The sequence below is a fragment of the Nicotiana sylvestris genome, chromosome 12, assembly GCF_000393655.2.
Source record: "Nicotiana sylvestris chromosome 12, ASM39365v2, whole genome shotgun sequence".
NCBI lineage: Eukaryota > Viridiplantae > Streptophyta > Magnoliopsida > Solanales > Solanaceae > Nicotiana > Nicotiana sylvestris.
In genome coordinates this window covers 14,162,182-14,227,113 of record NC_091068.1, presented here as the reverse complement: position 1 = coordinate 14,227,113, position 64,932 = coordinate 14,162,182, and the positions used below count along the sequence as shown (strand labels likewise).

The following is a 64,932-nucleotide window of genomic DNA, read 5'->3' as shown; positions in this document are numbered from 1 at the left end:
TTCAAAAATTCATTTCTCGGGTTAGGGACCTTGGAATTCAATTCCGGGCATACGCTCAAGTCCCATATTTTTCTACAGACTCTCTGGGTTCGTCAAATCACGGGTCCGAGTCCGTTTACCTAAACTGTCAACCGAGGTCAACTTAAATTAGAATTTAAAGGCAAAATTGGCATATTTTCTCTAATTTTCACATAAGGGCTTTCCGGAAGCACGCCCGGATTGCGCATGCAAATTGAGAAAAAAGAAAATGATATCTTGAAGGCGTCGAAACCCCAAATTGAGTTCTAAAATATGAGATGACCCTATTGGGTCATCACAACTATAAAATTAGCTATTTAAATTTATTATTACACCTATATATATGTATATTTTTATATAAAGTTTCTAAAATTTTATGGTACATAATAGTCAGTTATATTTTTAGTCTAGTTCTTTGCTATTTAATAATCTAATTCTTTACCTTTACATTCTAGTTTGATTAGTAATTTTCTTTTGCTAAGTACAAGAATTTTTTTCATGTTAAAATAATCGATTTTTAATTGAGTACTTAAATTATTCATCACTATTTGATTCCATTATCATTAATATATCTTGGTAACGATAAATTTCTCAAAGAGCAGTTGATTTGATAGTGTTATGTTGAAAATATAGTTGCCGGAATATGCGTTTAGTAGTGTATGTCTCATATTTAAGAAAAGAACCGATAAATAACCGAAAAGACCAACAAAAACCGAATCGATAGAAAAACATGAACACCCCTAATTGAAGGTCATTTGCAAGATATCGCTCTATCCACCCTTATAAAAGGATATATCTTTTGCAAGACATATACCAATCATCCTAACTTCTTTGCAAGATATATTAATTTTCTGCAATTCGTCTTAATTTATTTTGTCAGCAAAAGCTCATGGCGTCAATTATTTACGAAGTGTTTGGTATTCTAATTTCGTTTATATTGAATCCTTACTTTTGTTTTTTCATAAATGTCTAAAAGAGTTATTATCAACAATGTCGAATCAAAAAACACTACCATTTAGTTATATATATTTTGGGTAGTTTCTGTACTGTGTCTTTCGACTACTACGCAAGCCCAGTACGTTAACACAACAATTCTTGAGAGTGTTGTGGCTGAGAAGTTTTATTTTGTGTCCCAATCATGAGCTATTTTAAGCCCTTCTTTGATTGCTTTTAGTTCTGCTTCCAAAGATCCCCTAGAATTGGTGTTCTTTGTGAAGCTTACAATCCAGTGGCCTTTCGCATTGCGAAGAACTCCCCCAACACTACTTTTGTCTTCATTGTAACTTGTATCCACGTTTATCTTGTACCACCCTTTAGGTGGGTTTTGCCAACGTACTTTGATTTGGATCTTCTCAACAGACAATGGATTATGATCTATTAGTAACTTGTATTCTAAAGCTTGTTGAACAATGTATTTAGTGTTTATGGGGTGGGACGTGTTATTTTGGTTATTGGTATTTCTATTGATCCAAGTTCCCCATAGGGCAAAAGGTAGGAAGTAATTCCATTTGAGGATATTATGGTTCATGGTAATGGACATGTTTCTAAGTTGTATTAGCCAGTGTTCTTTTGAGTATTCACTTATGATCACCCCATCCATGTTGTACCAAAAGGAATTGGTTGCTTTGCACTCCAAAAATATGTGAGTAATAGATTCATTCATTTTCATATTGCATATTGGGCAAAGGGGATCTTTATTAATCCGAATCCATGTTAGGTATTTCTTGCATGGCAACCTATTATAGAGGCATTGCCATATAAAGAATTTAATTTTATTAGGACAAGATAGTGACCAAATCCAGTTAAAATCTATATGTGGCTGAGACTGAGGTTCAATTAAGGCATAACAACTTTTAGTTGTAAAATACCTTTTGAACAAAGAGACCAAATGGGAATGTCATGTGTGGTCCTTTTTTGCGAATTTTTTCTTTAAGGATATTTTGGAAAATCTCATTTGGTATGTCCATAGACAATTTTGAAAGGTTCCATTTGTAGTTATATAGATATCTTTAATTTTTAGGCTATAGTGGGTTGGTGATAGATGACCTTCAATTAAACTTCTTAGATTTTGGGAATTGGGGATCCATTTCGAATCCCATATATTATTGTTTAGGGTGACCAAACGATGCCCTTGGAGCATACCTCCTAGCCTTTCCTAATTGCATTCCAAATGAATGTTTGGTTGGCTTTGGAGCGTCCTCCTCCATATTTAGTAATGATCATTTTTGCCCACGGAGTAGTGGCATGGGTAAGGAGTCTACAGGCTAAACTAGCTAGGTTAATCAAGTTTTTTGCATGTGCATTGTGCAATCCCAACCCCCCTGATGATTTTGGTTTGCAAACATTTGACCAGCTGATTAAATGTAGTTTCTTTTTATTCTCAGTCATACCCCAAATAAAGTCCCTCTGGATTTTATCGATTATCTTACATATATTTTTAGGGAGAAGGGTGTATTGCATATAGTAGTTAGGGATAAAGTTTAAACAGGATTGAGTTAGAGTCATTCTACCTGCAATATTAATGAATCTCAACTTTCAAGTAGCCAGTTTTGTTCTCATTTTATCAATAATAAAATTCTGCCGGCCTTGGATTTCTATTTAGGATTGGAAAACCTAAGTAAGTTCCAAAACTCTCACTTTTTTTAAACCCTAGGGTGTTTGTTATTGATTTAATAGTAGTAGGGTTGCAATTTTGGGAGAATAAGATTTTTGATTTTGCATGATTGATACTTTGACCAGAGAGGGAACAAAAGGTCTCTAATCCTAATTTTATGGCATGGCATGATTTCTCATTAGCCTTTTCCATTAGGGTCAAGTCGTCTGCAAAAAATAGGTGAGAAAAGCTAATATTATTTCTCTTTATGGTAATAGGATCCCATTGTAAGGTATCTACTTGACTTGTAATATAACTGGAAAATATTTCGAGGCATAGAATAAAGATGTAAGGAGATAAAAGATCTCCTTGCCTGATTCCTCTACTCGGTTTAAAAAAGGTACTTATAGAGCCGTTCACCAGAATTGAGATTGAGCTAGAAGAAATACAACTGAGTAATAGTTTGGAAAATTTAGGAGGAAACTAGAAAAATCAAAGGGTGTAGTAGACAAATGACCATTCAATACGGTCAAATGCCTTTTCCAAGTCGATTTTTATCATCATGTGACCATGCTTAATCCTAATTATCCGAAGATTACTAAATAATTCTTGAATAATAATAGTATTGTCGGATGCTCTTCTATTTTTCATAAAACTAACTTGGAAAGGGCTGATTATTTTTGCTAAAAACTGTTTTAGGCGATTGGCTAGAATTTTGGTAATAATCTTGTAGATAGTGTTACACAGGTCAATCGGTCGAAAGTTTTTAATGTGGTTTGCGTTGGGCACCTTATGAATCAAACACAGATAGGTTGTATTTATTTCCTTAGGTATTTCTTGATTAATAAAAATGTCATAGAAATACTTAGTAACTAATTGACCAATGATGTGCCAATATCTTTGATAAAAGAATGGATGGAGGCCATTCGGGCTGGGTGCTTTAAAAGGTTTGAAAAAAAAATTGCCTTTTTGATTTCAAGATCTAAAAGTGGACTATCAAGGGAACGCAGGTCAATTTTATTGAGGTTTGAGGGGTTAGACCCTAAAGCTTTCAGTTTAGTACTAGTATGATAGGATGTGAAAATGTCTTTAAAGTAATTGGAGACATGAGACATGATTAACTCATGGTCATTTATCCAATTTCCTTCCTCATCCTTGAAGTAGTTAATTTTGTTAGAGGCCGTTATATGAAAGAATTTTGTATTGGCATCACTGTCATTTAGCCATAAGACTCTTGACCTTAATTTCCAATAGTCCTCTTCTATCCTAAGGATGTCATTATACTCTTTTTAAAGAGAACTTTCCAGGTATTGTAGAAAATTACTTGTAGTGTATTGACAAACCATACTCAAGGGGAGGTGCCATGGTGCATGCTATTTGCCGATGACATAGTTCTGATTGATGAGTCACGAGCCGGGGTTAACGAGAGACTAGAAGTTTGGAGATAGATTCTTGAGTCTAAAGGTTTCAAGCTGAGCAGAATAAAAACGGAATACCTGGAGTGTAAGTTCAGCACTGAGCTGTGGGAAGTGGGTGTGGATGTGAGTCTTGAATCACAGGTTATCCCAAGTTGAGGCAACTTCAAGTACCTTGGTTCGGTTATCCATGTGGGAGGGGAGATCGATGAGGATGTCGCACACCGTATTGGGGTAGGATGGATGAAGTGGAGGTTAGCATCCGGAGTTTTGTGAGACAAGAGAGTGCCAACGATACTCAAAGGTAAGTTCTATAAAGCGGTGGTTAGACCGACGATGATGTATGGGGCTGAGTGTTGGCCTGTTAAGAACTTACATATCCAAAAGATGAAAGTAGCAAAAATGAGGATGTTGAGGTGGATGTGCGGGCACCCTATGATGGACAAGATTAGAAATGATGATATTCGAGAGAAGGTGCACGTGGCTCCCATTGATGACAAGATAAGGGAAGCGAGGCTCAGATGGTTCGCACATGTACAGAGGAGAAGCCCAGATGCTCAAGTAAGGAGGTGTGAGCGACTGGTTGTGGAGGGCACGAGAAGAGATAGAGGGTCGCCTAAGAAGTATTGGGGAGAAGTGATCAGGCAGGATATGGCGAGGCTTCAGATTTCCGAGGACATGACACTTGATAGAAAGGTATGGAGGTCGAGTATTACGGTTGTAGGCTAGGAGGTAGCTGAGTCTTGCGTTACATGTACTGTTGTGAGCCTAGTCTGGTAGGGGTTTTGTCTGAAATAGATAGGGGCGTTGCCGTGTCCAGAGGCGGATGCAACAACCGAGTGCCGGGTTCAACTGAACCCAGTACTTTCAACGTGGAGCATAAATTTATATGTAAAAATCTATTAAAATTATGAAAAATAGTGGATATGAACCCATAACTTTAAATATACTATGGGTTCAATGCTAAAGACATTAAAGATTGAACCCATAGAGTTTAAATCTTAGATCCGCCTCTGGCCGTGTCTTACTTTTTTCTCTTTTCGGTGCAGGACCTATTTACTAGCCATCATTTTTGTTTTGCATTTTTCCTTCTGCATTTTATGTTCCTATTTTTCCTATGATCTCTGTGGTGAGACTAATACTCTTTCCTTTTTGTTTTTCTTATTATCTTGAGCCGAGGGTCTTCCAAAAACAGTCTCTCTACTCCTTTGGGGGTAGGGGTAAGGTCTGCGTACACCAACGACTGCGTAAATCTTTGGTCTGCCTATCATTGTCCATGTTGGGCTGACTCCGTTAGGCAAGAGGACCCCTACTGATACTTGGCTTCAAAGCCTTACCATCCCTTCGCCGCCTCCACAGAAAGATTGGTCACTTTCTTTTTTTACCCTCCCAGACCCCACTTGTGGGATTTTACTGGGTTGTTGTTGTTGTTGCATTGTTCATGGTTAACCATCCTAGTTTTCAGAAGTGTTACCATACAAGGTCTATGTGTATCAATCATCTCCCTAAAATTCCTTCTGAAGTTATCGTTATTTCCCCTACGGATGTTCCACACTATAAAATTAGTTGGTTGATTCATTGATTGATTTATGTTTGGGTTCTGTGGATCCTTGTTCTCCCTTACTCCTCCCAGAAAGATGGGATTCCTCCTCAGAGATGGCACCAGAATCATCGCTCTGTTGCTCACCGTTGGGTCTTGTGGTGGTCTGATGTCCATCGAGCACTTGTAAAGTGCTAAGGGATAATTGAGCACGTGCCTCTTCTCATGCCTCTCCGTAAAGAGATATACCTTTACCCCATCTAGATTTGAGAAGTCTAGGACTTGTTTTGAGTTTAAGTTGAAGGGTCCCTCGACCTCTTCCTCCATTTTGCCTCCTCTAGGTTTTGTTCTTGCATGGCTTGTGGTGGAGATGGTGGTGCATGGGGGACCTCCTGATTCACTACCTGTTCCTGAGCCTGTTGGGTGGTGTCCCAGGTAGGAAGATTGGATTCATGACTGTTAGAATGTCGGGTGAGAAGAATGGGAGGTTTTGGGGGAGATGCTGTGGCTGGATTGGGTTGAAGTGAGGGGGCATGTGCCACTCGACCCTCATTGCCTGGACAAAGTTTGGATTCATAGAAGGAGCAAGTGGTTGAAGAATGTTGTTTAACCATGCTTGGTTCCAGTAGTTTCTCATGGCAATCCTCATGCCCTCTGTCACAAGTTGTGCTAGGTATTGTGTGTTTTGGAATATCACTCTAGTGTCCTGACTATTCACTTAGATGTTGAAGGAGATTGCATGGCCCATTAGTCTCATTTCCATAAAAGATAGTGGTTGGCAGTCTTATAGTTTGGGGGGGGGGAGTTGGACAAAGATGATCTGTGGAGCTAATGGTTGGGGAGGTGGATCTTGGTGATTTTCCATCGAATGAATTCTCTGTTATCTGAGAATTTGAATTAGGATGTGTCTTCTCCTGAGGGAGTTTGGAATTCTTGGCATTTTGGATAGGCAATGTACTCTTTAAAGGTGGAAAGGAGTGTGGAAGGTTAAGGGATTCCGAGGGGGGGAATTTTATTTGTGATAGAGGTAATGATTGGGAGGTCTTCTTGCATGAAATTTGAATGGTCAGTTATGATACTTATAGTTTTGTTGTGAAATGGAGTAGTATCTTTGCCGTGTTTGGTTGAGTTGGCCATTTTTCGTGTGTTAGATTCAATGGTGGACATTTGGCTTGCATGCTTAGGGGTGTTTGTATTTTCAGATTTTTTAGGAAGCTTTTGTGTATTTGTTTGTTCTTTAGGAGTGTAAGGATTAGCTTCACTTATTAGGTCCTTGCCTTGCCCTATGAGATTAGTGCTAATAGTAGGGTTAATAATGATGTTAGCCCCCTCTATTTGCATGTCACAATTATCGTTGTTATTTGGGTCGGACACGCATGTGTCCAAGTTGGCAGTGAGAGATTGACATGTCCACGTGTGGCTTTGCATGGGATTTTTTAGTGAATTTTTTATTATCATTTTTTTTATAATTTTCCAAAACCATTTGCTCATGTTCAAGGGTGGTAAAGTGGCTTTGAACCAGAACCATGGTATCGTTTGGCATTGACCTATTATAGATGATTTCCTCTTTGGAGTATTGTAAATTGGTGGTGTCTTTAGGTTTGTATTGAAGAACTTGGGTGTCAAGAAACTTACCTGTGCTGGCATGGAAAAGATTTACAGAGATACCTGGGCCTTCTTGTTGTTCCTTAGGAAGAACCTTGTTGGAAGAAACGATTTTCCCATGGTGCCTCTTGTTCTTGTTGAAGTTGACAACCTTCCATTCTCCTGCTTTGCTATCTTCATTTATGTCATGTTCTAAGGCTTCTGGGTTGTGTTTCAATTTTGAGGGCTTCTGGGCAAAGGAGCATAGGGTCGAAATGTGGCCCAGTCTTCCACATATTGTGCAAAACAGCTTCTCTCCTTCGTAATGTATTGATTTCTTATGAGTACCAATATAAATGTAGGGTTGCACTGGATGCTCCAAAGGAATTTCTACACATAATCGTGCATAGCATCCCCTTATAGTTGTTGATGTGCACACATCAATTTTTAGCAAACGACCTATAGAGTTGCCAATTCTTTCCACAGTTTTTGTATCATAAAATTCTGTTGGTAATTGTGGCAATCGAATCCATCTAGCTGAGGTTGTTAGTTTTTCTTTCGTTACCACGAAATTCAGTTTTCATTTAGCCACTGATAGGTAATGGCCATTCACAAACCATGGACCTTGATGTAGCGCTGTGTCCATGTTCTCTCTTTTTACAAACTTGATAATGAAATAGTCTTCACCCAGGTCAATTAGTTTTATTTGTTCCATTGGTCTCCAAAGTTCCTGTATTTTTTGTCTTAGGTATTGGTATAGCATCCTTTTCCCAAACAATTTGACAATGACTACATTTTTCCAAGGCTCATAGATTCTTCTTTTGTCATCATCCGTGAGAGTGATCCTACTGATCCCCTGCGAGGGAGCATCCAGCATCTCTTCCAAGTTCCCTCTATCTTCTGAGGAGTATTCTAGGGGGTATTCATTAGATTGATTCAGCATGGGTGCGAAACTCATAGGGTCGGAGGATATTAGCATATCCTTGAATGTTGTTTTTGGTATTTGTTGTTGATGAATTTGTAGTGAATTTACGTTGATGTCTGGTGGTTTGGGGGGAATCAACGATGTAAGTTGATGGGTTTGGGAGTTCATGACAGAGAGCATTTTTTCACTAGAAAAAAACTTCAATTACAACTCGTTTTAATACTAGTATGTTTAGATGGAAGTGCACCTGCTTTCAACTTTTATCAAGGAACTGGCGCAGGAGTTCGTAGTTGGCTTCTTCACCTTGAGGTTAGAGTCATAATCTCAGTTTCCTAGTTTCGTTTTTTTTATAAATAATTTATTTAACTTATAATATCCACCAAAACATTGTATTGTAAAATATTTTTTTACTATTTATACATTTTAGCTTGTTATAGCAGATACGTCTTGAACATAACTAACGTAACTACGACTTTTAATTTAACTTATAGAATCCTCTAACATTTATACTATAATATATTTTTTTTATTATCGATATATTTTAATAATCTGTTGTAGCAGAAACGTTGTCTTTATAACTAACTCCGAATTTTTCAGGGAGGAGGCTGGTGTGACACCACTTCAAACTGCCTAACTCGTGCTGGACAAGTTTATGGATCTTCAAAACAAATTCCTCCTCAAGTTTTTTTACAAGAATTTTGAGCAATGACACTGAACTAAATCCGGTAATATTTTTTTTTATTTATTAGAAATTGTCTAGCTCTCTTAACCAATGAAATGGAAAGGAAAATTATGTATGTCACCATTTTTAGATTTCTATGACTGGAACAAACTCAAGATTATGTACTATGATGGGGCATCTTATACAGGTGACGTTCAAGAAGTTGATCCAGTAAGTTCAATTGTACAAGTTCTCTCTTATTGCTATAAAGTCCATATTAATATAATTGAATTTTCTAACAAGAAATATTAAAACTTTTCCAGTCTACAAATCTCCACTACAGAGGGGCAAGGATTTTCAAATCAATCGTGCAACATTTGTTAGCTAAAGGAATGTACAAAGCTGAAAATGTACCCCCTTAGCTTTATTTATATATTTTGGTCTTTTAACACATTTGGCTGCTCGACCTAAAAATACAGTCCCTAATCAATATACAAATATTGTACATTATTAGTTATGTATAATATATACATTTATCGACTATTCTTTTTGGGAGGCCAAAAATTTAAGTTAATTTCTATTTTATTTTACATAACTAACAAATTTAAAAAAAAAAATGTCATGATAGGCCATTCTGAGTGGAACTTCAGCAGGAGGGTTGGCTGCAATATTGAATTGTGACAAGTTCAGCAATCTCCTTCCTCTAAGTGTTAGAGTTAGATGCATTTTTGATTCTGGTTTTTTTGTTGATGTGTAAGTTTCTTTTTCCCCCTTCGATTCCTTAGAAATTTGGTTGCAGTGTTTTGAAGTTTGATACTAATATTTGTATGAGTTTATGCAGAGAAACTATTTCGGGCTATCCACATATACAAGAGTTGTTTTACAGAATTGTTAAATTACATGTAAGAATCATAATTTAATTAGTTGCTTATTTGTTATCTCTATTCCTTTCAATGTTTTTAATCTTGATTGTACCTGGTTTTAGGGGTCTGCCAAGAACCTGCCACAAGATTGCGCTGTTGAATATGATAAAAGCTTGGTAAGAACAATGTTTTTGGAATACAATTGGAGTTTTTAGCTTTTATGTACGGCGCAGAGGCGGAGCCAGAATTTCAACTTTATGTATTCTAAATTTTAAAACAAAAATAATAAGAGCTAATTTTTTTATATTGGGTACTAAATTTGATATTTGTACGTACTAATGAATTTTTAACACAAATACATTATTTGAGCAAAAACTATCGGATTCGACCAAACCAGCATTTAGTATTTTAGCTTTGCCCCTGTACAAACAGTGCAAAAATATCTTTTACTATATGTAAAAAGTGAAATTAATAAACGGAAAAATAAAGCAGATTATCTGTTACCCGAGTTAAAATATAATACTTCATAATTTTGAAAATTATTTACACTATCAATGTAGTGTTGATAGTAGGCTATATAGTTGATATTTACACCTTAATATGACCATACTTTGTTGTTGTTCTATAGATAAATTGCCAACAAAATGCTCTAAATAGTGTTCTTTTGTTTAGCAGGGAATATTATATGAGAGGAAGCAACATGAAGTGTTTTGGAGGCGATAATGTGAAGAAAAATGCCCACTCGAGAAGTACCCGAACACAAAGAAGCATAAATGGCCTGGGCAAGAAGGCCACCGCGACCGCGGTGAACTGCGGTAGATTAATAACGTAAGGCAGAAAGGTCAGCATTCACCGCGGTCGACCGCGGTTGGCCGCGCCCGCGGTGCACTGTTCACGCTGCTGGAAAGTTTGAGGACCAAAGTGTAAAATCGGGGAAACTTTTGTAAAACCCTTACATGCTTTAGAAACTCGCCCAAGATTGGGGGCTAAGCTGGTTTTAGATTACTTTTGGAGGAAGAACAAGTGTGAGAAGATCAACCAAACATTAGAGTTTTTCTATCTCCTTTTTAATTCTTGCAATTTTACATTATGAACAATTTAGTAGTTCTCTCTTATTTTGTTATGAGTAGCTAAACACTTATCTAGGGTTGATGGAACCAATTGTTGGTTGAAGTTTTGACTCAAGTTGTTATAATCGAGCCGGATTTATGATATGATTGTTCAACTACGTTTTGTATGGTGATTAATTGAATGGGCCCTTGATTAATCGTGTCTAATTACCTTATATTGCTTGAGAAAGAATATTAGGTTAGATAGCTGTTGAACAACACCACTTTTGGATAATTGAAGAGATTCATTACTTGAACTTAAAAGTGGGTTTAGAGATAACAAAACTTTGGTGGGATAATTTAGAGTTGCATAACTATTGTCAGCTAGAGTAGTTCGAGAGAATGCTCTAGTAAATTATTGTAGTTGATCGAGAGATAATTACGATAACCCATAACTCTTAATCCTCATAGAGTATTACGGCGAGATTATAGCGGAAGAGTCAAGACCTAAACTAGCAATTGGGGAAATCACTGCCCTAGACCTTTTTACCATTGAATTATCTTTATTTTAGCTTACTGTTGTTTTTAATAGTAATTGAAGTAGTTAATAAAAACCCAATCTTTATTGATCAAAATCTTGCATCTAGAGATTGATTGAGTTGATAATAACATTGCCGAAGAGTGTAATAGATAGGTTAGTTACCTGAGGATTCGATTTCGGACTTAAAATCGGATTATATTTGCAGCGACCGCTTTGTCCTTTAAAAGGCATAGTTGGGCGTTATCAATTTTTGGCGCCATTACCGGGGAACTAATAGTGTTATTTATTACAACTTAAAAGTAGTATAAAAATTATTAGTTCAAATCAATTTCCAAAGGTGTTAAACAATTTTCATTGAAATTCTAACGTTTGAACTCTTGTGGAATTCAGGTGTATGCCTAGAGATTCTTCGAGGACTGGAGAATTGCTTGAAGGACTTTCAGACCCCGAGAAAACATTCAGGGCATTGAATCGTGCCAACAAGAGGATCCAACAATCACAACAACCATACTAGCTTGAAATTGACATGGGTGACGTAGAGAACGTCAACGGAAACATCAGGGATTAGCCAGCTGACCCAAACGTCAGAGTGGTGGCACCTCTTGTGCTAGAAGCTGCACTTTATGATGGGGCTCAACCCACAACTGACAACCTGGCAACTGCCATAGTTGTACCCGCAATTCAAGCGAAGATATTCCAAATCACCAACAATATGTTGCATCTGCTGCAGAATAAGGGATTGTTCTCTAGGTCACACATTAAAGACCCTCGGCAATATTTGAAAAATTTTCTGTCAATTTGCGTGACTCAAAGGTAGCCAAATGTGACCCCAGAAGCTATCAAGCTATTACTGTTCCCGTTCTCTGTGACTGGGGAAGCTCAGACTTGGCTGAATTCGCTCCCAATAGATTCCATTATCACCTGGGAAGAATTAGTAAAGCAGTTCCTGAATAAGTTCTACCCGCCTAACAAGACTGCAAGGTAGATTGATGAAATATTACAGTACAAGCAGCAGCCGACTGAGACCTTGCAAGAAACTTGGGAAAGATTTAAAGGGATGCTGATGAAGTGTCCTCACCATGGCATTCCAGAACAGATGCTTGGCCAGATATTCTACATGGGGTTAGCTGACAATCTAAAGGCCAATGTGGATGCTTCAGCTGGAGGTGCATTTGTGAGTAAGACATTCACCGAGTGCAAAGTCCTTCTTGACAAGATGTCTCATAGTTCGGGATGGATGACTAGAGGTACAACACTGGCACCCATAGTGCATTCAGTTCCTCTTGACCCAAATAATTTGCATGCAGAGAACATGGCCACACTCATGACTCAGATGAGTATTTTAACAAAGAATATAGATGAGATGGGTACCAAACAGGTGCATATTGTTGACACGACAAATGGAGGACTGTGTACACCCTGTGTTAATCAGTCTTATGTGTGTTCATGGAGCGGAGAAGGTGAAAATCAAGGGGCAAGGGAAGATATGTATTATGTTAACAACTTTGGGGGTCAGAGACAAGGAGGACAACAGTGGAGACCGGTACCAAATCAGCAATACAGACCCAACATGCCTCAGCCTGGGGGAATGCAAGCTCAAGGCCAAATGGTGCCATACCACCAGAGACAACAGTGCTACCCACAACAGAACCAGCAACAGTTGATATATCAGCCACCTCCTCAGCAGCAAGATAATAACATGGTAGAGATCAGGGGGATACTCTAGCAACTCATTGGAACAAATGGTAAGATGCAAGAAAAGTTGGCAGTACATGATACAGCTATAAAGAACATTGAAACTCAGTTGGGGCAGTTGTCTACGGCTTTAAACAACCGCCCCCAGGGAACATTGCCAGCGGATACAAATATTAACCCTAAGGAGCAAAACCCGAATCAGCGGATGGCAGTAAGTCTCTGGAATGGGAGAGATTTAGACAAAGAGCAGGAGGTTGCACAAGCCAACAAATAGACTACGCCAGCCACTCCAATTCCACTAGAGGTAGATGAACCAACAAATCTGACTGAAGTGGTGGTTGAACAGGGTCAAGATGAAAAGGGTAAGGCTAAGGTAAATGAACAAGATGCAGAACAGGTGGTGTTTCTTGTGCCATAGAACCCCAACAGAGAGAAGCCAACAAACAGTGCACAAAGGGTGATACCTGCACCATTCCCTCAGAGACTGGTAAAACAAAAGAAGGAAGATCAATACAAGAAATTCATGGAGATGTTGCGTCAAATTCAGTTGAATATTCCTTTGATGGATGCCTTGAGGGAGATTCCAGGTTATGCAAAGATGATGGAAGACCTAATGTCACGAAAATTTGATTTTCAGGACCTATCCACATTGACTCTGACGCAGACCTGCAGCGCAGTAGTGACCAGACCGATGGCTCAAAAGATGTCCGACCCAGGTAGCTTCACTATTCCATGCACGATTGGGAGTTACGCCTTTGCAAAGGCATTATGTGATTTGGGAGCCAGCATAAATTTGATTCCTCTGGCTGTATACACCAAACTGGGCATTGGCAGAGCTAGACCGACTTCGATGTTGCTGCTGCTGGCTGACCGTACGGTAAAAAGGCCTACTGGGATTCTTGATGATGTGTTGGTGCAAGTGGGGAAGTTCGTGTTTCCTATAAACTTTGTTTTTCTGGACAGTCAGGTAGCTGAGGAGATACCTATCATTTTAGGTAGGCCATTTTTGGCCACTGGGAGAGCACTGATCGATTGTGAGACTAGGGAATTAAAAATGAGACTGAACGATGAAGAAGTCATATTCAATGTTCAGCAATCTATGAAGAGACCCAGTGAATATTCTAATTGCTCTCTAGTGGAGACAGTGGATGTGATCCTGCAAGAAGATTATGTGACCCTGACTGTTAAAGATCCATTAGAGGCATGTCTGACAAATTTAGAAGATGGATGGTGAAGGGTTAGCTGAGTGGGTCATGGCACTTGAAGGACAAGGGTTCTGGAAAAGGGAACCTCAGTTCGAGTCCCTTGAGTTAGAAAAAAGGGCTACACCTCCAGCAAATCCATCAGTAGAGGAACCACCCAAGCTGGAGCTGAAGCCACTCCCAGCTCACCTCAGGTACATTTTCTTAGGCCCTGATTCTACTTTGACTGTTATTATATCATCCAGTTTGCTAGATGTGCAGGTAGATTAGCTCTTACAGGTACTGCAGGAAAGTAAGACTGCCATTGGCTGGACCATGGCAGACATAAAGGGTATCAGCCCAGCCTTCTATATGCACAAGATTCTCTTGGAAGAAGGGCACAAACCTTCCAGAGAACATCCAAGAAGGCTGAACCCGAATATGAAAGAGGTAGTAAAGAAGGAAGTGATCACATGGTTAGATGCGGGAATCATCTTCCCTATCTCTGATAGCAATTGGGTCAGCCATGTCCAATGTGTGCCGAAAAAGGGGGGAATGACTGTTGTGCAAAATGAGAACAATGAGTTGATCTCAACTCGTACAGTCACGGGATGGCGAATTTGCATGGATTATCGAAAATTAAACACAGCCACCCGGAAGGACCACTTCCCCTTGCCTTTCATTGAACAAATGTTGGACAGGCTGGCCGGGCGATCACACTTCTATTTCTTGGATGGATACTCGGGGTACAATCAGATATCAATAGCCCCCAAAGATAGAGAGAAAACATCCTTCACTTGTCTGTATGGCATCTTCGCCTTTAGGAGAATGCCTTTTGGGCTTTGCAATGCACCGACGACATTTCAATGGTGCATGTTAGCCATTTTCATAGACATGGTGGAAGATATTATGGAGGTCTTTATGGATGATTTCTCCATGGTGGGAGATTCATTCGAGGACTATCTTCACAACTTAAGAAGAGTGCTCAAAAGATGTGTGGAGACAAATTTAGTGTTGAACTGGGAGAAGTGCCATTTTATGGTACAGGAAGGGATAGTCCTGGGACATCGAGTGTCCAGTAAAGGAATTGAGGTAGACCATGCTAAGGTTGACGTGATTGAATAACTACCACCGCCCACTTCAGTCAAGGCGGTGAGAAGTTTCCTTGGGCACGCCGGGTTCTACAGGCGATTCATAAAAGATTTCTCCAAAATTGCTAACCCATTATGCAAACTCCTTGAAAATGATCACCTATTTGTGTTTTCTAATGAATGCAGGTTGGCATTTGAGGAGCTGAAGAAGCGATTGGTGACTGCACCCATCATTGTTGCACCCAACTGGGAGCAGCCATTTGAGCTCATGGGCGACGCAAATGACTATGCCATAGGAGCAATCTTGGGGCAGCGAAAGGATAAACTGATGCACCCGATTTACTATGCAAGCAGAACGCTAAGCAGTTCACAACTCAATTACACCGTGACAGAAAAGGAAATGTTGGCTGTTGTTTTTGCATTTGACAAATTCAGGTCATACTTGATTGGATCGAAAGTTATTGTTTACATTGACCATGCAGCAATTAGGTACCTGATAGAAAAGAAGGAGTCAAAGCCACGCTTGATTCACTGGGTTCTTCTGTTACAAGAATTCGATCTGGAAATACGTGACCGAAAAGGGACAGAGAACCAAGTAGCTGACCACCTCTCAAGGTTGGAAGGAGCTGAAAAGAAGGTAGAGGTTGAGGATATAAAAGAGATATTCCCGGATGAACAGTTACTGGCAATGACAATGGAGGAGGCACCTTGGTGTGCTGATATTGCTAATTATTTAGCAAGTGGTATTGTACCTTATGAACTCTCCTCAATTCAAAAGAAAAAGTTCTTTCGTTATTGTCGGTATTATTATTGGGATGAACCTCTATTATTTAAAATATGTGTAGATAACATGATCCGGTGGTGTATCCCCGAGAAAGATCAACATTCTGTTTTGCAGGCTTGCCATGCCTCACTATATAGTGGACACTTTGGAGGAATTTGGATAGCAGCTAAGGTGTTGGAGTCAGGCTTGTACTGGCCTACTCTGTTTAAGGATGCCCATGATTGGGTTAAAAGCTGCGATAATTGCCAAAGTACTGGCAACATATCTCGTAGACACGAGATGCCAATTACCACAATTCAAATGGTGGAGATTTTTGACATGTGGGGGATTGAATTCATGGGGCCATTCGTCAGCTCGCATGGTAACAAGTACATATTGGTAGCAGTTGGCTATGTTTCCAAGTGGGTCGAAGCAGTGGATCTTCCGACCAATGATGCTAAAGGGGTACTAGGCTTTCTAAAGAAGAACATTTTCACACGTTTTGGTACCCCAAGAGCTATACTCAGTGATAGCGGAACCTATTTCTACAATAGAGCATTCGCACGGCTATTGGAAAAATATAGAGTTCTTCATAAAGTGACCACCCCGTACCACCCACAATCAAGCGGGAAAGTTGAAGTGTCCAACAGGGAGATTAAAAGTGTCCTCACAAAAACAGTGAATGCAACAAGGACTGACTGGGCAAAGAAGTTGGATGATGCATTGTGGGTGTACCGCACAGCCTTCAAAACCCCAATTGGTATGTCACCGTACAAGTTGGTGTTTGGCAAGGCATGCCACCTCCCAGTTGAGCTAGAGCATAAAGCACTTTGGGCATTGCGGCAGTTGAACTTAGACATGGAGACAGCAGGTACTAACAAAGTCACTGGATTACATGAGCTTGAGGAATTCAGGTTCCAGGCCTTTGAGAGTGCTAGATTATACAAAGAAATGATGAAATTAATGCATGATAAGCACATTTTGGATCGAAACTTCAAACCCAGAGATCTAGTGTTGTTATACAACTCGAGATTGAGATTGTTCCCAGGTAAGTTAAAGTCCCGATGGTCAGGACCCTTCAGAGTGGTGAAATTGTTCTTAAGTGGAACTGTAGAGATTGAATCAGAAGATGGGACAAACAAGTTCACAGTAAATGGGAAAAGGTTGAAACATTACCTTGGAATGGCTGAAGAAAAAGGGGAGAGAGTGGTAATCACTTTGGGAGAGCCCCAGTACGCGGAAAAGAAGTGATGATAAAATGTTTGCGTCGTGTCGCGACGTTAAATAAGGCGCTGGGTGAGAGGCAACCCACGAGTGTTGTTGTTAGTATGTTCATTTAAAAAAAAACAGTGCCAGCACCGCAACCGCGGTGGAAGGCAACATTCTGTACGAATTTTTCTTCCCACCGCGACCGCGGTGGACAGCGGTGAGATGTAAACATTCTGCCTTAATTTTTTAAAACCCACCGCGGCCGCGGTGGACCGCGGTCGACCGCGGGGGTACCAGGTATTTTGAATTTTTTTAAATTTTTTCGTTCTTTTTCTGTTTTTTTCTTTTCTTCTTCTTTTAATTTTAAAACCCAAACCCCCTCCCCTCCTAACCTTACATTACTGATCCCCCTCCCCCAAATTTCTCCATCTCTCTCTCTCTCTAAACCCTAACTTCCCCAATTCCTCTCCTCCTCTTCTTCTTCTTCACTCATACTACACCCCCCATCTCCATTCCTCTCCTCTTTCCTCCCTTAAGGTATGATTCTAACCCTCCATTCTCTTTTCTTTTTGTATTTTGTTGTTGTTTATGATAGTTTGAGGTTGATATGGTGTTGTAATTGTAGTAGATTTTTTTTATAGTTTTTTTCTATTTTAATTTCGTTTATGAGAATGTTTGGTGAAGGGGCTGTGTAATTAATGTTTGGAACGGTGTTTGTTGGTGGGTGATTGAATGACACAAGTGTGGAGTGTATTGGTGTAGTTGTATACTCAATTTGGGAGGAGTTTTGATAGATTCATGAGGGCTAAGTGTGTTTGGATAATGCCCCGCCCACAAGGTGTTTGGGAAATTGCCCCAATGGAGATATAAGGAGCTATTGTGACATGGTTATGGTGAAATTTGAGTAACCATCCATAGTCATATATTTTGCGCACTCACTAATAGGCGTTTCGTTATTTAATAAGTGCAATGAGTTTAGCTAGAAAGAGACGAAACACTGGGCCCTCTACTAGTAGACCGGGAGGCTCCTCACGAGCTAGGAGCCAAGCCAATGCACCTCAGTTTGATAGCACTCGGTTTGTATCCAGAGCAGCGGAGGATAGGTAAAACCAGAAAGCAGCTAAGAAGTTGCAACATATGGTGCACATTGATCGCACAGCTTTGGAGATAGAATGCCCCAATATGTTTAATGAGCTGAGGCGGTGTCAGCTGGATATCTTCTTCGAGGTACCGGAGGAGGCTGATGTTCAACTAGTAAGGGAGTTCTATGCGAACTTTCCAGAACATGAGAATGGGGTTGTGACGGTGCGCAATACCCCGGTAAACGCATCCCTCAACACCATCCACAGGGTATACAGGCTGCCAGTGTTTCGGGGTGAATTTGATCCTTATCGTACTTTTAGCGGTACATGGGCCTTGTGGGGAACTCTTCTTGATACTATCTGTGTGCCAGATGGAGAACACCTATAGATCAAGCACATGATTACTCTCAACTCCCACTGTCTGAATTATGAGGCTAAGTGTTGGCTAACCATTGTCAACAGTCGATTGTTGCCATCCAGCAACACGACTGATGTTAATCTACCACGGGCGTCCGCAATGCACTGTTTTATGTCCCACAATGATTTTGATGTGGCCCGACTCATCCATGAAAAGATGTTCGTTAGATCACCGAAGCTAACCAAGGGCCACTACTTCCCTTCGCTGATCACCCGGTTGTATCGTATTGCTAGAGTCCCTGAAGACCCTCGGGTTGATGAGAGATTTCCACTAAAAGCCCCGTTCCGGGCGAGAAAAATTGGAATTGGACGAGAGCCGGTGATGAATGTTGATGACTCTGACGATGATTCAGCTGATGATGATGATGATGCTGAGGTAGTTGCGGTTCCCCCTCCTCCGAGAGTTGATGTGGCAGGCCTATCACAGCCATGCCGGAGCACTCGTATGATAGCTTTGGAGCAGGATATGGCTGGGTTGCGTACCTCAGTCACTGATTTGGGTGCCCGTGTTGATGCGGTAGCTAAGAGGCAAGTGAAGTCGGAGAATAAATTCTTGGGCTGGTCGAGAGCACTGGGATGTGCGTGCAACGTGAACCCAGACACTATCTCCGATCAAGAGTGAGCCTTCAGGGAAGTTCCTTAACCTCACTGTTCTTTAAAGTTTTAAGCCATGGGGACATGTCATCATTTTAAATGTGTGGTGGGGGATACTTCATTGTATATTTGTAATTGTAATAATTGACTGTTTGATTTTGCTTGTTTTGTCTTGCTTTGAGTGTTTTGATGTAGAGCAATAGTTCATTAGGAAAGCTAAAATAGTAAGTGACTTGTCCCGATGACGAATCTCTTTCGGCGGGGTTCTTGAGGGACTAAGTCGAAGAAAACAAATTGCATTATGGAGACTCTTCCTGATGACGGATCCTTTAGAAAATTTTCTTGAGGGAAGTTAGTCTAGAGAAAAGACCAAAAAGATTTTTATTTTTTTATTTTTAGATAGTGTAGTAACTCCCCCTTGGTTTTTCTTTGGGCCACGGTTCTTTTTCAAGGGTTTAGCTTGAACCAGGTATAGGTAGTTTTTGTTTAATTTTGTTCTTTTTAGTTTTAAATTAGGACTAATGGGCTACGAGCTAAATTCGAAGAAAAACCCTTAGCGTTGATACACCTGAGCGCAATAGACATTAGAGTATAACGCCTAGCTTCATTGGTTGAATCCTGTTAGAGTGCCTTAAAATTGTACGTTTGTATCTAACTTGAACATTCAAAAGATAATGTCTTGATAAACCAATCTGGAGTGAGTCATGTGCCATGTGTGTGTGAGTTACTGTGTTCCATGTTTCATATTTGATGCCTAGAACTTGCCCTGTGTGTTTGCAAAGCGAAATAGTAGTTTCTTTCAGTTTTAAAAGTGATATAGACATTTCTTTGTTGAGCCAAACATATAAAGTAAACCCACGTGAATGCAATACATCTTAGTTAACCCCGTTGAGCCTATAAGCCTATTTCTTTGGTAACCACATTGCGAACCTTACCTAATTGTTTGAATATCTTGCTGTTTGAACCCTTTTACCTCCCAATAACCACTTGAATGGTAATGGAAATATGCAAAACAAAAGTTTGGGGAGGTGGTTTGGTGTTTGAGTGGAACCATTGAGATAGAGAAAATGTGTGGAATTTTGAAGCATAAAAGAAAAAGCACCACGGAAAAAAAATATGGGTTATAAATAATTATAATGGTTGATAAGTGGTGGCTTTTACAAATTGCACCTAATGGATGGGGATGAAACAAATGAGGTGGAGTGTTTGGTTGGCACAACTATGATCTTTAAGTTAAATGTAATTGTATTAAAAGTGCTTAGGGAGGTTAGTCACTATATCTAAATATATCCTACCCGTCCCTTAGCCTACATTACAACCAAGTAAAGTCCTATTGATATTAGACTGAATGGGCTCAATTAGTAAAGTATTACACTATGGGCAAACCTATGGTGCATCTTTGTGGCATGTGAACGTTCTTTCTGAGAGTGAGCGAATTTTGTCTATCTTAGTTCCTACTTGTTCTAATTATCATTATATGTGGAACGACTCTCTTATGTGATGTGAGGGCATGTGATTCACAAAGGAAAGGTAAGTCTTGACTCTTGTATAAAGTAGTTTGAGTAAGTGCAAATGTTGCATGGTACAAAAGGTTTGACTCTTGAGGTAAAGGTTGTTCACTACTAGGTGCAACTTTTGTAAAATGTTCATGGTGTTAGTTAAGGGAAAAGCTTAGGGAAGGAATTTGGATGGAGTGTGGTGGATTGCTCGAGGACTAGCAATAATTTAAGTGTGGGGTGTTGATAGTAGGATATATAGTTGATATTTACACCTTAATATGACCATACTTTGTTATTGTTTTATAGATAAATTGCCAACAAAATGCTCTAAATAGTGTTCTTTTGTTTAGCAGGGAATATTATATGAGAGGAAGCAACATGGAGTGTTTTGGAGGCGATAATGTGAAGAAAAATGCCCACTCGAGAAGTACCCGAACACAAAGAAGCATAAATGGCCTGGGCAAGAAGGCCACCGCGACCGCGGTGAACCGCGGTAGATTAACAACATAAGGCAGAAAGGTCAGCATTCACCGCGGTCGATCGCGGTTGGCCGCGACCACGGTGCACTGTTCACGCTGCTGGAAAGTTTGAGGACCAAAGTGTAAAATCGGGAAAACTTTTGTAAAACCCTTATATGCTTTAGAAACTCGCCCAAGATTGGGGGCTAAGATGGTTTTAGACTAATTTTGGAGGAAGAACAAGTGTGAGAAGATCAACCAAACAGTAGAGTTTTTCTATCTCCTTTTTAATTCTTGCAATTTTACATTATGAACAATTTAGTAGTTCTCTCTTATTTTGTTATGAGTAGCTAAACACTTATCTATGGTTGATGGAACCGATTGTTGGTTGAAGTTTTGACTCAAGTTGTTATAATCGAGACGGATTTATGATATGATTGTTCAACTACGTTTTGTATGGTGATTAATTGAATGGGCCCTTGATTAATCGTGTCTAATTACCATATATTGCTTGAGAAAAAATATTAGGTTAGATAGCTGTTGAACACCACCACTTTTGAGTAATTGAAGAGATTCATTACTTGAACTTAAAAGTGGGTTTAGAGATAACAAAACTTTGGTGGGATAATTTTGAGTTGCATAACTATTGTCAGCTAGAGTAGTTCAAGAGAATGCTCTAGTAAATTATTGTAGTTGATCGAGAAATAATTACGATAACCCATAACTCTTAATCCTCATAGAGTATTACGGCGAGATTATAGCGGAAGAGTCAAGACTTAAACTAGCAATTGGGGAAATCACTGCCCCAGACCTTTTTACCATTGAATTATCTTTGTTTTAGCTTACTGTTGTTTTTAATAGTAGTTGAAGTAGTTAAACAAAAACTCAATCTTTATTTATCAAAAATCTTGCATCCAGAGATTGATTGAGTTGATAATAACATTGCCGAAGAGTGTAATAGATAGGCTAGTTCCCTGAGGATTCGATTCCGGACTTAAAACCGGATTATATTTGTAATGACCGCTTTGTCTTTTAAAAGGCATAATTAGGCGTTATCAAGTATATATAGTTAAGTTAAATCCATAGAATTGGCACTTTTACCACCGATTTTTCTCACAAGAATATTTTTGTGCAGTGCTTCTTTCAGGCCGGCCTCAGTATGTAGCACCATACATGCAAACGCCACTTTTCATCATTAACTCGGCCTACGATTCTTGGCAGGTTAGACTATAAATTCGAAAAATACCAACTTTTTCCCCACTTTTTGTTTATTTCCCTTTAGATTTAGATTATAATTGGTGGTGCTCTTTATTTCTTGAAAATTAGGTGATCTACAGTTTTGTTCCCAAATACGTTGACCCTCTAGGTGTTTGGAATAAATGCAAGTATCATATAAGTCAATGCACGCCTAGTCAACGCCAAATACTCGATGGTAAGTATGTATTGTGTAAAAGAAAAATAATCACTATATACTATGACATAATTTAGACAAACAGTAAGACCAAAAATGAAATGCGGTCTCCTTCTGTATTCATGCCTATATGGTTACATCTTTACGGATATACGAGAAACTTTCGAGATTATATCTGCGCTAATTTATTGATTTTTGCTTAGAAAATGGAAAATACTTCATTACTAAAAGATAAAGAGTTTAGTCATTGAGAAAACAGATCGCCTAGCGATCACTCCAGCTTGATCCTTATTGAAAGCATGTAAATAAAAATGCTACATTATCCACATCCAGCCAACATGTTAGCCACAGTCCCTCTCCGAATATATGGTATTGCTCGTCCTGTCGTCCAGTCCCATAATATGAAGGAAAAAAAAAAAAACAGCAATCATTAACAATTTGTGAGTGACGAGTAGCTGGATATCGATAAGAGATAAATTGGATAGTACCTGAAAATCTGTTTCTATTAGTACTTTCGATTATTTTTGACTGACTTCAATTTTTAATTTACATTTAATTATAGTTTTCTAATATTCCGCTGGTGTTGTAACATGGATCTATAATAAAGAATTCCCCAACATGGTTTACTAAAGTTGGCTCGACATGGTTTGTTGAAGCTCCTTTTACTGGCTGCTAAAATTAGTTATTTCAAGAAGATTGGTTGACGCGATCACATGCATGGTTATACTTTAAAGGATTCATTTACTATTTCCATAAAATTAATATGCTAACAAAATTAGAATAAAGTTTCTTCTTCTTCTTCTTCTTATTATTATTATTATTGTTATTATTATTATTAATCCCTACATATCAGAATCATAGTCCGCCATATAAGATCATTAACGGATTGCAAGATGTGCATTTTACATTCATTATAATATGAAACTCATAAAATATATACTGTTCACTAACCATTTTACATTAATCTACATATTAGAATATAAGCATAAATATTTTTAGTAACCACGTTATAGACTTGTCCTATATATAATGCAAAAATCAGCTCAAAGTTATACTCCCACCTCATAAGGCAACCATTGGTAGGTAAAAACTTAATAGCAAGTCAATGTTATAGATCTATATAAATTTGCATGCTTTATGCCCTGTTAGAAGTTATGTTATAAAATACAGAATGAATTAAATTTCATATTCATCTCACGAATCGTCGAAACAGATTGCATGCTTTGATGGGAATTCGAAATTAAAGAAGCGTATCATTATTACTTTCCATTTTGATGCATAGAGAAATAGAGTCACATGCATGTGCAGAAATTTCTTTGTCCTGTAAAATATAAATCATCTTCAAAGATAGCAAGAAAAGGTCACATATGCATATAACTATGGATACAAGAAGAACATCGTCAATGGGTAATACCATTTAGTAAAGTTGGCCAGAAATTTCCTTCTTTTTTTACCCCTAAAAGTCCCCATCTGGTATACAATTATTTTTATTTTTTTTGGGTTGAAAAAGAGCTAGAAATTGACCGAATTCATTTCTTTTTTTCTTCTTCTTCTTTACAGCTAGCTTAGAGAGGGAAAGTTAAAAATATCCTAAACTTATTTTATCTGCTTCTTCAACTTCAAGTCTGAGTAGGATAAAAGCCAAGGTAAGATAAACAACATTAATTAATCTCAATATCCGAAGTTCTAGATAATCAAACGTTGTAAAGGCGGACTACTCTACGTTAGCCACACCACATTGATCCCGAAGCGATCTTCCTCTATATAAGAATCATAGTCTGCCAATCCATATCATTAATGGATTTCAGGATCTGCATTAAACATTTGTAGTAATCTGATAATCATAAAATATATATTTTCACTAAATTTACAATCTTGAAATTCATGTAACATCAGGTTATACAATACTTTTGAGGGAAATCTTACTTGATCAATTCTTTAATATTTTCATTTTTGTCTTTACTTTGATTGTAGGGAGAAACAGATGAGTCTGAAACCTAAATAATGGTATTTTGGACTCAAAATACTATTATACAGCTAATAAAAAGCTATATTTCTAACTAAAACACAGTATTATATTGCGTTTTAGTTTAACAGAAAGTTAGCTGTTAATGTAAAACGCAATATAATACTACGTTTTACTAAAATGCAGCTTCAATTTGGGCCCACCAATATTCCTTATTCTTAGGATAACTGACAATATTCGTTTTTTTTAATGTAAAACGTAGTATAATACTACATTTTACTAAAACGTAGTATTATACTGCGTTTCACTTCCTTTTTGGGCCGACCATTAAGTGTTATGCGGATAACTGACATAACAATAATTCAAATACATAAAGCGTGGTATTATACTGCGTTTTACATAAAAAAATTCTGCACCCCAAGCTATGACTTGCCTTAGTTAAAGGCGTTATGATTTTATGAAAATCCATTCAAAACTTTCCTTCAAACTTCCGTTCATACTTCTCTTCTTGTTATCAAGTATTTTTTTTATAATGTCTGAAGAGCCAAAAATAAGGGTTTCATTATATTGAGGGGGAGGGGGGTGAGGTTGTAATGGAGAATAACTCTGTGAGGTATAGCTCACCTCCACAGTGTCATATTAAATTGCCGCTTACAATGGAGTACGATAAATTGATATCGTTGTTACGTAAAAAAATGAGTGTGAAGAAACGTTCGGTGAACCTTAAAGTAACCGGTAGATTTTCGTACTCTGTGACTCCGCATGGGTTTGCTTATTACTCTGAGTTTAATATCGAAGATGATGAAACTCTTAGAGTTTTTTTGCGGATTCCGGATGAATACAAGGAATTTATTGTAATATAATTGTTGGAAATGTACGTCAAGATTGAAGACGTTCCTAATAATGAGGGTGTGCATAGTAGGGATAACCCCCAGTCATCGGGTGGTTACTCTGGAGCAGTTTTTCCCCGACAGATTCCGGATGAAAAAGCTTGCCTTGATTTAAACTTGTCTACACCGGCAAATGAGCAGCCACAAAATAATTTTTCGATTCTATATAATCCACAAGACGACTGGTAAACTTCAAATTTTCTACGCTTTAGCGATGTTTATTTTATGTTTGAATTAGATTTGTATTAACACTTATATTTTTCATAAGGGGTACCGTCCGGATATGAATTTTACAAGTTATGACTGATGATAGGCTATAACTGCGTATTTTAGTCGCTTATTACACTCTAATTTACTGCACTTTAATTGAGTTTGAGCTTTAATCGCTAGTGTTTTGCACTGAATATGTGTTTTATGCCTTGTAGGAGTGATTTCGATCTATGTAGGCGTTATGGAAGGAATTCAAGTGATTTGGAGCTTTGAAGTTTGAGTAAAAGCCCAAGACATTAAGCCGGGATCGTGTTCGGAGGTCGTGTACCAAGTCCGGATGTTAAAAGAGGACGAAATAAGTTCACTCTGAGAAAATTACACTGTCGCGCCGCATGGGATGCCGCAAGGCGCAGCGCAACAGTGTAAAATGTTGCCTGATGTAAAAAGTTGAGGCTGCTGATAAACTCCATTAGCGCGCCGCAGGGTGCGGCGCATGGTGCGGTGCGGCTGTACAAATTTCACAGAGTTGGAGTCCTATTTCATGCAGCAAAAGGTGTTTTCGTCTGGGCTCAACCCTACTTGGTATATATACATGGAAAAACGTTATTTTGGAGATCGAACAGACTTTTGACACATCTTAGACCTAGGGACACACTTTAGACTTAGAGGAAGACAAACCACGCTTGGAGGAGGCTTCTAACTAGTTTTTCTTCTCTTCTCTTCTTTTAGTTTCATAGCTTATTAGTTCTAGAGTTTTGGGTGCTACATGAACGTTGTAGTTTGAAGCTTAGATTGTTCTTATTATTTTATCATATTGGTTTATTTATTCAATCTTGCGCTTAATTATTCGATTGCTTGATCACCAATTGAATACTATCTATGAATCTAGGATTGAACTCGGGAGAGGGAATTCTAGATTGCATATAAGATTAGGTAGAGCAAGATCTTAACTCTTAGGGAGGGCGGATTTGTGGTTAGGATAGGAATATACCTAATCGCCTTGCTTGGTTACTATACAGGAATTATTAATTAGTTCTTGTTAATTCTAATTCCATAGGAATATAGGCGTTAGATTAGCTTGAATAGGCGAGTTGTACTTCAGGAGAAGGCTACGAGCAATATTAACCTTGTCAACCAATAAACCAGATAAATTAATTAGTTGATTTAAGTGAAAAACTCAACGGGATTGTTAGCTAACCCATAGCTCTAGAATATTCACCCACATTGAATTCGCCGTTAAGCTTGCCGTTGTTTTCTTTGATCTCCTAATTTGTTACTTTAGATTAATTTTTGTAAAATATTCACACTTTAGGATTTGCTTAAATAGATTAATTGTTTGGTTTAATTTAGTTGATAGTTAATCACAAGTCCCTGTGGGTACGATATCTGGACTTACAATCTTATATTACTTGTCGACCACGTATACTTGCGTGTGTGTTTGGGAGCAACAATGACCCCTCTCCTAGTTGGAATATGCGTAGTTCTAGCATGTTGGACCATGGTGGTCTATCCGGGGTCATCACCAACAAGAAAATGTCCATCATGGAACGTCAATACAATACAACTTGTAAGTAAAGTGATATAGCTATATGTAAATTATTTATCTAGTTGAGTAGCTTATAATTTTGTTCTTTTTGTGCAGTGAAAACGAGCAACTTGATGTTCCTGACCTCACACAGTTGCCCATAGATGACGTATTAACTCGTGATTTGGCAGATGCGCAGAGTCAGGAAGATGATAGTGATTATGACAACAATGCCGATGAGTCTGGAGATGACACACCCTTCCCTGATGAGGGTAATGATGAGGAGGAAGTGGATGCCAAACCTGAGCTGACGAGGGAGCATGCTCCTCCACCTCCCGTTAGACCAAGAGTGTACGAGTTCCACGTGCCGTTTCATGAGCGGAATATTCCCTACCTTGATAATTTGCCAAGTATGCCGGATGTGGATGCCCTCACAAGGGATGATGACGAATTTCGGTCAGCAATGTGGGATGAATCTAGACCAGCGGTGCTGGCAAAGTGCATGTATTTCCCCGATAAAGCTCGCCTAATCAGGGCTGTAAAAATATACACCGTAAGAGAATGTCGTGAGATGACGGTAAGAGAGTCAACTACGGAGGTGTACAAGGCTGTATACCAGACTTTATGGGTTGTCACTGGATGTTTCATGCCAGCAAGAAGAAATCAGGGTTGTGAAAAGTGGGTAAATATTTTAGCACCCACAGATGTGAAATGGACACATTCAATGAGAATCACTTCAACCTGGATGTAGACTTGATTTCTCTTATCTTGATTACATACTTGAAAGTGTCCATTAGGTTCAAGATTAAAGAGTGTATTACAGCCGTCCACCAGGAGTATGGTTGTACTATAACCAAAAGAAAGGCATATCTTGGGTGCAAACGTGCCTTTCAACTTATCTTTGGTGACTGGGATAAGTATTTTTCATCTCTACCTAGGTACATGGCCGCACTGCAACACTTTAACCCCGTGACTGTTGTTGAATGGAGGCGTGAGCGGAGTTCGGACAGACTCGAATATATGTTGAACTATGTGTTCTGGCCATTTAAACCAGCAATTGATGGTTTTGTGCATTGTCGTCCTGTAATTTCCATAGACGATACTCATGTCTATGGAAAGTATGATATTAAGCTTTTGATTGCAGTTGCAATAGATGCCAACGGACAAATATTTCCACTAGCTTTTGCCATTTGTGCCAACAAAAGTAAAGAGACGTGGACGCTTTTTTTGAACCACTTGAAGCAGTACGTTGTCAAACAACGTTTAGGTATTTGTCTAATATCTGATCGACATGGTGGTATTTTAAGTTCTGTACGACATTTGCCTGAATGGAAGGAACCCTATGCATACCACCATTACTGTGTGAGACACTTGAAGGCCAATTTCTAAAAAGAAATATCACGACAAGGCCTTGCATTATTTAATGTGGATGGCTGTGTCTAAGCACCAGCAGTGCAAATTCACGAGGCGTATGGAAGCGATCCGGCAATTAGATCCATGAGCCTATACTTGGCTGATGGGACATGAGCTTCACATGTGGACATTGCATGTTGATGGCGGCAGACGATGGGAATCCCTGACTACAAATTTGTCGGAGTCATTCAACGGAAAATGGTGAATGAAGCCAGCAGGTTGTGTTTATGTGGAAAATGGACCATCTACCACTTGTCGTGTGCACATGCCTTGAAGTGCTTTCAACAAGTTGGTTTAGGGGCAACCAACTATATTGATAGGCAATACAGAGTTGCTGCATACGTAGACACATATAGTGGGCAGTTGCAGCCATTGGGTGCTGAGCATTATTGGCCGCCGGAACCTTTTAAAATGGTATGTAACAAGGACTATTTGTGCAAGCTGCAAGTGCAAAAGAGAACGTGTATAAGGAACCAAATGGATGTTGGTAACACCGTTTATGTGCGTAAATGTGGCATATGCACGCAAACAGGACACGACCATCATAAATGTCCTTCAGCTAGTGTGCGTGGCGATGATAATCCAGCTCCTGGTGCAAGTTCGCCGAATGTACCCAACTATCAAGGATACACCTAGTCTTTTGTTTTCGTATTGTTTTTTGTAATACGTGTCTCTACTTGTGTATGTTAAAATATCTATCAAATAAAATTATGTTCCACAATCTTGTTACATCTTATTTTTTAACATGACCTTTTAAATTGGGATGCTAATATGGTAGTTCAAATAATCAAGTTATTGGTGTTAGTAAAGAAGACCAATCTTAAAATTAAAAAAAACCCTATAAAATCAAGACATCCTTTATTATCCTTCTTGAAAATTTGCTTCTTAAAATGGCCGTTGTCTTAAAAAAGGAATCAAAGAAAATAACTAAAGCAACGTAGAAGGAAATAAAGGATAATAACCAATAGGAAAAACTTAATATGTAGAGCGTGGTATAATACTACGTTTTTGTATGTTGTCTTGTCGGTCTGAAAAAGCTGAACCGACTGTGCAAAAGTTGTTTCGTCTCAGAAAAAATTAATATGTAAAGCGTGGTATAATACTACGTTTTATGTGTTGTCTTGTCGGTCTGAAAAAAGCTGAACCGACTGTGCAAAAGTTGTTTTATTTTAGAAAAATTTATTATGTAAAGCGTGGTATAATACTACATTTTGTGTTGTCTTGTCGATCTGAAAAAAGCCGAACCGACTGTGCAAAAGCTATTTCGTTTCAGAAAAATTTAATATGTAAAGCGTCGTATAATACTACGCTTTGTGTGTTGTCTTGTCCGTCTGAAAAAATCTGAACCGACTATGCAAAAGCTGTTTTGTTTCAGAAAAATTTAATATGTATAGCGCAGTATAATACTACGTTTTGTGTGAAATCTTGCCTATAAATAACAGGCGCATTCTTGTTATTTTTTGCGCTTAACAATAACCAATATCAAATATTTTCATAAAACCAAGGTTTCTCTTTACGTTTTAACAAATGTCTCAACAACCCCTTTATGTCCCAAGGTGTGAGTGCGGCAAAAAATGCATGATGCACGATTGTTGGAAATAAGCTGGACGCCGCTACTGGGCGTGTATGAACAAGTTTTATAGGCAACCCGACGAACCTATTTGCAATTTTGAGGTATGGATTGATGAACCATGTGAGCAGGAATACTACAAAGTCAAGTTGTATTTTCTTCATAATTTGTGTTTGAAGCAGTGGGAAAGAGAGCGACAATCCAACCAAGAAGTTGTGAAGTTAAAGGAGAAACTCAAGGAGGTGGAAAAAGAAAAAAAAGCTGGAAGACCAACTCAAATGGTTGGAGCAGAGAATACTAGGCGGTGGTAACTAAACAATTACATGTACGTGTTGAGTGTAGTAGTGTATCTTTATGTTTCCCTTGTCATGTTTTATCATTAGTTGTACTGAATTTATGTTTTGTTAGGTTTGCTATGTTTGTGTTTGTGTTGTACTGTTAAAATAAAATTGTTGTTCAAATTCTGTTAAAATAAAATTGTTGTTAAAATACAATTCTTGCCATTATTTACATAATGTAGTATTTACACAAAATACAAACAAAAATAAATCAATGAGTCCCACAGCCTGTGTGCTTCAGGGCAGCCGTTGGCCTGAGGCGCATACCCTGTCGCCCGGGTACACTATCAGGATCATCCTCATCAAGTCGCCTCTTTATGTGAGGATGCGCAGCAGCATCGACAGTACAACTAGCAGGATCGGTAGAAGGTGTCGTCGGGCCGTCAGCAACCTACAAAACAATTACTAAGCTTAGCATATGAAAATGTTTATTAGTAATGTACGTGTTAAGTCAAAAACATTTTCTCACCATGGTCTCGTAGGGCTCCTAAGTATAAGCATACGTGGTGTCCTCATCATCGCATACGGTGGCCTCCGTGATGGGCTGGGATGAAGCCTTAATAAGAAAATTAAAAATTAATTTATGGTAAATCATTAAGGAAAAAAAACAAATTAAAATTTTACAGTAATACAAACATACCTGCGGCTGTGATAGATCTGCATCAACTGCCGGGGATGAGCCAAAACTCAACCTGCGCCAGCCATCCACGTCTCGGGTCGGCTGATCCTTAGATGCGGTAGATGGGCCTGAAAAGAGCTGGTCTAGATCTCCGTCGAATGTACCCGTGATCAACAAAGGATATGACAGGGTGGCCTGCGATGCTGGCAGATCTAGCTGAAGGCTATACGACGACATGCTGCTGGAAGACTCGTCTAGCTGAGGGAAATAACCCGACTGATTATCTCCAAGATCCTCATCAGGTGACTCAACAGGTGGGTTGACAGGTGCCTCAACGCCTCCTTGCTGGGGACCACCTCTTCGCCGTCCCCTGCGACCCCGTGGGGCACCCCTGCCTCGTGGAGCAGCCCTAGCTCGTGCCTGACCCCTGCCTCATGAGACAGGCCTACCCCGATGGTGCTGCTCTACCGCCGCATACTCAGCCTTGTGATCCAACCTCTTGTCCTCTCTGGCTCGCTGCAGGGTCTAGAGAGCCAGCTCTTCCACCCGCTGGCCATACTCAACGACTACAACATTGTCGGCATGCTGTTGCATCTCTTGTCCCAACTGGTAGAACATGTGATGCCCAATTTCCTGCACAACATTTAAAATATTAATTACATAACACTATATCATAGTTATAAGTATGGGTTCCAACAAAAACATACTAGTGCCTCACGACGTATGGTCTGAACCGACCGCCAGGTACATGAACAGGGTTCCCGATCATTAGTCGGGCGTGACGGCAGTACCATGACGTATAGAGCTCAATAGTCGCTGCCTGGATTTGTGAAGGTGGTGGCAGAATCAGGTCCTCTCGCTGCTCCCAAATAAGGACCTGTGCCTCTAGCCATCCTACAAATGCGTCGTCCACCCTCGAATGATCATCCCGCTAATAATGTGTAGCCACCCATGCAGGCTCCTCGGTATAGTCTGGGGACGGTCAAACTGGAAAAGTACCCACTCTATGGCATGATGCTCCACAACATCGAGGCACATCAGCGGGATGGAAGTGCTCCAAAGCTGTCGGTCGACCGACCAATAATCGGGCAGATCAGCTAGCAACTCGTCGTTGTATGACGTCCAGATGAACTATCATATAATAACATAAAAGTGAGTATGCACAACACAAGTGAATTTATAACAAGTTTAGATATATATTTATCTGTGCGGCCTCCAGCATATCCAACACATCCCTGACAAGGGGGAGATTATGATGAGCATCACTGCCTCGGTAGTTCCCACGCCGGAGAACCCACCTCATAGCAAGAGGGAGAAACGGAGGTGCTACATCCGACTCTAATGGTTGTAGAGGTGTATGCAACGACAAAACCCGCTCCCAGGCCCAAACCTAACATACAAGGTTGACGTAAAATTTAAGAGTCATTTTGACTATATAGAATTCTAAGTAATGAATATAGTATTCGAATATGTTGTCACCTGTAGAAGCGGCAGAAAACCACATATGTAGACCTGGGTGCCCATGCTAGCCCGGCACATACTCTTGTACAGTTAGGCGAAAACAGCAGCACCCCAGCTGTACTGGGGTAACTCATCTAGTTGCTAAAGATGATGTAAAAAGCGCATACTCATTAGATTTCCCTAAGTGTTCGGGAACAAGATACCCCCAAAAAGAAGGAACATCGCCAACCTCGTGTACCAGTAAATATGGAGATCCTCTGTCTCGCTGGTGATGTCGGGGTGCAATACCTCCATATGCTGTCTGATAGCTGTCACAGAAATGCGACTGCCCCCTCTAACTGCAACCTCACCTTGTGGCCTGAAACCAGTATATTGCCCCAGCAAATCCAAATACTAGGCACGCATCATAGCTCTCATATACTGGGGCAGTGCAACGGCCAGTCCATCAACACACGGCCCATATAAAACCTAAACATCTTGAAGCGTGATGGTGGCCTCTCCAGTGGGCAGGTGAATAGTGTGCGTCTTCGGTCGCCACCGCTCTATCAACGCCATGATGAGAGACCTGTCGAGCTGCAACCGCCCAATCTCAAAAATTCTAAGGAATCATGTAGCACGCAAGCGATGGACTACACGGGGATGGAAATCTTTCTACCGCAAAAAGTCCCACAAGTTGTTCGGTATCCTGGTGCGGAGAGTCTGATCTAATAGATGTCCCTCCGATACGTAAGAGGACCTATGGTCGCCCTGTAACACTAATATCAGATCCGAGGCTGGTCCAAGATGCACAAGCGGCAAGTCCATGTCCATATTAAATGTGTGTTTGTGTTATAATAATTAATTTTTATTATTTAATAGGATAGAGTATATAACTATGGGTTCCAGGCTCGATATTTGAGGCCCAGTGGCACCAACCTATCCTGAATTCTTATGTGTGTCAATTTCAATTTTTTTACAATTTTGTTTGTGTTATAATAATTAAATAATTAATTATTTAATTGGACAGAGTAAATATCTATGGGTTCCAGGCTCAATATTTGAGGCCTAGTAGCACCAAGCTATCCTGAATTCTTATGTATGTCAATTCCAATATTTTTAGAATTCTGTTTGTGTTATAATAATTAATATTTAATTATTTAATTAGACAGAGTAAATATCTATGGGTTCCAGGCTCGATATTTGAGGTTCAGTAGCACCAAGCTATCCTGAATTCTTATGTGTGCCACTTTCAATATTTTTAAAATTTTGTTAGTTTAATAAATTAAATAATTAATTTTTAATTGGACAGAGTATATAATTATGGTGTCACGACCCAATTAAGGATTGTGACCGACTCTTAGGACAAGTGCTCCCAAGTAAGCCTCATCGGTAATTTTACAGAAAATCGGACAGAGTTTCCCCTATTTTTGGACCATCCCAAAACTTTTCCTGTCTCAAATCAACAACCAAACATCCTAATATCATACCAAACAATTGACAACTGGTCAATTAACCAATATAAGTCTCCACCATAACTAAACCACCAACTAACTACTAGAAATACTAATTTATCTCTAACATTTGATAGATGAGAACGATACTCAATAGAAGACTATAATAACAAAAGAAGACTCATGACACTAAAATAATGACTATGGAGTGACTCTAAGAGTTCAAAAAAAATATAACAATAAATAAAATCTCCGCCCACGCGAACAAATGCGAGGCTCATCAAAACCTATAAACCTGTGCGCCCTAATTAACGAAATCCTCGGCCGCGTTAACTGCTGTCTCTGTAAAAAAATTAGCGGGGAATGAATCGCTAGCTCAATGAGTAATAACACTTAACCACAACCGTTTTTATTGGGGACAAGTCAGAAAACATGCTAGTATATCAAACAGAAAAGAACTTAAAAATGCCCTTTCAGAAACAATAAATAATTTCCAGTCTCGTCATGATTTTCTTGTAGTATAATACAATAAACAGTTCGGCAATAAACTCGGTAACCATTATCTAATATCAGTATTCACATTTGGGAGGTTTCAATGAACGCATCATGTAATCAGTATAACTGTGGACTTCTTCGCAAGAAGTCAAATACAACGGTAGTCCCTACTCAAGGGAAATCGGTAACGGTATGCTAGTTCTACCTTCCCACTAGCGAGGGCTATAACAGTAATCTGTAATTACAAGGTGCACCAGGTCTAACGAACCAGCCATTAGCTACGGGATCCTTCAATGTCTACTCCCATTTATACTTGTCTATGTAATCCGTATATACTCATAGAAAATATTTTAAAATAATATAGGGCATTTTGGTTCTTATCAAATCATATAATTTCTTCTCGATAATAGTAAATTCAAGTAACGGTAACAGATCTAGTGACAACGAAAATATTTAAAACAACGGTAATCTTCTCAAATAGCTATTTCGTATCATATCGAGTAAAAGACTTGTCCCACATGCAACTTAAAATAATCGGTAACATATTCATATTAAAAATCATGTGTAAATCATGCAAGTTATGAAAACACAAATTGCGGTAAGATTATTACTCACAATACTCTTGCCGAAATACCAGATGCTTCACCTCGAGCAATTCATAAAAATTCCTCCAATCAATCAATAATTACATAATATCAATCTCACGTTAATTTCCTTATTTAGGCTAATTCATAGCTAATTTAGAATACCCGACCCTCGAGGTTTCATATTTGACTCTTAATTCGCCGAATTATATTTACCCACCTATGAGTAATTACTAATTTATGAACTCCAACATATTCATATATTTTATTAATCCAATTTCATAAAGTTCTATTGATTCTTTAGGAAGAAAATTCTCAAGTGTGAATGAACTAGTGTAATTTCAATTTCTCTGTAGAATCTCCCAATCATGAGAATCGAAATTAAGATCTACCAGAAGAAGAAGCTCAAGCTATACCCGTAAGACACAATACGTGCTTAAGATTCCTCAACAAATTGCCAAAGATTAACAAAAATTTTTACATATCTTTCCTTGTTTTACTGACTTTTGCCAATCTCCTTATTTAACTCTAACCGTTAAAATATATTCTCAAATTTGTGGAATACAATACCTGAAGAGTTGAACAGATAATGGATGGAAGTGACTTCTTTTGCATTACCAAGCTTTTTCCCCAACTCACCTTCTGTATTTATTTTTGATTTTCGCTTTAATTCTGACCCATTAAAATCCTTTTTGCTTTTGCTTGGTTTTACGCAACAGAATTTGATTCTATTGCCAGAGAAAGGGGGCTTCAGCCCTTTTTCCTTTTTTGTTTATGTTAGTTAGCGTAGGGGTTTGCCCTATTTAATCTTATTTATAATTTAATTTTTTGGTAAATTACGTAATTACCCTCTTTCTTTTAATGAGTGTTACATTCTCCCCACCTTATGAAATTTGGTCTCCGAATTTAGCTCAAGTACGTACCTGTAAACTGAAATAAATGAGGATACTTGACTCACATAACATCTTCTATTTTCCATGTAGCTTCTTTCACAGTATGATTTCTCCGTAAGACTTTAACAATCACAATTTCTTTTGATCGCAGCTTTCTTACTTGCCTATCAACAATAGCCATTGGCTCCTCCTCGTAGGAAAACTTCTCATCGAGCGGCATAGTCGGTGCTTCAATCACCTGAGATGAGTCTGATATACATTTTCTTAGCATTGAGACATGAAACACTGGGTGAATAAAGGACAACTCAGGAGGAAGCGCCAAACGATAAGCCACTGCTCCCACTCAATCTAGTATCTCATACGGTCCTATAAACCTGGGGCTCAACTTGCCTCTTTTCCCAAACCGCATTATACCTTTCATTGGGGAGACTCGTAGGAACACTTTGTCTCCAATTGTGAACACTAAATCTCTTCTTCTCTTATCAGTATAAGACTTTTGTCTGCTTTGTGCTGCAAGCAATCTCTGTCTGATCAACTGGACCTTGTCCATAGATTCTTGTACTAGGTCGGGTCCCAATAAGTTAGTCTCACCAGCTTCAAACTATCCGATAGGAGAACGACATCTTCTACCATACAATGCTTCTTATGGTTTCATTTGAATACTGGACTGGAAGCTATTGTTGTAAGCAAATTCAGCTAACGGTAGATAAGTGTCCCGACTACCTCTAAACGCAAGAATACAAGCTCTCAACATATCCTCGAAGATCTGCATAGTACGTTCAGACTGCCCGTCTGTCTGTGGATGAAATGCAGTGCTAAGATCTACTCGTGTACCTAATGCTTCTTGAAAAGATTTCCAGAAGTATGAAGTGAACTGTGATCCTCTATTAGAGATGATGGATACTGGAACTCCGTGAAGTCGGACAATTTCATTCATAAATATCTGTGCATGCCTCACTCCTCCATATGTAGTCTTTACTGGCAAAAAATGTGCTGATTTTGTCAGTCGATCTACAATTACCCACACCAAATCATAACCTCTAAAGGTTTGTGGTAAACCAGCGACAAAATCCATAGTAGTTCTTTCCCATTTCCACTCTGGAATCTCAATTTGTTGTAGTAGTCCTGCGGGTCGCTGATGCTCAGCCTTGACCTGCTAACAAGTCAAACAACTAGAAACAAAGTTAGCAACATCTTTCTTCATACCTTCCCATCAATAAAATTGCTTTATGTCATGGTACATTTTTGTGGATCTAGGATGTATAGTGTATTTAGTGTTGTGAGCTTCTTTAAGAATAGCATGTCTCAACCCATCTACATCTGCTACACATAGCCTATCGCCCATTCGAAGAACACCATCACTTCCAACAATCATATCCTTGCTTTTACTAGCTAATGCCTCATCTCTGTATTTGCATAATCGTTCATCCTCATATTGGGTGGCCTTAATGCACTCAACTAATGAAGACTTAGCCTGAGCACAAACCAACAATGCCTCTGAATTTTCGACACAAAATCTGATACCTGTATCTTCTAGTCTCTGAATATCTTTGGCCAAAAGTCTCTTTGCAGGGGCTATATGTGCCAAACTCTCCATAGATTTTCTACTCAATGCATCAGCCACCACATTGGCTTTTCTAGGATGATACAAAATAGAACAATCATAGTCTTTGAGTAGTTCCATCCAACGACGCTGTCGAAGATTTAGATCTCTGTTGAAAGATATACTTCAGACTTTTATGGTCAGTATAAATCTCACAAGTTTCGCTGTATAGATAATGTCTCCAAATTTTTAGAGCAAATACCACTGCAGCCATCTCCAAATCATGTGTAGGATAGTTTTGCTCGTGCTTTTTCAATTGTCTCGAAGCATAAGCTATAACATGACCATTTTGCATGAGAACACATCCTAATACCACCCTCGAGGCGTCACAGAATACAATAAATCCCCCAAAACCTAATGGTATATTGGTGCAGTTGTCAAACATGTTTTGAGTTTTTGAAAGCTCTGCTCACATTCATCCGTCCACTGAAACTTTGAATTTTTCTATGTTAGCTTGGTCAATGGCGCTGCTATTCTGGAGAAATCCTGCACAAAACGCCTGTAATTGTCTACTAAGCGTAAAAAGATGTGAATCTCTGTAGGAGAAGTAGGCCTGGGCCATTTCTCCACAGCTTTTGTTTTCTTAGAATCTACCATAATTCCATCTTTGGAAACAACATGCCCCAGAAATGATACCGAGGCTAGCCAAAATTTGCACTTCGAGAACTTAGCATAAAGCCGATGTTCTCGCAATGTCTGCAACACAGTCCTGAGATGATCCTCGTGTTCTACTTGGCTACAAGAATATATCAGGATATCATCAATAAATACTATTACAAATCTATCCAGAAATGGCTTGAACACCCTATTCATTAAATCCATGAATGCAGCTGGAGCATTTGTTAGTCCGAAAGGCATCACAAGAAACTTATAGTGCCTGTATCGAGTTCTGAAAGCAGTCTTAGAAATATCTTCATCTTTGATTCTAAGTTGATGATAACCAGAACGGATGTCAATTTTTGACAAGTGGGAAGCTCCTTGTAACTGATCAAACATGTCATCTATACAAGGCAAAGGATATTTATTGCGTATTGTTATCTTGTTCAACTGCATGTAGTCAATGCACATTCTCAAAGATCCGTCTTTCTTCTTTACGAACAGTATTGATGCACCCTATGGTGATACACTAGGTCTAATAAAACCCTTATCTATCAAATCCTGTAACTGTTGCTTTATCTCCCTCAACTCTGCTGGTGCCATTCGATATGGGGGAATCGATATGGGCTATGTGTCAGGCAGCAAATCAATACCAAAGTCTATTTCTCGTACTGGAGGCAATCCTGGTAAATCCTCAGGAAATACATCATAAAATTCTCTCACTACGGGTACATTTTCTATACTGGTTGTTTCCTTTCTTGTGTCATTTACAATAGCTAAGAGACCCAAGCAACCTTTCTTCAGAAGTCGTTGAGCCTTGATAAAAGATACAATTTTGCAAGTCTTTGGAACATGACTCCCTCTTAGAATAAAACTAGGTTCATTTGGTATCTCAAACTTAACTATCATTGCATGACAATCGACTATAGCATAGCAAGAAGATAACCAATCTATTCCCATCAGCATGTCAAAGTCAATCATATCAAGTACAATAAGGTCAGCTAGAGTATCTCTACCCTCAACCTGAATCTGACAAGCACGATGCACGTATTCAGCTAATAGAGACTCTCCAACAGGAGTAGCAACTAGAAAAGGATCACTCAATAGCTTGGGTTGTCTACTAAATCTCAAAGCAAAGTACGAGGACATATAGGAGTGAGTAGATCCCGGATCAATCAATGCAAGTGTATCAAATGAACAGACGGAAAGAATACCCGTAACCACTGTATTCGAGGTCTGAGCATCCTATCTAGTAAATGCAAAAAACTCTCACCTGACCTCTACCAGCATTGCCTTGTCCTTGATTCAAAGTAGCACGATCTCCAGCACCTCGACCTCTATTTCCTATACCTGTAGCACCTGAAGTATTACAAGTAGTCTGAGTCGGTGCAACTGACTGAATAGAAGCCTAGTTGAAATTTCTTGGAGGCTGAGGGCAATCCCTCAAGTGTTGTCCCAACTGGCCACACCGAAAGCACTCTCTAGTTAGAACACGACATTGTCCCAAATGTGATCCACCACAAGTCTGGTAGACTGGAGTAGTGGCATATATCTGTCTAGAATTAAGATGTCCAGAAGATGATGGTCCTCTATTACCTTGTCTGTAATGTGGTATGTATGTGGATTGTGAAGACATATGTGTACCTGTCCGAGAACCCTGTTGTTGTTGTTGTCCCTGATTTCCTGCTCTTCTATTTTCACTAAAACCACCACTGAAAGCCCATCATGTCTTGGCCTTCTTACGTAAATCACTAGTTGCACGCTCCTTACGTCCCTTGTTTTCAATATTTCTAGCAAGGTCGACTACATCAGAGTAGGATAAAGTCTTCATCTGTGGGGCTACTACAATGTATATACGACCAACCAATCCATCAACAAACCTCTGAACTCGAGCTTCTTCGGTAGGCACTAAGTGAGGAGCATATATAGCTAGCTTACAAAACTTAGTGTTATATCTTGACACATCCATATCTGGAGTCTGAAATAATCTCTCAAAGTCTCTAGCATATTTTTGCATCAGACTGTCTGGGAGAAAATGATTATTGAACAACTTAGTAAACTCGTCCCATGTCAGTGGTGGTGCTCCTGCTGGCCTTCCTAGCAATACCGTTTCATACCATGTGTTGGCCATATCCTCTAGTTTGACTACGAGCTCCACGACTCTCTCACTAGAACATCCAAGAGCACGTAATGCCTTAAGTGTCCCATCCAAGAAACTTTGAGGATCTGCTAAATTATCGGAACTTGTGAATTTTAGTGATTTCAATTTCAGAAACTCTTGTAGGGAAACTTCCTTATTCCCAAAAGTCCGAGTCTGTGCAGGTGCTTGTGTCTGTAAAGTAGCTTGAGGAGCTGAACTTCCTCCCTGAGTAGGCACCAACGCCTCTAACACATTCAATAACCTTGCCACTACATTTGTAGGTAAGGCAACAGTAGGTACAACAGTTGGCACTGGTGGTGGAGCGTTCTGAACTCCCTGCAAGGCACTTGATCTGGCATAACAACTTGGGTTTGACCCATGTTCCCAACTTGAGGTTGAGGAGCAGTCTGTCTTCTAGTTTGATGAACCCCAACTTGACCACCACCCCGGGTAGCACCACGTCTAGCACCACGTCCAGCAGATGAGGGTGTGCATGTCCTAGCCATTGCGAAAGAAATATTCCAAAATCAATCTCAAGTTATCTCAACGTACGATCAAAGAATGAAAGAAGGAAAAACATTCCTAGATGTTCAGTAGCCTCAAGATCATAAGTATGGGTGCCTACATACCCATGAACAAGACTCTACTAAACATTGCTCCATGCCTCGGGACTTCAAGCCTAAGCTTTGATACCAACTTTGTCATGACCCAATTTAGAATTGTGACCGGCGCTTAGGAGCAAGTGCTCTCAAGTAAGCCTTATGGGTAATTTTATAGAAAATCGGACAGAGTTTCCCCTATTTTTGGACCATCCCAAAATTTTTCCTGTCTCAAATCACCAACCAAACATCATAATATCATACCAAACAATTGACAACTGGTCAATTAACCAATACAAGTCTCCACCATAACTAAACCACCAACTAACCACTAGAAATACTAATTTATCTCCAACATTTTATAAATGAGAATGATACTCAACATAAGACTATAATAACAAAAGAATACTCATGACACTAAAATAATGACTATGGAGCGACTCTAAGAGTTCAAAAAAACGTATAACAATAAATAAAATCTCCGCCCACGCGAACAAGTGCGAGGCTCACCAAGAACTATCAACTTGTGCGCTCTAATTAACGAAATCCTCGCCCGCGTCAACTGCTGTTTCTGTAAAAAAAAATTAGCGGGGAATGAGTTGCTATCTCAGTGAATAATAACACTTAACCACAACCGTATTTTGTGGGGATAAGTCAGAAAACATGCTAGTATATCAAACAGAAAACAACATAAAAATGCCCTTTCAGAAACAATAAATAATTTTCAGTCTCGTCATGCTTTTCTTGTAGTATAATGCAATTAATAGTTCGGTAATAAGCTCGGTAACCACTGTCTAATATCACTATTCACATTTGGAAGGTTTCAATGAACGGATTATGTAATCGGTATAACTGTGGACTTCTTCGCAAGAAGTCAAATACAACGGTAGTCCCTACTCAAGGGAAATTGGTAACGATATGCTAGTTCTACCTTCCCACTAGCGAGGGCTATAACGTTAATCTGTAATTACAAGGTGCACGAGGTCTAACGAACCCACCGTTAGCTACGGAATCCTTCAATGTCTACTCCCATTTATTCTTGTCTCTGTAATCCGTATATACTCATAAAAAATATTTTAAAACAATATAGGGCATTTCGGTTCTTATCAAATCATATAATTTCTTTTAGATAACAGTAAATTCAAGTAACGGTAACACATCTAGTGACAACAAAAATATTTAAAAAAATGGTAATCTTCTCAAATAGCTATTTCAGTATCATATCGAGTAAAAGACTTGTCCCACATGCAACTTAAAATAATCGATAACATATTCATATTAAAAATCATTTGTAAATCATGCAAGTTATGAAAACACAAATTGCGGTAAGATTACTACTCACAGTACTCGTGTCGAAATTCCAGATGCTTCACCTCGAGCAATTCGTACAAATTCCTCCAATCAATCTATAATTACATAATATCAATCTCATGTTATTTTCCTTGTTTAGGATAATTCATAGCTAATTTAGAATACCCGACCTCGAGGTTTCATATTTGACTCTTAATTCGCCGAATTATATTTACCCACCTATGAGTAATTACTAATCTATCAACTCCAACATATTCATATATTTTATTAATCCAATTTCATAAAGTTCTATTGATTCTTTAGGAAGAAAATTCTCAAGTGTGAATGAACTAGTATAATTTCTATTTCTCTGTAGAATCTCCCAATCATGAGAATCGAAATTAAGATCTATCAGAAGGAGAAGCTCAAGCTATACCCGTAAGACACAATTCCTGCTTAAGATTCCTCAACAAATTGCCAAAGATTAACAAAAATTTATACTTATCTTTTCTTATTTCACTGACTTTTGCCAATCTCCTTATTTAACTCTAACCAGTAAAATATATTCTCAAATTTGTGGAATACAATACCTGAAGATTTGAACAAATAATGGATGGAAGTGGTTTTTTTTTAGGTACCAAGCTTTTTCCCCAACTCACCTTCTGTATTTGTTTTTTTTTATTTTCGCTTTAATGCTGACCCGTCAAAATCCTTTTTGCTTCCGCTTGGTTTTACGCAGCAGAATTTGATTCTATTGCCAGAGAAAGGGGGCTTCGGCCCTTTTTTCCTTTTCTGTTTTTGTTAGTTAGCGTAGGGCTTTGCCCTATTTAATCTTATTTATAATTTAATTTTTTTGGTATATTACGTAATTACTCTCTTTCTTTTAATGAGTATTATATATGGGTTCCAGGCTCGATATTTGAGGCCCGGTAGCACCAAACTATCCTTAATTATCATGTGTGTCAATTTCAAAAAATTTAGAATTTTGTTAGTTTAATAAATTAAATAATTAATTATTTAATTTGACAGAGTAAATATCTATGGGTTCCAGGCTCGATATTTGAGGCCCAGTAGCACCAAGATATCTTGAATTCTTATGTGTGTCAATTTCAATATCTTTAGAATTTTGTTTGTGTTATAATAATTAATATTTAATTATTTAATTGGACTGAGTAAATATTTATGGGTTCCAGGCTCGATATTTGAGGCCCAGTAGCACCAAGTTATCATGAATTCTTATGTGTGTCAATTTTAATATTTTTAAAATTTTGTTAGTTTTTATAAATTAAATAATTAATTTTTAATTGGACAGGGTATATAACTATGGTTCCACGCTCGATATTTAATTTGACAACATATATTAATTAGTTAGTTCTGTAAGTTTGTTTTATAAATTAAATAATTAATTTTTGTAAAGTGTAATTGGATAGAGTTTGTAGTTAGTAGATACTTAAACTACAAAGACTCTACGCTAAAAGGCTCTATATTTTACTATGCTAAAAGGCTCTATATTTTACTACGCTATAAGGCTCTATATTTTACTACGCTAAAAGACTCTATATTTTTCTACGCTAAAAGGCTCTATATTTTACTACGCTAAAAGGCCACTATTCTTTAAGCAAATAAATAATCTAAACTAAATAAAAACAACAAATATATGAACATAACACTCACGAAATTACATATAAAACAGTAAAAGATATTTATGAACAATAAAAATTATTTCTCAACTTTTAACTATTTTTTTAAACACTAATAATTTAATCCGGGTAAAAATAACATACAAATTTAATCGCAAACATAACACAAGTCAACATGCAAACACATTCAAGAAAACAAATATGCATAATTATACGAGTTTTGACATAAATTAAATCAGAATACCTCGATTTATGTTTTTTGAAATGTCGGAAATTTGAAATTTTGAGCCCGAAAGAAAGAATCCACAACAATCGAAAGCTTGGGTTGTATACGGGACCTACACTCTTCACTTTTTGTGTGACGGGTGGGGCCCAATTGAATTTTTTTTTAAAAAAAAGGAAGGGGGGGGGGGACCGTTGCTGGAAGGTAGGGGGATTGTTTAATTTGAACCAGTAGGTTCTGTCGTAGGGAAGAAGATGAAGTTTATAATTTAATAGGAAACAACAACAACAACAACAACAACGACCCAGTATTATCCCACAAATGGGGTATGGGGAGGGTAATATGTACGCAGACCTTACCCCTACCCCGAAGGGTAGAGAGGCTGTTTCCAGGAGACCCTCGGCTCAAAAAAAGCAACCGGAGCCGATATATTAGTACCATAAAAATGCATAATAAAATAACAGCAATATAAGAGATATGAAATACAGAATACAAAATACGAAATAGATGGCTGGTATAGTAAAACTAGCAGGTAAAGCCCTGCATCAATAGACGACCAATTACATTCTTAGTCTAACTCCTAACTGGCTAGTCTCACTCTATTGTGCTGTAGAAATATTCACAAGTTTCCCCTAACCTACAACCTTAATGCTCGACCTCCATAATTCCCTGTCAAGGGCCATGTCCTCAATAATCCTAAGTCGCGCCATGTCCTGTCTGATCACCTCTCCCCAATACTTCTTAGGTCGCCCTCTACCTCTCCGCGTGCCCACTACAGCCAGTCGCTCACACCTCCTCACCGGTGCATCAGTGTTCCTCCTTTGAATGTGCCCGAACCATCTGAGTCTTACATCCTATTATAATTTAATAGGAAAACGTAGTATAATACTACGTTTTCCTAAAACGTAGTACTATACTACGTTTTTCTATAAAAAATAAATTATTAATTAAAACGTAGTATTATACTGTGTTTTACATTAACGAGTAACTTTCTGTTAAACTAAAATGCAATATAATACTGCGATTTAATTAGAAATATAACTTTTTTTTAACTGTATAAAGGTATTTTGAATCTAAAATACCATTATTTAGGTTTCAGGCTCATAAACAGATCACATGCAATGGCATGCATTAATATCTTTGTCCTGCAAAGCGTAAATGTGCTCCAAAATTAGAAAGCAAGGGTCGCATAGTCAAAAGCATTTTTAGTAACCAAGTTAAAGATAATTTGTCATACAATTCATTTATAAGCAGTTCAAATATTAAGTATGTGGGGGACCGATTTATTTAATTGGCTGTGGAATTTGAAAATAAGCATATCACATGCCGACACTAACCTAATATGGGATACTATTTAATAAAAGCTGGTTACTAAGTTTAGTTATATTACAAAGATTTACTGGTTGATATTATGATCACAGTGCTTATAAAAATGCTCTATTCTTACGCTTCAAAAGCATCCTCTGGTCAATACTCTTTTCTTTCTTCTTCTTTACAACTTTTCAAGCTTTTGTTCAACTTCTGCCGGAGAGAGAGAGAGAAATTTCCCTACACTTATTTTATCTGCTTCTTCAAGTGATGGATTTTTACTCAGTTGTCATGGCTGATGTGTTTTCTAGTACGTATTTTAATTGACTTGTATATATAAAACGTAAATTATTATTAAAAGAATGCTCCAAATGAACTCCGACAGCATTCTCTGTTGTATGTAGTTTTAAAATATTTTATTACTAACGTTTGGTTAATTATATCTCGTTTAGTTTCTCTACTGTGTCTTTGGACGACAATTGAAGCGGACCTCATTGTTAAAACAACGTTCCTCGATAGTGCCGTAGCTAAAGGCGCAGGTGATTTATTTACGATATTCATTTCTCACTTTTTTAGGCAGTCTTACAATTTTATTACTATTTTTTACTAATAATTTTTGTTGATTTTGTCATGATAGTATGCTTGGATGGAGGTGCTCCTGCATTCCACTTTCATCCAGGAACTGACTCTGGAGTTTATAACTGGCTCATTCACCTTCAGGTTAACTAATTAAACTCAGAACTTTATGATATTTTACTTTAAATTTTGGCTAATCTTCAACTTTGAATTTCCAGGGTGGAGGGTGGTGTGAAACCACTTCCGATTGCCAAAATCGCGCGGCTACGGACTTATCTTCAAAAAATATGCCAACTGAAGCTCATTTTACTGGAGTTCTAAGCAATGATCCTCAACTAAATCCAGGTGGTTAATACATTATTTATATGTATTTACAGCATTTTTATTTTTTGAAGGTGTGCATGTTTGTGGCACTAATACTAAGTAATGAAAAGATATTCTCAACAATGTTTTTCAGACTTCTACAACTCGAACCTAGTCAAGATTAGATATTGTGACGGAGGTCATATACTGGTGATATTGAAGAAGTTGACCCGTAAGTTAGAATCTTCTCATTAGTTGGTTTTAATTTGAAGTGTAAAATGTTACTCTCTAACTAGAAATGCCAAAAAATTTCAGGTTACAAACCTCCACTACAGAGGGGCAAGAATTTTTTACGCAATCATGGAGGAATTGTTATACGGTAAAGGAATGATATTTCCTCAAAATGTATGTCTCATTTCCCCCTTATTGTCCTCTTATTTCTCTCCAATTAATTAAGTGACTGAAATACAAAAAATGTTCCAAAATTTCTATGACAGGCCATTCTTAGTAGGGTTGGGTGCAATCCTACATTGTGACAAATTCACTTTTTTTCCCATTAACTGCTAGAGTTAAATGCATCTCTGATGTTGGCTTTTTTGTCAATGTGTAAGTTTACGCTATTACTTTCCCTTCAAATTCTAAACGATATTGTGCCTTTTGATTCTTTAAAATTAGATAAACAACAGTTTGATTCCCAAGGAGGCCGATCCTTATAATAAGTGGATAAATTGCAAGACAAATATAAATTATTGCTCACCTGCTCAACTTCAAACTCTCCAAGGTATATATATATATATATATTAGCCAGTTTATTTTCTTTTAATCCGATCATATGATAATTCCTCTCTCACACACTTGTGTTTGAGTTGTTGTTCATCAGATTTTAGGTTGAAATTTTTGGAGGCATTGAACGAACTAGGACCAAATACATCAAGAGGATATTTCATTTCCTCTTGCCATTCCCATCTTGGCATTGAAATACTAAGTCACTGGTCCTCCAATAACTCTCCAACTTTAGCTAACAAGGTAACTTTTCTTTCTTTCCTTTTTTTCTTCTTTTTATATTGTATAATTTTCAGCTTTCCTTATGTTGTTATTTGAAAATAAACTCATACGCAGACAATTGCTGAAGCTGTTGGAGACTGGTTTTTTGATAGGAGTGGGTTTCAAGGGGTTTATTGCCCCTATCCTTGTGGCAAAAATTGCCATTAGAGGTGCTCATACATGTAGTACTACGTACTATTTTTGTATTTTAAATGTTTTATTTTTCTTTTAACAAGGGAAAGGCTGCATAAGACTTTAAGACGAACTCTCTTTTATTTTTTTATGTCAAGGAACGAAATCGATGGAACTCTAACTTATATGATTAGAAAATAAGATTTGATTAGAACAATTAGTTTAGTAAAATAATTCAGACTAAGGAGATACATTTGATGGCCTATATTGTACTAGAAAACTTCAGATAATATTTGGTAAATTCATTCAATGTAAGTTTAATTACTGCATGCTTGCACTCGATGAATGTGCCCATATATCACTTTCATAATTGACAATGAAACATGCATAACGTTTTTGAAACTCCTAAAAGAGTAAATAAATTTGAACCAAACGTTACAATGTCAAAGACTATTTACGAACCATCTATTGTTTGAAAAAAGGAATAACAAGTAAACCTCTCTTGTGTCTCACACAAATTTGATAAAGCATTACCAATCAGAATAAAACTATTTTACAGACATAGTTTGGCTATCAAAATTGCGTAAGCAAACTTATTTTAATTTATTTGTCTTTCGAAATTATTTGTGTACTTCTTGCTATATGTATTTGGGCATTTAACACTTTAAAAGGATGCGTTCTTGTTATAAGGTGCCGTTTAGTTTTAGGAAAGAAGCTTAGCAAGAATTTATTGGCACTCACATAAGTATTATTTTGCAGGAAATATAAATCAAATAAACATGTATCGTAAGCAAATTATGACATTGTTGCAAATTTGCATTTTTGTCTTGGTTTAATTTCCTGGGACATTGGTAACTTGTAGAACTCGTGAAGAAATAGAGTACCTTTGCTATCTGGATTGTGTGGAAGCCTATACAATTAATAGTTGGGACCTATTTAAGGATCTTACTGGAGAACAAATTATTGAAAAGTGCAAAAGGGGTGAAAGATATTTGCCATGTGAACTTGATGGAGAAATTGTTATGTAGTCCATAATAATTGTTATTATGTTATATGATTCTTTTTATAGGAGATCAATAAAAAATAACACAAAAGAGCTATAAATAAAACACGAGAGGTCTTTATAAAGTTATTTCAATTCAAATTGTAAGTGCGCAAAAGACAATATTTCCTCTCATATTGACATCATTGATCATATCCAAAATTAATTGTTGACTTCTCCGTAATCGAACCTGGCATCGACCCCTGTTGATAACCTATCCTATATAAAAGGCAATATTTCCTCTCATATTGACATCACTGATCATATCCAAAATTAATTACTGACTTCTCCGTAATTGAATCTGTCATCGACCCTGTTGATAACCTATCCTCTATATATATAAAACCGGTCCAACCTCTCTTATTAGGTTAAAAACTTAAAATTATTGGTTGGTATTCCTCGTTTAAAACTTAAAAGTATAGTGATGGAAATATTAATTTGTTCATTGTACGAGGGATAAAGTGGAATAAACAAAATGGAAGGAAATATTACATAAGGACAAGATGAATTAGAGGGAAAAAAGGATAACGTTTGAGAAAGAAATCCATCAAACTTCTTCCTTATTAGGGTGCAAAATGCAAAGAATTCCTACTTGCAAAATGCAAAGAATTCCTACTTAATAATTCTTTTTTATTTCATCCATATACCCGCAGTAAATGTTTCTACTCAATTATATCATTTAAATCCCATCAAACAATTCTTTATAACTAATATTGTCATAAAGTTGTGAGATAATTTGGTATAAGGTGTATATGTGTTTGTAACGTTTAGCATCCAAAATTATGTCTAAACTAGGCAGGAGAACTTGGCTAATTTTCCTACTCGGATAGCATCTCTGAATGGTAGGTAACCGTTGGTTCCGATATGACAAAGTCAGTCACCTTGCAGTTAACCATCTTTGTTCCATCTTTTCTTCTTCTGAGTGTCTTATCGTCGATGGACAACAGGCGAATATTCCTGCATTGCCCCTTGTTGGTCCCGAGGGACGGAAGAGGCTAGGTTAGCCGGTAGAGTCCTTTGCTCATATGCTTGGCATTACTATAGCCGCATCAGTCTTCCTTCCTAAGAAACAAGAGAGAGAAGCAGCTCAATTTCAAAGGTTAGGGGCGATAGCCACTCATGCAGAACGAGGAAGAGGGGAGTTGGCACAATATGTAATCCATAGGGTATAGAAGCGGGAAGTTCCCATTCAAAAGGATTCTATCTAGTCTGGCCCAGATACAATTGATATTTTATACTTCAATACCATACAAGAGGGGGGTGATTTGTGTGGTATCCAATTTTTTGCTTAAACTGATTATGGAACAACCTAGTTCTTCTAAGTGTTCCTTAACCTACTATTACAAAAATAATAAATGCAGAAAGTAAAGAACACAAGTATTTTACGTGTAAAATACATGGCTCAAAAAGTGAAAAAATCACGACCCACTTCCTAGTAGGATTTTTCCAAACTCTTCACTAAATCACTGAGCCAAAAACATCATTTACAAAACACTTTTGTAAACCTAGGACTAACTCTAATCCCGTTGTAGTAAACAGCCTCTAACTATTGCGTCAACCCCAAGTTAACTCTAACTTGAAAACTCTGAGTACCTATTACAATTGCTTCTAGATAAAGCTGAAAGGTATAATATGAAAATACCTACTACAATTTAACTAGAATAAAAGACAGACAATTGGAACTGGTTCTTCTATTTGGTTCACATAGCTTTCGGTTTGCACACTTGAATCACACACGAACTGCTTACAAAAAGCCTTGCTATTTGCTCTCAATTCACGTTTAACTTATGCCTTTGTGCGTCACCTGCAACTGAGAACATCCTATAATATATAGAGTTTGTAGATAAAGAAATAATTGGAGTTCTAATGCTACTCTCCATTGGTGGAAGAGTTCTAGTTGATCTCAAGTTCTAACTCCTTCCCTATCTTGGATAATGTTCTCTTTGAGTAAGGAGTCATTCTCCTTATCAATTATGCAACCTTTTCGATCAGGTACTAAATATACCAATTTAAGCTTATCTCTTTCACGTGCATCCCACATGCTCGAATCTACCCGTTTCTATACACCACAAGGGATGGACCTGGTTCATGCCTGAGCTTCCTTTATCAATCTTCAAAACTAACCTTCACTTGGGCCAACAAATTTTCCCTTTTTGATGATAACAAAATCTGTGCTTTTCATAAGCTTAGGCCCTGTTTCAACTTAGCTCAACATCAACACAATGTTAGAAACATTTTTTCTTTTTATCACTTATCATTAAGGACCAGGTTTACTAGGTTATAAACATCACTGTTTAATGCTAAACATCACTTGTTTAAAGCAAAACCTTTTCCCCTCTTTTGAAATCATCGAAAAGTTGCGTACACAATGTGTAATACCCATATTTTAAAACTTACTCATGGCCACTGAGGCTATCCCAATGCAATCATGTATTAATCATCATTGATCGAGCTAAGAATTTCAACCATCAAAGAAATATAAACAAACAGTTAGAGCAAAAACTAGTAGATTTCATTATTCATTGATAGGTGATATGATTCTTCCACAAAGCATAAAAGGAAATAAAAATATTGAAAACATGAGCAAACAGTAAAACATCCCAAACTGGGTCGCTGAAGGAGCTATACTAGGCTAGGAAGTTAAGGCTTGGAAGAACTAGGTGCTGGGTTATTGGCTTAGAGAAGTTTCAGCATGTCTTGAAGAATTCCATCATTCTTCTCCTTTTCTCTTGCAAGTTCAGTTCTGAGAGCATCTCCCTCAGATTCTACCTTAGCTAACCTTGTCTTTAGCATTGCTATCTCACCCTCTTTTGCCTCACTTTCCTACACCAAGGATCTGACCTTGCTATTGACTGGTGCCTTCTTGGATGAACAAGATTCATTAGGAGTGGCAAGAACCTCATAGTCACAAACACTTAGAGTTTTCGCCCCAAAGTGATCTTTTTTTTATAGCTACCTCTCACTTCTCCAAAAGCACCTTAAAATGTGCAAGCACATCTGTGAGAATGAAGCCATAGGGAATGGCATGAGACGATGCCATTGATAACCCTATCAAGAAGCTGAATTATAAACCCAGGCCAATTTATTTGCCTCCCACTATCTAAACACTCAATGAGAGCCAAATCCATAAAGTTTACAATGTGTCTCCTTTCCTGCCTTGGCATAACGCATTTGATGACAAATTCAAACAACACTTTGTGGGATGACTTCATCTCACTCTTGTACACAGCCTTGGGCTCCAATTCCTCCTCATTGTTACTGAACTTTCTAGTAATGGCAAGGGCAGTAGGAAGGTTTTCTAGGATTGGCCACTTAAGCTTTGTGTAGTCATTGTACCCCTCAGCAGGTACACCTAGAGTTTCACCCAACTCATTCATATCAAAAAGGATTTGCACCCCTTTCACCAAGCTATAACCCTTTCATCTTGTACTGCCGCATTTGCCATAAACTCAACTATTTCATCCCTAGCCAACCTGCCATCCATCTGAAGGACCATGTCCTTCCAGCCCTGCACTTCTAATTTATTCAACAGCAGCACCATTCTTTCCTCCTCCAAATCCTTGAGGAGTCTACCCTTCAGAATAGTTCTTTTGCCAAACTTGGCCATCTTTTCCTTTTCACTATTTGATTCATCTTCCTCTTCTCCACTGCATTCCTCTTCTTCAGCAATTTTTACTTGTTTGGGTTTCACTACAGACCTGGCCCTTTTTGACCGGGTAGATGGTTCAGCAGACTTTGACGTAGGTGAAGAATCAACCACTCTTCTCCCCATTCCCCTTTCTTCACTTCGAACACTCTCACTCTCTTTTTCTTTTTCCTTTTTATTTTTACCGCCTCTTTTTCTCGACTCCGGAGTTTCTACATCCACCACATATCCAACCAAAGTAAACCTATTTTCTAGATTTTCATCTCACACAGAAATAACCTCATTAGTAGTTTTTATTCTAGAATTTACCTGTTCATTTTTAGAAGACCTAGTTTATTCCCCCTCAGTAGTAGACTTGAAGGAGTCGTCAGAGTTCTAGGGTTCTTGGGCTTGGCTAGCTTTTAATTATGCGTTTAATTTCTTTGATAATTCTTTCCCAGAAGCTTCCTTGCGAGCAAGCATCTTAACTCTTCTTTTATTAGGGTAAGGAGTGGTTGAAGATGAGGAGTTTGGTGGGAGAGTACCAGGGTTATCAAAGTGGTTAGTCATTTTGTGCTTGGTTCTTGGAAGAAAGAAAAAAGGTAGATTGAATTTTTGAAGTTGAGAGACGATTGAGAGAAATTTCGACGGTTTTGAGAATTAAAAGAGAAGGCAGAAATGATGATGATCAATTTAAAAGGAGTGGATAATTAATGGGTAACAATAGGCTTCATCAATTTTTTAGAAGTCTAATCGAACCGAAATTTCAGTTTGAATAGACGGTGGACTCTTTCCTAGGATATAGGTGATTTAATTTGGCTAGGACTCTTTTGAACGGAACTGGTTCAAATTTATTGGATAGGTTAAAGAGATATTTGGACTTAGGTAGGACTGTTCTTAGGATTCAAATATCATTATTTATAATTATGCAGAGTGTAGAAAATATACCTTGTTATCCTGATGAACCAAGTTCTTCATTGATAAGTCTCTTGTGTAAGTCTAAATTTGCCAAAATAGAGAAAATAACATATGAGCTTAATGAATTATTTTAACACATGTCACAAGAGTATACTATTGAAAGTATGAGATTGAGCAAAAATTAGTCTAATTATATACACATTTTACAAAATTTCTAACTAATTGTTTTTCATTTTTTTTTTCGTTTAGCATTGAACTGGTCCTTTTAGGTGATCTTAATCATCCCTAATTCCAACATGTTCCTCTCAAAATGAACAGTGATCAAGTCTTTCTCATAGTTGTGCCTCAAAAATTATGTCTAAAGTCTATGTGCTTAGTTCTCTTATGAGGAACCGGGTTCTTTGTCATACTAATGGCATTAGTGTTATCATAAAATATAGGGATGCAACCAACATCAATTCCAAAGTCCAACAATTGTTGTTTGATCCACAACAATTAAGCACAACATGAAGCAGCAACAACATACTCAACTTTAGTAGTAGATAAGGCCAATAAATTTTGCTTTTTGGTATCCCATGACACAAGACATGAACTAAGGAATTGAGCCATACCTAAGGTGCTCTTCTTATCCACAAAGAAACCTGCATAATCAGCGTCAGCATATCCCACTAGGTTAAAATTGCTACCTTTTAGATACTAAAGGCAAAGGTCAGTGGTTCCTTTCAAGTATCTCAATATTCTCTTGACAACAGTCAAGTGGGACTCCTTTGGATTTGCCTGAAATCAAGCACAAAGACCTACATTGAAAACAATGTCAGGTCTGCTAGCAGTAAGATACAAAAGAGAACCAATCATTCCCCTATGTAACTTCTGATCAACGCATGAACCAGGTTCATATATATCCAATTTTGTGGTTGTTGCTATAGGAGTATCGATTTCTTTTGATTCTTTCATTTTAAACCTTTTAAGCAACTCTTTCACATATTTCTGCTGATGGATCATAGTTCCATTTGAGTTTTCTTTAATTTGTAAGCCTAAAAAGAAATTAAGCTCACCCATTATACCTATTTCAAATTCACTACCCATTAGTTTTGAAAATTCCTTACTTAATTTATCAGTAGTTGCTCCAAAGATTACAACATATATCTGTACTACTTGGAGGCCTGTACCTTTTTCCTTGAAGAATAAAGTATTATCGATTTTACCTCTCTTGTAGCCATGCTCAAGTAGGAATTTTGATAATCTTTTATACCATGCTCTAGGAGCATGCTTGAGCCCATAGAGTGCTTTATCAAGTTTGTACACATAATCCGAACACTCATTGCGTTCAAACCCTGGAGGTTGCTTAACAAACACTTCTTCCTTTAAATAGCCATTGAGGAAGGCACTCTTGACGTCCATCTGGTGAAGATTAAATTCCATGTAAGAAGCAAAGGCTATGAGGAGTCTTATTGCTTCAAACCTTGAAACTGGTGCAAAGGTCTCATCATAGTCTATGCCATCCTTTTGGCTATATCTTTGAACTACTAATCTTGCCTTGCTCCTTGTAATAGTTCCATCTTCATCAAGTGTATTTCTGAAGATCCATTTTATGCTAATTATTGATCTGTCCTTGGGTCTTGGAACTAAATGCCAAACTTGACTCCTTTCAAATTGTTTGAGTTCATCTTGCATTGTATTTACCCATTCTGCATCCTGCAAAGCCTCAAAAATATTTTTAGGTTCAATAAGAGATAAGAAAGCATCAAAAGCACATAGATTCTTTAATGAAGATCTAGTTTTAATTCCAAAGGTTGGATTAGTAATTATGTTCTTGATGGGATGAGAACTTTGGTATTTGTAAGGTTTTACAACCAACTAGTTTCCTCTTGATGTTTCTCCAATGTTTTGTTGCTGAGGAACAGGCTCATGGATAGTTTCCATCGAGGTATTAGATTCAGTTCCTCTTTGTTCAGTTCCCACTGTCAGGTTGCTCTGAATAGAAGAACATGCTCCATCACATGTTCCTTCTTCTGGTGCAGCTTCAGCCTGGGCTGTGATTTCATTTAAACTTCTTACCAGCCCAATTGCTTCATCTTTATTTTCCTGTCTCTCAGAAAAAATGTTAGTTTCATCAAAAACCACATGGATACTTTCTTCTACACACATAGTTCTTTTGTTGTATACTTTATAAGCTTTACTATGTGAAGAATATCCCAAGAATACTCCCTCATCACTTATGTGATCAAACTTACATAGGGAGTCTTTACCATTATTGTCTCCTCGTAACTCTCGATGAAGTTGTTCTTGCTTGGGCCATAACTCATGAATTTGGAGTGATGGCGGAGATGCTCGATCAACCATATTTGCAAAAGAATATTGCAACCTTCAAAAAACTTAGCCCCGGACTTACACAATGTTAATGCTCAATAAATGTCTGCCAATATAAGCGGAGCAAGCATGTGATCTCCTTTGGTTGTGAGGACTTGCGTAATTCTGGCAATGCGGATATCTATTGTCCCTTCTGCATTTGGGAAGACCATAATTCCCAGAAATGCCACTATGAAAGCAAAGCGACGATGAATTTGCCAGGTACTCTTATTTTGTTTGTTGTTTTATCCTTTTTCATGTGTTTCAATCCAGTTGAATGCCCAAACCTTGAATACAGGAAGTAAAAGGAACATCATCCTTTGTTTATATTGGTTTTCTTCATTTGCTTACCGATGTTCAAGAGATCAAAGAATCGGTGCACAGAGGGAGGCCTTGCGAATATAAGTTGCTGATTTCTCAAGTCCCGGCCAAAACCATCATATTCGGCTATTTCTTCCAAAGTGGGAGTAAGCTCAAAATCTCAGAAGCGGAAGACGTTGTGGGCGGGATCCCAAAAAGTTACCAAGGCCTTAATCAGGTCATCCCGCAGTTTAACATTCATAATATCTGTGAGAGCGCCCAAATGCTCTGTTACCCAATCCTGACATCTTTATCTCAGTCATACGGACCCAACCCCTGTGTTGAGTCCCCAAATTCAAATGGACATGATGCAAACAAACTTTCCTACTAGGGATCCAGCATAAGGCTATATTATTCTAGGTTTAAACCTGGGGGTGTGTTCTAGACATGGCTTAGCCAAGCGGACAGCTTGAGCCGAGGTGGGGGCAATGTACCGGGAGCACGAAAGTCTACCCAGCCTAGTTACTGATCCAGCCTCGTTCTATTTGGTATGACTTCTAACAGAAAAGTGGGCCACGCGTAAGTGTGCACCATATTTTTAGAAGACTCAGAAGGAAGGTGTAAGAAAACAGTTTAACACAGTTAAAATAATATCAAAGGGGTAAATAAGCGACAATTTAACACATTTGGCCCACAAACACAATAATGTAAACAATAATAAAGCCAAGTACAAATTACATTAACAAGCTCGAATTGTGAACCCTGAACCAGCGATTCTGGGTTCGATCCCCAGCAGAGTCGCCAGAGCTGTCACACCTCCTTTTTCCCGAGGGGATAGGGAGTTTTTCCAATTAAAGTGACATTAATCGATTTGATATTATTTGTTCAATTCAAGGATCGCCACTTGGAATATTTGTTATGGTCTCCCAAGTCACTAGTTTATTTCAAATTCCAAATCGAGGAAGTTTGACTCTGTTTAAAGTCCGTGAAACCAAAAGACCAGGTAAGGAATTGTGTTAACCCGAGAGAAGGTGTTAGGCATTCCCAGGTTCTATAGTTTTAGCACGGTCGCTTTAATCATACCTGAATTAATTAATTTTTTTAATTACTCATTTTAGAACCTATGTATATTTTACTTTTTACCGTTTTTTTAATTATGGCGTTTATGAATTTATCTTGAAAACGGATCACATGTGTGTAAATCGATTTTATTTGGGTAGATAAAATCATGTCACGCGTATGTGTACACAATTAATCATGCTTTATTAATTAAAGATCTTTTGACCAAAGTCGCGTGAACGCGTACTTTGATTTATTTTGTAAATCATAATTATGTCACGCGAAAGTGTACATAATCGTGATAATGAATTAAATGGAGCCTAAAGTATTCTACAAATATTCATTTTAGAAATCGTGATCGTGTCACATGAATGTGTACATAAACAGATCTATTCACCTTTTTCCTTTACACTATACAGTTAAAAATTAACAAAGCTAAATCACACTGAAATAAATACGGAAGTACTTAATAAGACGATTATCAATATACTAATAACAATACAGAAACTATTACTACCCAAAAACTCGTGTCACAATCCACGAACATACTAAGAATATCTTCAAGTATTAGTCTGAAAGAAAAGTACATCTGTCTCGAAAGAAAATAAAACAGGAATGAGGAACATAGGAGGGGACACCAGGGCCTGCGGATGCCTGCAGGACTACTGTGATGACCCAAAAGGTCATCTCTTCTTTTAGAAGTCAAGTCCATGTTCCGAGGCCTTAAAAACCTCCTTTTATCTTTCCTCAATTTGGTGCGCAGTCCGGGCGCGATTCCGAGAAGCCTTTATGTAAAAATTTGAGAAAATAATAATTTTTGCCTTTAAAAGTTGATTTTTGTTATCTTCTGTCAATGTTTTGGGTAAACGGACTCGGATCCGTATTCTGACGGTCCTGAAGTATCCGTAATATAATATGGGACCTGGGCATATGCCTGGAATCAAATTTCGAGGTCACTAGCCTGAGAAATGAATTTTTTGAAGGAAATTGATAAGACTGAAAATGTAATAATTTAAGAGATTTGATCTTGTTGGTATCGGTCCCGTATTTTGGTTCTAGAGCCCGGTACAGGTCCGTTAAGATATTTAAACCTTATCTGTAAAATTTGGTGAAAACAGAATTTATTCGACGTGATTCGGACCTTTGGTTGAGAAAATAGAAGTTTTGAGACTATTTTGAAAATTTCATGCAATTTGGTGCTAAATTCATAGTTCTAGGTGTTATTTTGGTGATTTGATCGCATGAACAAGTTTGTATGATGTTTTAAGACTTGTGTGCATGTTTGGTTTAGAGCCTCGAGGGCTCGGCTGAGTTTTGAATAGGCTACGTAGTGATTTGGACTTAAGGAATTTTACTGGTGTGCTTCAGGTCTGCAGACTTCGCATTTGCGTAGTCTGGCTCGCAAATGCGAGCATCGCATTTGCGAAGATATTTCGCATTTGCGATCAGAAGGCTGGGAGGGGACCTTCGCTTTTGCAAAGTTCAATATTGTAAATGCGATGAGAACAGGCCGCATTTGCGAACACTTGTTTGCATTTGCGATGCTAGCAAGACCAGGCCATTATTCACATTTGCGAACCTGGGATCGCAAATGCGATACCTACAACTGTTCAAAACATAACTTTGACGGAATTTTCTCCCATTCTTCACATTTTTCAAATCCTAGAACTATAGAGGCGATTCTCCCAAGACAAAATCTTCTACAAAACTTTGGTAAGTGATCCTAACCCACTATCTTTCACTTTTCCATCACATTTCATGAATTTCCAACCGAAAATCTAATATTTCTATGGTAGAAATTGGGGGTTTGGGTAGAATTAGGGTTTTTTATAAATTGAGGATTTAGACCTCAATTTGGGGTCGGATTCCAAAACCAATTGTATATCCAGGCTCGGGGGTGAATGGGTAATCGAGTTTTGGTCCAAATTTTGAGTTTGGACCAAGCGGACCCGGGGTCGAATTTTGACTTTTTGGGGAAAATATTGGAAAACCTATAATTATGCATTGGAATTTATTTCTTTAGCATTTATTGATGTTATAAAGTTAATTATGACTAGATACGAGTACATTGGTGGTGGAATCTAGAGGTAAAGCGGTATTTGAGCTTTGAAATACTCGTTGACTTGAGGTAAGTATTTGGTTTAACATTGGCTTGAGGGATTAGGGATTCCCGACTTATTTGCTATGTGAAATTCCATGAGTGTGGCGTATAGTTGTGGTGACGAGTGCCTATACGCCGCCAAATTATCTGTTTAGCCGGTTTCCTTCCCTGTTTCTTAATATATTGCTTTCCTGTCTTAACTGCTACTTGCTTATTGATGCTTCCTTGCCTAATTGCTTCTTGTTAAATGTTGTTTTCTCTATTGAAGGTATTAATTATTCCGCAGTTTCATTATATTACATTGTTGGTTTAAATTGGTTTATTGGTGCTTCATGGTGCACTTTGGTTGGTCTCGCTATGTTGTAGTAATTGATGAAGTTTCATAACTGTATAGACCTCCCATTGTTATGATTTGAGGTATAAATATTGTGGAGGGTTTGAGCTAAACAGTGAAATACTTATTTTATTTTGTGATTGGTACTAATATGATGGGATCGGGTTGCACGCCGCAACAGGAGGAATAAATGTGGAATGTGATTGTCTGGTGGGATCGGGTTGCGCGTCGCAACAAGGAGTAATAAGGGTGGACATGTGGGATCGGGTTGCCCGCCGCAACAGGAGGAATAAGGATTATATATTGAGAAGTAATAAGGGTGGACTGGTGGGACCGGGTTGCACGCCGGAACAAGGAGTAATAAGGGTGGATACTCATATTATTATTGATAATATAGTGGGATCGGGATGCGTGCCACATCATTTATTGTTTATGTATTCCTCTTCTGTAGAGATTCATTATTGTGGTATTAAAACTCTTTTAAGGATTGGTTATAGCTGAGTATTGGTAGAACAACTGGTTTCGTGTTTATTTAATGCAAGTTACTGTCCTATTTTATTCTGTATCTTCTTTTTGCCTTATTATAAACTGTTGCAGGATATATATTGTTTATGCCCTGCCGTAGCCTCGTCACTACTTCGTCGAGGTTAGGCTCGGCATTTACCAGTACATGGGGTCGGTTATACTGATACTGCACTCTACACTTTCTGTATAGATTTCAGACTTCGAAGTGGCTGATCGAGAGGTCGGTTGCTGATACTTCACTCAGGAGACCCAAGGTAGTCCTGTAGGCGTCCAAAGGCCCTGACGTCCCCTCCTATATTTACATTATTTATGTTTTACTTTTTTCGAGACAGATGTATTTTTCTTTCAAACCATTACTTGTAGTTGTCACACCTCCTTTTTGCGCGCCCGACCCCGAAGGGTTAAATGCGCGGGTGGAGTTTTTCCAATTTAAGTGACAAGATTCGAAATGGGATTATTTATTTAATTCAGAGTCGCCACTTGGGAAAGGTTTGGCTTTTGGTGTCCCAAGTCACCGGTTTATCTTGAATCCCAAATCGAGGAAATTTTCGACTTTTCCAAATGAAGTCTGCGAACCAGAAATTCTAAGTAAGGAATTCTGTTGACCCGAGGGAAGGTGTTAGGCACCCTCGAATCCCGTGGTTCTAGCACGGTCGCTTAAATTGTTATAATGGCTAAATATCTGATTTAAATACATGTTATGACTTACGTGCTTTTATTAAGTTTAAACCGCTTTTATCATTATCACTTATTTTTATAGAATTGCAACGTCGTGAAAATGCATCTCGAACCACGTCACAATCAATGCGCCCGTGATCGTCAACACATTTTGACTTCGTTGAGATTTGGATTTGGGTCACATCAATGTGCACCCGAATTTAAGAATATGATTTAATTAAACCGCGCCTAAAGAGCCTAACGCGTTATTATTTTTTGAGAAGGCCATGAGATTCACTAAACGGCCTAGCCTAATATTTATTATGATTATTTATCGAGGGCCCCGCAATTTTGCATTTTTTATTTGGCGAGGCTCGTCTCTATTTTAGAAAGGATATCCTAAAGTGGCTACATTTCTAATACATTTGTCCCTAAAACTAGAAGAAGAGGTACATGCTAATTTAATTATATGTTTTGGCCTGATCCGGATTCTTATGATTAATTATCTATGAAGTTAAGAAAACATTATACTTTAATAAAAAATGCTTTAATTTGACGAGGAATCACATACGAGCTAACGAAATACAACACTTAATCCGAACATTTCTTGAATTGAACTTAACTAAACTTATTTGGACTAGATTAAAGGATTTAGCTACTAGATATTGTTACTAATGATACTTTGAATGTGACCCCAGGTACTGCCTAACGGAACCCGAAAAAAAAAAGACTAAATGAAACAGAAACAACATTGTATAAGGTCGGAGTATACATACCCCATACTAACAAACAACTACCGAACTAAAACACAAAGGGCTAAACTCAGTCGAATATCAGTACATACTTTCAAACTGTTGAATTATAAACTAATCAATTTTTACAGGCCCGTTAATGTACCATGAATATTACAACAAATACTTGAACTTCTTCAACCTTTTTCATTTCATGCTTTCAAACTATTTCAGTTACATCAATATGGGACTTGAAATGTGTACCTGGAAATACTGAAAATGCAAAGGAGAAGAAGAAAAAGATGTGGAAATCAGCAGCAGCAAGAAACAGGACTAGCAATAGCAGCAGGACAGAATAGCAGCAGCAACAGGAAACAGAATAGCAGCAGCCACAACTCACAAAACAATTGGAGTGAGATCAACACCCCAACTAGACCAAATTCTCGAGTAGAACAAACAACAAACCAAGCAGACTCAGTTGGGAGAAATCAGTGTTGCACAAAACAGGTCCAGATTTAGTGAAATCAAAACAACAGGAAAGAAGGCTATTTCTAGTTTTGTCTGTCTGAGTTATCAAACAAAATTCTTTTCCAGTTTCTGTTTCCAGAACTTCACTCTCCTAAAGTGTCTCCTCTCAAATTACTCTGTTCTTGTCAATGTCTATCTCTATGTGTGTGTGTATATCTCTCAATGTGTATCACCTTCTCTCTCTTTCCCTTTCTCCTATATGCTCTGTGTGCATCTATTTGTATGTATTTCAGCTCTCTCTTTCAAAAAAAAAAAAAATTCTCACAGTGTGCCTCCCCCTCTCTGTATGTGTCTCTGTGTTTTTTTTCTAATCTTCAGGGTTCTCTGACCTCTAATCCTCCGGTTTTTTTTCTATCAGATGTCTTCCCCCTTTTATAAGCCTTAATCTTCCCCTTTCAACAGCCTGTTTAGAATATATCAACATACCCCTCCCATGTGCCTTCCATTTTCAGTTCCACTTTAGCTAATTAAGTATTAAACCCCATCAACATTCCCTGGCAGATTTAACCTTTAAAAGGTTTAATACTTCTTTAAACTAAAGCAAAGTATGGGCAGTAGAATATATCTGACAGCATATGCTGTCAAACCATTTTTAGATCCAAAGCCCTTTTATGCAGGAAACAGGCTGTGCATAATGCACATGCTATGCACAAGTGCACATGTTGTGCACAAGTGCACATGCCATCAACTCATATTTCAATTACAGACCAAGCCTTAGGTTTTCTGAAATCATATTGACAACTATAAGTAACTGAACTTGGTTCTTAATTGATGCAGGCAATGTTCAACAGAAGCAAATCGATTTATTTTTGTTCAGACAGTTGAAACTAATTGACGACACATGTCGACTCGACTATATTAGTTAAAACACATACAATCGTAGCCAAAAATCAGACATTTAACAGTATCACATAAGGGGTTCATATTGCAATGTCAACACAGAAAGGCCCTAAGAACTAAATGAATGACCAATTACGGATTCAATTGAACATACATTTATACACACGCATCATGAAAAAAGAACTGACTGAATATAGAGGTCCGGCCAAGGTGGACAATAGCAGTTCAAAAACACAAAAAAAAAAGTTTGGCCATACGGACAGGCCTTTAACAACACACAAACATACGAACTGAAATAAAGAAAAGAAAATTAACTCACCTTAAAGCTTTTTAAGGAACAAATTAGAAAAGTCCACTGGTGTTTGAACTGACCTTCTTTAAGGTTTAATGGACTTTTAAACGAAGTGTTTCTCGGATGAGAAACACCTCGATTAAGGTCCATTAGACCTTAATCTCTTCGGATATGGACCAGTGACGAAGAACCACAAAGTTCTAAAACTCAGATCTGGGATTCATGCTTCCTTGATCAGATTCGGACCAAACCAAGTATGGTTTGGTCACGAGGGGGGTCTGGGGAGTGTCTGGTGTGAAGCTGGGGTCGGTTGGTGTAAATCGGGTTCCGACTCGAATCTTCAAATGAAGATTCGAGAAGGTGGGATGGGATTCGAGGTAAGTGGTTGACAGATCCATGTTTAGGATGGCAAGGGGATTCTAGGGTGTTAAGGTGAAGGTCACCGGCGTTCATGCCGCCGGTTTTCATGGTGAAGGATACAGGGGCGGCTCTAGGGTTTGATGGGGAAGAAGGTGAAGACGGGGGCTGGGGTATTGGATAGGGGGCAGGGTAAGGTTATAGACTTATATAGTTAGTGGGTGGGCGGATCCTGGCCGTTGGATGAGATGTGATGAAGGGTCAGGATCCTTCAGCTCGAAGGAAACAGTGTCGTTTCAAGGGTAAAGGGCTTGGGTTGGTCCGGGTGGAAACGGGTCGGGTTCCTCAGTGGGTTGTGGGAATGTGATCTTGACCGTTGATCAATTTGAGATCAACGGCCCAGATCAACCTGTATTAATACAACGTCGTTTGGACTCTCTGGGTATCAGCTGGACTGGACCGGGCAGGCCTAGTTTGGGTATTGTTTGTTTGGGCCAATTTTAATAAATTGGCCCAATCCGGAAGAAAAAGATTACTTTTTTTCTTTTTTTTTATTTTAAAAACAAAACTAAGCAAAAAATCAAATTAAAAATTAAATACACACTCAATACAATTATTTGCACATACACTAAAATACTTTAAAACAGGTAAAATCAAACAAATCAAAATCACGGACGAAGATGCCTATTTATGATTTTCTATTTAACGACCGGATTACGATTCGAATTATGCATGACACATATTTTTTGTATTTTGTTTTAAATAAATAAATAAATAAGAAAAATAAAAATGGGCAAAAGTCACGAATAAATCAACAAAGTGCCGCACAGAGATCCAAAAATTGTACAGCAGGACCAATTTTTTATTCTTTTGGAGCGATTGTCGCGCAAAACAAAAATCACGTGCTCACAGCTGCCCCTCTTTGTTCGGAAACACGAAGTGTTTTCGTGCAAAGATAAAGTGAGCGGATATGAGCGATATTTGCTTATGGACTACTCCGTGTGAAACATGTTTTTGAAAGATCTGACCGAATCTTGATTCAAAGATTTCCTACATATCCTGGGCTAAATAGGAATCAGGTCAATGTAGTTCGGGAAGTTTTGGTAGCTGGGACTACCATGGAATTGCAATGCTCGCTGCTACTGCTGTTGCTGTTGTCACTGCTGCGTCACTGACCGCCTTATTACAACCAAACGAAAATTGGAAACTGAACTAACTACTTATATGCATGTCAACTGCTAGTTACAAGATTCCTATCTATGATTCTTTTACGACTTGATCTTGGGTCTTAGCTGATTCTGCTTGTAGACTCCGATCTGAATCTTGATGCTTGCGAGTTGCGGCGACTTGTTTAATCTCTGGGATACTGAGTGAGACGCGATTGGCAGGGTTCAGGACCTTAAACAAATGTTGGAGTTAATCTGCCTTCCGTTTACTCCAATATCTTGGGACATCTTCTTTCTTTTTCTTCTTTTTCTTCGTTGATTCCGAACTGGGACTCATCTCGTGGGTCATTTCGATCCATGTGGCTCGAGGTCAGACCTGCGGGAGAAAACAAACGAACGAAATTTTCTGCCCCAGTTTCACTAGGAAAATTTCGTTAATTATTCGCCAGGAAGTTCATAAAATTGATGAAAGAGGATATGCATGCTCAGTTCAGGGTTGGAGCCCTAATACCGACTAGCTGGGGAAAGGTTCAGTTTAGGGTTTAAAACCCTAACGCCAAACAAAGGAAGAATTCAGTTTAGGGTTTAAAACCCTAATGCTGACTAAAAGGAAAATTCAGTTTAGGGTTTAAAACCCTAATGCTGATTGCATGGAAAAACTCAGTTTAGG

General features: G+C 38.2%; 2 protein-coding genes and 1 pseudogene across 2 annotated transcripts; 2 read left to right on the top strand and 1 right to left on the bottom strand.

Moving 5' to 3' along the window:
• The first annotated feature begins 8,225 nt into the window (after nucleotides 1–8,225).
• Nucleotides 8,226–30,474, top strand: LOC104212168 (pectin acetylesterase 8-like; annotated as a pseudogene).
• Nucleotides 30,475–38,810: 8,336 nt separating this feature from the next.
• LOC138882701 (uncharacterized) lies at nucleotides 38,811–39,332 on the bottom strand. Its single transcript, XM_070163316.1, has one exon. The coding sequence runs from the start codon at nucleotides 39,330–39,332 to the stop codon at nucleotides 38,811–38,813; it is 522 nt and encodes a 173-aa protein (XP_070019417.1).
• Nucleotides 39,333–45,529: 6,197 nt separating this feature from the next.
• LOC104212146 (pectin acetylesterase 11-like) lies at nucleotides 45,530–48,547 on the top strand. Its single transcript, XM_009761343.2, has 9 exons — nucleotides 45,530–45,693; nucleotides 45,836–45,922; nucleotides 46,021–46,103; nucleotides 46,178–46,304; nucleotides 46,417–46,494; nucleotides 46,578–46,667; nucleotides 46,760–47,043; nucleotides 47,143–47,288; nucleotides 47,382–48,547. The coding sequence occupies exons 1-6, from the start codon at nucleotides 45,654–45,656 to the stop codon at nucleotides 46,643–46,645; spliced, it is 483 nt and encodes a 160-aa protein (XP_009759645.1). The 5' UTR covers nucleotides 45,530–45,653; the 3' UTR covers nucleotides 46,646–46,667; nucleotides 46,760–47,043; nucleotides 47,143–47,288; nucleotides 47,382–48,547.
• The last annotated feature ends 16,385 nt before the right edge of the window (nucleotides 48,548–64,932 follow it).

What these genes read in the sequence shown, in the direction of transcription:
- LOC138882701 (XM_070163316.1), bottom strand. Translation starts at nt 39,332, where the DNA reads ATGTCCTCGTACTTTGCTTTGAGATTTAGTAGACAACCCAAGCTATTG.
- LOC104212146 (XM_009761343.2), top strand. Translation starts at nt 45,654, where the DNA reads ATGGATTTTTACTCAGTTGTCATGGCTGATGTGTTTTCTA. An exon ending in TGCCGTAGCTAAAGGCGCAG is followed by an intron (nt 45,923 to 46,020) that starts GTGATTTATTTA and finishes TTGTCATGATAG; the next exon opens with TATGCTTGGATGGAGGTGCT. An exon ending in TGATCCTCAACTAAATCCAG is followed by an intron (nt 46,305 to 46,416) that starts GTGGTTAATACA and finishes AATGTTTTTCAG; the next exon opens with ACTTCTACAACTCGAACCTA.